At 36.9% G+C, this 72,089-nt stretch overlaps 1 long non-coding RNA gene across 1 annotated transcript; it reads left to right on the top strand.

The window, feature by feature from the left end:
- The first annotated feature begins 15,493 nt into the window (after positions 1-15,493).
- LOC122201913 lies at positions 15,494-22,070 on the top strand. The gene is made up of 5 exons (XR_006194374.1): positions 15,494-15,598; positions 19,823-19,894; positions 20,233-20,299; positions 21,093-21,504; positions 21,986-22,070. It is a non-coding gene; the product is annotated as an uncharacterized LOC122201913 (long non-coding RNA).
- Positions 22,071-72,089: the final 50,019 nt, after the last annotated feature.

The following is a 72,089-nucleotide window of genomic DNA, read 5'->3' as shown; positions in this document are numbered from 1 at the left end:
TATTCAGTAGAACTGATATTATTCAGTTTGCCCAATTTTTGAAAGCTTAATGGAAAACAGTCTTCTAAATAATAACTAGTATTAATAGCTAACATTAATACCGGGCTTTCTATGAGCCAGGAACTACATTAAATAGTTGACATGCATATGTCTTCTTACTCTTGAAACATAGCCCCATTATATGGATGTGGGAGACTGAGGCTAAGAGTACCAAAATGACTCTCTTAAGGTCACCTAACCACAAAATGCAAAATCAGAACTTAACCATGATTTAGTTGATGTCCTCATATACTATCCCATATATGCAATATTTAGTGTACCATTTTATGAAAGATTTTATTTATAAGTATCTGACCTCTTTCCCTATGCAGTAAATTTCCACTTCTCAGGTCTATTCAATTATTTTCATATACGAAAAATATGCACAGGATGTGTGTAGTCAAAGTCAATAATGAATTCATGCATTATCTCATTTTGACAACAATTTAAAATCAAACAAATTCCAAAACACATTTTAAAACGTATATAACAATGGAAGAAAATGGATATTTGTAGGGAATACGATGGTGTCCCTAAAGCTTCCCAGAGAACTATCAGAGTGATAAAAACTTCATGGTTTTATCTCAGTTTACCCTTTATAATTTTTCAACTATATGTAGGGTAGTAAAAATTACTCTACTCATTTGTACATGGTAACAAATACTAAGGCCCAGAAAGATGAAGTATTCACATCATTTGTGAGTCTACAACTCACATCTCAGTTCTAGTCTACTATTACTTGACAGTGAGAGAAACAGGAGATAAACTCTCCTGGTTTCATTGTAATGATCCTTTAGGATCACAAAGTTTTGTTTTGTTTTTTATTCTTGAAACAGGAGTGCTCCTTCTTTGCATTCCAGCCCCTTTGACTTGCAGGAACCAAGTCCATTCCTTTTAAATCACACGCTTCCAACCCCTGCCCCCAGCTCTCCCCAGAGCCCCAGGAATTCATTCTTTAAACTGCATGTGTGAAGCTTTGGAAAGCTATGTGGGTAGAATGCAGTTTCCAATGGGCACATTAATATTTTCAAGTCCAACCAGATTTATTTGAAACCTGGCTCATGTTTACAAATCTAGCTGGCATCTGGCATTTGTTATGAAAGTAACTCAGCTTTAAAAATGCCTGCCAGCCCCGTGGCAAGTCAAGCCATACCCACTTAATGAGAAGTATAGCTGCTAGCTTCTCTCCAAGCTAACCAGATGCCCGGGCTGCCAACTCATCTACCACCAGAATATTAACAAAGGGTTGGCACTTCCACTATTTGCATGTGGATCCAGATTACAATGAATCCAAATTGTACAACGGATCCACCTTGCTGGGCTATGATACCAGCAAGTTGAACAATGGTCCCTAAACCAGAAACATCTGTTTAGGTGGATCACATGACATTTTGAATAACTCTGTGTGTGTGTGTGTGTGTGTGTGTGTGTGTGTGTGTGTGTGTGATCTATAGCCCACCCCTGTGCTTTTGTGAGGTCCATAAATCCTGTTACAATGCCCTATGAAAAGCTGACCCACGAGATACACTGTTTGGGCTCCAAAACAATTTTACACTTGTTAAAACAAAAGACATAAAATAAAAGTTATGTGAGTGAAAATTTTGTATATTTTCTTCCTGCCACTGTTGCTTTATATATTTTTGCTGCTTGGAGTATAAAAAGAACTATTCCAAAAACTAGCCTAGGTTAGCAAAGAAGGTCCATATACATGCACGTCAATTTTTTCCAATAATGGGACCTCAGTGCTCTGAGTCTCTGCATATTTTGACAGATCTCAAACTCTTAACAAGGTGTTTTCAACACTGGTAAGTACCTTCATATATCTTAATATCCCCCTAAACATGGACTGTCTAGTAGCTGTAATTTTCCCTAAGAAGCAGCATGGTACCTCCTTAGTGTGGTTCGCCTGATGGTATTTTCAAGTATTTTCATAGCAGGGATAGAAAGCTAACAAAACACAAAAGTAATATTTTCCACGTTTAATTACATTTTTAACATAGCAGAAGTTTCCCAAGGGGTGAAACGACGTTTAATTCTAATCTGATATGTTGTAACCAATAGCATGGGGTTTAGAACAAAGACAGCAAGATGAAGGTTAAAACTGGGGAAATTATTTCTCTAGGATTATATTTAATTTGCTCCCTTCTCTACTGGGATATCTTAATTTTGTGATATCTTGTAAATATCCTGTTCCCAAACTGGGTAACATTCAATTTGAGATTTGAGAAATTCTTAAGACCTCAGAGAATTAAAAAAAAAAAACAACTCTTTTGGAATAAATATATCCTCTTCCAAAGTATCTAGTATCTACTTAACATAATAATTTATCTTATTTTATTTATAAGTGTGGTACACAGATGAGATGATAGTCTAATATAGAGATAGTGTCAATGAGTCGTGTGAAAGTTGCCTCCCTCATTCTTCTGCAGAAGCAGCAAATTTCCCAGAAAGATTGCCTAATCCACTAGCCCCAGTTTTTTCAACTGTAACTGGTAAGTAGGGTCACTTGTTCTCCTTCCACATCTGGCCACAGAAATTTTTCTTTGTACTATATGGTGTTTCCTATATTTAATTTAACAACGTGCCCTTTATCTACGGCTCTTTGTGTCATGTGAATAAATCTCAACTCCCCCAAAATATTGTTAAGGGATCACATCACATACTGCTTTTGCTTCCTCATCAAGGGATACCCAATGGAATATTAGAGATCTTGATGTTTAATAAATATTGGTTAAATCAAATTGTCCCTTAGTATTCACGGAGTATATATGGTTCTTTTAAGTACAGAAGGGCTACTTTTTCTTCAAAGAGGGAGAGAAAGAGGAAAGAAGAGGGAAGGAGGAAGGGGGAATAAAAGGGAAGGTTACATGTTAAGACACAAGGCTGGGTACTTACATATTTAAGTATCTCAACAAATCTCATTATTACTGTCTGCATTTTAGAGATAAGGCGACTGAGTTTCCAAGAGATTAGGTAACCAGCTGAGCCATACATAGTCTTTATCAGATGAGCCCCTGTCCCTTCCTGAAAAACATGAAACCAAGAAAGTAACTTAATATTGCTTTGCCTTTTCATATTGGTGGAAATTCATATAAAGAATAGAATAACTTTGGTATATACATACTACACATATTTGATACACACACATATATACATATATATTTATGTAAAATAATATAGTTTTGGAAACTGTTTTTTTAGAATTCTGCATGTGTCCATCTTCATATCTTTCATCTGTTTTCTTTGTTTAAACATCTTGTCTCAGAGAAAACCTCCTATATGTTGCCTATTGCCAATTATGATATTGACATGTCCCCATATGTTCTACATCTTCAAAATCCTTTGCTGCCTGAGGTTACAGAGTCAAGTTTTATTCTTTCTCTGTAAAACTTGAATTCTCACTGTTTTTTGCTCTCAATGCTCTCCCCACTCATTTCCCACCTGCCTGGACATCAAAAAGGAAATCCTAAGAAAGGGTTTTTCCTACTGTCTCCCAGTATCATTTTAAAATTGTTGATACACAATATGTCTTAATCTATCAACCACATTCTTTCCAAATACACATAAATGACTTTTAGTATTAGTAACTTGTTTGAGTTCTCCTACTAAAAGCATTTTTTCAACAAATATCCATTGAATCCTATTATATGCTAGGTAGTGTTATAAGTATTGTAGATTCAACAGTAGAAAGTATTGAGAGAGATCCTTCTCTATTAAGCAAAGTAAACGAAAGGAAACCTCTTACAGATTACATGAAGTCATAGCAATGGCATCTCCCATAGTTTACGGAGACCTGACATGACTTTGCTATATTCAGGGAGCCTAGGGAATTAGTGTGTTTATACTTGCAACTAAAAATCACATATGTCCCTTAAAATTCATTCCTCTTTTAGCTTCAAGTGGATAACTAGAAACAATCATGGTATGAGAGAGATACTTCACTACTGTAAAAATGACTGATGTTTTACTTACTTTTTACATGAACAGATTTGGGTATAAGGACAAGAATATACAATCTCGAGTGAAGAATATCCAGATGCCTTAGCAGAGTGCTTCTTAAATATTGTATTAAAACTGTCTTTTTCTGAGAATTATTTATTTGACCTTGGATAACTAAGAAACCAGGGCTTTGGTTTCCTCATCTATAAAAGGACAGCTTTGGAGTAGATTACAACCAAACTCTATAGAATACTTCACTAATTACAGAACATCTTTACATCTGTTATCTTCATGGATCCTCATAATAAAGTGTGAGATTAGAAAGGCAAGGATTGACAAATCTATAAAGAACTTATCAAACTCAACACCCAAAAAACAACTAATCCAGTGAAGAAATGGGCAAAAGACATGAATAGACACTTCTCCAAGGAAGACATCCAGAAGGCCAACCGACACATGAAAAAATGCTCAACATCACTCATCATCAGGGAAATACAAATCAAAACTACAATGAGATACCACCTTACACCTGTCAGAATGGCTAACATTAACAACTCGGGCAACAATAGATGTTGGCGAAGATGCAGAGAAAGAGGATCTCTTTTGAATTGTTGGTGGGAATGCAAGCTGGTGCAGCCACTCTGGAAAACAGTATGGAGGTTCCTCAAAAAACTAAAAATAGAACTATCCTACGACCCAGCAATTGCACTACTAGGCATTTTTCCATGGGATACAGGTATGCTGTTTTGAAGGGGCACGTGCACCCCAATGTTTATAGCAGCACTATCAAAAATAGCCAAAGTATGGAAAGAGCCCAAATGTCCATCGATGGATGAATGGATAAAGAAAATGTGGTATATATATACAATGGAGTATTACTCGGCAATCAAAAAGAATGAAATCTTTCCATTTGCAACTATGTGGATGGAACTGGAAGAGTATTATGCTAAGCAAAATTAGTCAGAGAAAGGCAAATTTCATATGACTTCATTCATATGAGGACTTTAAGAGACAAAACAGATGAACACAAGGGAAGGGAAGCAAAAATAATATAAAACAGGAAAGGGGACAAAACATAAGAGACTCTTAAGTATGGAGAACAAACAGAGAGTTACTGGAGGGGTTGTGGAAGGGGGTGGATGGGCTAAATGGGTAAGGGGCACTAAGGAATCTACTCCTGAAATCATTGTTTCACTATATGTTAACTAATTTGGATGTAAATTTTAAAAAAAAAGGCAAGATTGAATTTCTATTGCACAGATGCAGAAGATGAAATTCATAGAAAGTATACTTAAGATCACAGTCATAGGGGGTGGAAGGACGGGCAAAATGGATGAAGGGTAGTCAGAGATATAGGCTTCCAGTTACGGAATGAATAAGTCACGGGGATAAAGGCAGAGCATAGGGAATATAGTCAATGGTATTGTAATAGCTTTGTATGGTGACAGATGGTAGCTGCTGTGGTGAGCATAGCATAACAGACAGAGATGCTGAACCACTGTGTTCTACACCTGGAACTAATGCAACATTGCGCCTCAACTATATTTCAATTAGAAATTTTCTAATTTTCTTTTAGGAAAAAAAACAATTAACAGATCACATTGATAGGAATTGGTGAACCAGGACACAAATCCAGCACTTCTGATTCATCAGCCAGTGTTCATTTCACTACAGCTGTGACTCTAAAATATCTTGGAGCCATAAAACATAATAACTTGTAAGTTTTATGCATTCAGAATTTTCCAGAAATACACTCTTTTTAAACTTAAAAAATCAATGGAAAACCTACCAAATATGACACTTAGATTATCCTAATTGTCACATTTTAGTCATACTTGTATGAAGATCATCAAAGGTTACAATTTGATGAACCTAAGTCTAGAAAAACTTCAGGGAGTATAAAAAAAAGTTATTTTATGTGAGGCAGTGGAGAGCAAGAACAGTCTTTCCTACTCACCAACATTGCAGATGATATTTACGGTGAAATATAAAAGGAAATGCACCAAAGAAATGCTAATAGTCAATAGTCAGACCTTATTCTGTGGTAAATTTCATAATTGTTTTGAAATCTAAAAATACCAGTACAGTTTTCTCTTTTTATAATACAACATTTAATTGCTCAGATGGAGAAAGGCAGCCAACCATCGGACGTAGAAGCCCTAGGGAAAACACTGTTCGGAGCTTCTTTTTGGGCATTCTGTAATAATTTAGCTAACTTTTTTTGCCGTTTGATAACATTTTTCAAAACCAAGGAAAGAGCATCTCAAAGTAATAACCAACAGTAACAGTAGATGTTGATTGACAGACTTGTTTCCTGTGGAGAATAGGTTCTGAACGGGATATAGGAAACATTGCCTCCTGTCTAGGTCTTACATGCCTTTGCCAAAAACAAAAGTAATATTTCCAACCACCTGTCATCTGGACCAAAGAAGTTTTCATTCTTATAAAGAAAACAATATCTGTTGTAACAGGGATACTCTATGCATCACCAAAACTGGATCCCAGTTTATAGAGGCCTGGGGTTTCACCTTGCAACATCCTAGTCTACTTGTTGCTGCGAATAGTTGTTGATGGTCACACTTAATTCCCTCACTTGTATTCATTGAGAAAGGGTAAATGGATATATAATCGTTCATTTTGGTAGCACCAAGGTTTTCTTTGACTGTCTTATCATTTCTGTAAAGCTGTAAGACTTTTACTCAATGGCCAGGGTCTACTTATTCATTAGCCAGTCCAAGCATGTGAAACAATCCTGGCAATTTTAGAAAATATAAGCCATAAATAAACTCATATATTCAAGAAATTCAAATCTCTTTCCTTTTCTTAAATCAATTTAAATCTCACCTTTATTTCTAAGATCAGGCCAGGGGAAGTTTTATAGAAAGACTTTCTAGTCTCTTTTCCATATTGATCTTCATCGCCTATCTAAAGCAATAACTGCTGCTTGCATGTCACACCAAGAGAGCATAGGATAGAAGATTTTCCAGGATTGGCAACTGAACTAAATTGTGGAGTCCTTGGGTAAATGTCAAAGCCGTAGGTTCTCTTTTTCAACCCCTGCAGTCCTCAAACAATCCCATCGTTCTGTACCGTATTTCACCCTCTTCAACTATATGGCTCAGGCTTTCACAAAACACAGGCAAATAGTTTGGCTTCCAACAACTTCTGTTTTCCACTCTACGGATTTTCTGGGGCCAGGAAATAAAAACCAGAGGAGAGGGGAGAAAAATGGAGAGAGGACAAATACAAATGCAAAACCTTATATATTAATCTAGCACATAAGCAAAGCAAACAATAAAATCAACTACCAATTAGGTTTCTTATTTTGATCACCTCTTCTTTATCCCACTAGTGAGGAAGGAGCTCCTACCCTAGGGTTAAGAGTGGACCAAACACTCAACATCCAACATTGGAAAGATGAGCTAGACAACAGTTTGTTAGCTGCATGCACTCACAGCACAGAGGAGGAGGACAAAGCACACCGTGCAGAACTACATGCGGGCTGCGCTTGAGAACTGAGTTAACAAGCAATAGTTGTGGGAGGTAAACTTTGTAGTAACAAGAGGGTGGGGTGACCTCTGTTTCCTTTTGGAAGATGTGACTGGCCTGTTTGAATAATCTGACAGGTTGGCAGGCTGGGGCCCTAATGCGACAAGACTGGTATCTTACAAAAAAAGGAAGAGACAACATCTCTCTCTCTCTCTCTCTCCCTCTCTCTCTCTCTCTCTCTCTCTCTCTGCCCATCTTGTCCCCCCCCAGACATGTGCACAAGGAAAGGCCATGTGAAGATACAGTAAGAAGGTGACTGGCTATAAGCCAAGAAGTGAAGCATCACCAAAACCCAAACCTGTCAGTAACTTGATGTTGGTTTTTTGAGCTTCCCAAACCGGGAACAAGATTTCTGTTGTTGAAGCCACCCAGTCTGTGGTGTTCTGTTAAGGCAGCCTGAGCTAACACGCCATATTTATGAATAGAATGATTCCATAGTGTTAATATGTTAATTTCCACCCAGTTGATCTAAAGATACAACACAATCCTAATTGACATCTCAGCAGGTCTTTTGGAGAAATTGATAGGCTAATTCTAAGTTTATATGGAAATACAAAAGATCTAGAATTACCAAAATGATTTTTGAAAAGAATAAAGCTAGAGGATTTATAGTAAAAGACAACATGATTTTAAGACTTATTATAAATCTATAGTAGTCAAGTATGATATTGGTATAATCATAACCATATATTGATAAATAGATCAGAAAATGGAGTCCAGAAATGGACTAACACATATATAAACATTTAACTTCCAACAAAGATACCAAGGTAATTTTCTGGTGAAAGGATAGTCTTTTCAGCCTATGGTACAGAAACATTTGGATATTCATGTGGAAAAAAACAAAACAGAGCAAACAAAAACTCAACCCTAACTTTATACATACAAAATTTAATGCAGAATAGATTATAGACCTAACTGTATGAGCTGAACCTATCTAACTACTAGAATAAAAATTGAAGAATATTTTGGTGACCCTGAATTTGTTAAAGATTTCTTAGGCCACACACACACAAATCAATCATATAAAGAAGAAAAATTGAAAAATTAGATCTCATCGATAAAAAAAAAAAACTTTTGCTTCTTGTAAGACATGTTAAGAAAATGAAAAGGAAAGACACAGACAGGGAGAAGACATTTTGCAAGATCTATGTCCACCAAAATACTTGCACCTAGACTACGTATAGAATGCTTACAATGCAATTCAAAGATAAATAAAAGAAGATGTGAACAGACTTTTTGTAAAGAATATATTACAAAGAGCAAATAAGCATTGAAAAGATGCTTGATATAATCAATCATTAGTCACAATGAGAGAACACTATGTATGCTCTACGATGGCTTAAATTAAAATGACTAAAGGGGCGTCTGGGTGGCTCAATCGGTTGAGTGTCCAATTTCAGCTCAGGTCATGATCTCCTAGTCTTGTGAGTTCGAGCCCAGTGTCAGGTTCTGTGCTGACAGCTTAGAGCCTGGAGCCTGCTTCAGACTCTGTGTCTCCCTCTCTCTGTCCCTCCCCTGCTCACATTCTGCCTCTCTCTCTCTCCCAAAAATAAACATTAAAAATTTTTTTTTAAATAATAAAAATAGAATGACTGAAACTGTCGTGTTAGTGTAGCTATGAAGTGACTGGAACTCTCATATATCACTTGTGGGAATTGAAACTAAAACAGCCACTTGAAAAACAGTTTGGTAGTTTCTTTAAAAATTAAATACCTAGGGGCACCTAGGTGGCTCAGTTGGTTGAGCGTCCGCCCTCGACTTAGGTCATGATCTCACGGTCGGTGAGTTCAAGCACAGCATCAGGCTCTGTGCTGACAGCTCAGAGCCTGGAGCCTGCTTTGGATTCTGTATCTCCCTCTCTCTCTTCCCCTCCCCTGTTCGCACTCTGTCTCATTCTCTCAAAAATAAATAAACATTAAGAAAAAATTTTTATAATTAAATACCCAGTTGCCATAAAACTCAGTAATCCTATTCCCATACCCAAAAGGAATGAAAATATCTCTCCATACAAAAATTTATATTTGAATATTCATAGTAGCTTTATTTACAATGGCCACAGCTGGAAGCGATCCAAATGCTCATCAAATTGTGATACAGCCATTAAATGAAATACTACTCAGCATAAAAAAAGGAAATAATTGATACATGCAACACATGAATAGATTTCCAATGCATCATGCTATCTGAAATCAACCAGGCAAAAAAGTCTTCAGAAAGTACAGTTCCATTTATATGAAATTCTAGAAAAGGCCAAACTATATCAATACCTGTTAGGTGCTAGGGGTTAGGGTCTGAATGTTGATTGCAAAGGAGCATGAGGGAATGTTTTCGGTAATGGAAATGTTTTATATCATGTTTGTGGTGGTAGTTCCACAACAATATATAATACATTTTCCAAAGTCAATGGACTGTACAAGTAAAATAACTTTATTTTAAATTCTATAAATTATATGCCAATAAAGCTAATAAAATGATGATGATAAAGCTTCAAGCAGATCATTACTCAAAAAAGAAAAATTATGTTCAGATGTACAGATACATTTACAATCAAATATGATACAGTAAGTTTATCAAAAAGCCAGTGTGCATTAATTAATGACAAGTAAAACTTTACCATTTTCATTTCAAATTTGTTTTGAAATTGAAATTTGATATCTTAATAAATAATAGACATTCAAGTTATAATAATAATTTTAAAGGGGGCAATGAAGAAAATTACTAAATAATGTCAATATGTTTTTCTCTTTTGACTTTTTTGTACCATTCTTTTTTTAGTCAGGCAGAGACATTCATTTATTTTAAGGATGATGTTGTTATAGCAAGAATTCAAAGACAAAGAGCTAATATTCAGATTTGACTTTCATAAGATAATTTTTTAATTTAAAGCAAAGAAGAGGTTTGAAGACTTGGAATTACTGAAGAAAATAAACCGGTTTTATAGATTAATCTACAATAATTAACTATTGGGATGCAGGTCTGATTGAAGACACAGGTAGGAAGATCTCAGGCTATGATGTAGGGGAAATTTACAGAAGCCTAGGGAAGAAATGGGAAAGATGGGGTGGAGGGAAAGCAAGGACAACATGGAAAGATTCAGGAAGATAACAAGAGTGAGAGCACAGAGGACAAATACTAACACAGTCACTTTTCCCCTCTTGAAATCTGTAGGGATTTGGGAGCATGTGGAAAGTCCTGGATAGAGAAAGGGGCACCTGAAGACAATGGGCCTGCATTATGAGGGAGTGGTCCCCAAACAGCTTGGCGTCTCACATAACACAGTGTCACCAGTACCATAAGTCCAGCATTGAAAGAGGTAAATGACTAGGTCCTTAAGGACATGGCAACACTTCCATTTCCTCCAAGGCCTGTACAAGGAATGCAGGAGACCTAGAAACTGCCAAGTGCCCTGGTTGTGGGACCCAGAGACTCAGAGAAGAAGAAAGGATCTGCAGAGGCCCAGGGAAGAAAACAAGGCTGCAGGATGTTAGAGCTTTGATACTGGAGGGAACACATCCTAAGGTTATTTTAAGAATGAGGGAACTCTAAGGGCGCCTGGGTGGCTCAGTCAGTTAAGTGTCTGACTTAGGCTCAGGTCATAATCCTGCAGTTCCATGAGTTGGGGCCCCACACTGGGCTCTCTGCTGTCAGCATGGAGTCTGCCTTGGAAACTGTCTCCCTCTCTCTGTCCCTCCCCTGCTCATGTGCACGCTCTGTCTCTCAAAAATAAATAAACATTAAAAAATTAAAAAAAAAAAGAATGAGGGAATTCTAGGTTGAAGAAATAGGAGAACACGCTCCTTCAGGTACAACCCTTAGCGCCCATTTACAGCCATTTCTTCATGCATAATCAATTGTGAAGATGGAAAACATACCAGAAAAATCACTTCTATCTCGTACAATTAGGTGTTTTTTGTTTTGTTTGTTTTTTGCCTTGTTTTGTTTTGTTTTTTTGCAATCATTTACCAGAAGAATCTTAGAAGGCTGGAGATGCATTCTAGTCCATATCTAAGAACGAATCCAAATGCTCAATAGCAAAAAGCCTGGATTCATCATGCTAACCAAAACTTTGCATCAAGTATATTGGAGCAGCCTATTTATAAAGAGAGAAAACCATCTGAGGCAAACTTGTTTATCTCTTTCAAATACAGTATAATGCGGGAGAAAAAACAAAGCTACTGGCTTTACCAAGAAGTCTCTTGGTGACATCCCGGTTTTCCTTTTCTACTTAGTAGGTTCTATTATTAAAATATTGCCGAGGCTCAAAAACCAGTGGCTCCCCCTCTTGCTGCTATGTTCTAATAACACACACAAGACTATACCAGGAAGTTTTAGTGCTACAAAGAAAAGAGACAAAGTCATAGGCTTTTGCTATGGCTAAGAACATGATCCACCAAAGTTTATTTAGGTCTGGCAACCATTGGGGCTCAAAGCATGGAGGCAGAAAGATTTCTAACTTGTACCTAATTGTAAATTACAGAAATGCTTTGCCCTCATTGAACATTAGAAATCCATTACTGTATCTTGGCTGGAAGAAAGACAGATGTAAGACAAATCTGAAACAGTATTTAGAAGCAATCAACCAACAAATATTTATCAAGTGCCTACCATATTGTAGGCAATCCACAGACAACATTTATGCTTGGCATCCTTCCATTTCCTTTTTAAATGTTCCCATCCCTTATTATGGGGCTTCAAAAGCCTATTGCCCACCTGCTGATCCAAGGATTCCCTGAGGCTCCTACTATTTTACTTCTCTGAATAAATATTTTAACCATAATAAAGAATTCCATAAAATTAGCATATTGAAACATGAATCTCTTTAACAACAAATGGAAAAATGTGTTTGCAAAAAAATGTTAAAGCAAAAAAAGAAATCCTTGATATATAAAAAATACTTAAAATGGATTTTAAAATATTGACTCTCAATAGTCAAAATAAACAATTTTTACACATGCATGCACACACACATGCACACACATGTACAATATTAGAAGTTCAGAGTATTGGAATAGATGAAAAAATAAATAAAAAATAAAGCAATAATGTGATGCTGATATTTTGTTTTTCACCATGTTAAATTAGCAGTTTTCTTTTCTTTTTGTTGTCTGTTTTAATGTGAGTATTCAGTATAGAAGAAGGCACAGTAATCAGGTATTCTGACACACTGCTTGAGAGAGTATACATTGGCATAATTCTTCTGAGAGTAGAAGCCATATAACAAATAGCTTAAAACAAACATAATTGTTGTAATAATAACAATTTTGAGATTCTAGGTATTAATCAGAAATTTAAGTAACAATTATACACTAAAATATTTCAGATTATGCTGATTTCTTTAAAATATAATGACAAACTGAAATTAATCAAACTGTCAAAATTAAGGAAATGGTACATTTCTATAAGACTATCTTACACATATTTAAATAGCTATTTACAAAAAATGTTTATTAACATGAACACATACTCATATTAAGTATAAAAATGGTTTTGAAAAATGTACTTAAAACAATATCTCAGCTCTGTAAGGTATACTTTGAGTAGCCTAAAAGGATATACATTAAAATCTTATGTCAGTTTTCCTCTAGGGTTATGGGAATTTTTTTCTGCTGCCTTATACTTTTCAAGTCTCCCAAACTGATCATTTCTGCCTTAAAACTGCTCCTTATACCAACTCCCCTTTTTCTTTTTGTCAGCACCTTCCTCCCAGGCAACAGACAGAATAACTTATAACCAACATCGGTAACATCTCCTCTTATGGGCAGTGAATTAACTGCCAAATCTTGTACATTTCTGGAAAACAACTCAGTTGGAGCTTCTAATATTTCCTCTTTTCTACATTTCACATTTTACTACCTTTTCTTATGGTTTAATGCGAAAACTTGTTAACTTGTCTCAGCACCCATTTTCACTTTTTTTTAAACCAATTTTCTTACTACTTCCTCACTAATAATTTTAAATTATAGTTCTGTCCTGGTCATTATAAAATGAAGAAATGCACACATGTATGTTATATATTATATATACAATGAAATTGCACGTAAAATAAAATATACCTATTTTTTGCATTTAAATATTAACAGGTTTTATAGCAGCACTCTCAACAATAGCCAAATTATGGAAAGAGCCTAAATGTCCATAAACTGATGAATGGATAAAGAAATTGTGGTTTATATACACAATGGAATACTACTTGGCAATGAGAAAGAATGAAATATGGCCCTTTGTAGCAACGTGGATGGGACTGGAGAGTGTGATGTTAAGTGAAATAAGCCATACAGAGAAAGACAGATACCATATGTTTTCACTCTTATGTGGATCCTGAGAAACTTAACAGAAACCCATGGGGGAGGGGAAGGAAAAAAAAAAAAAGAGGTTAGAGTGGGAGAGAGCCAAAGCATAAGAGACTCTTAAAAACTGAGAACAAACTGAGGGTTGATGAGGCGTGGGAAGGAGGGGAGGGTGGGTGATGGGTAGTGAGGAGGGCACCTTTTGGGATGAGCACTGGGTGTTGTATGGAAACCAATTTGACAATAAATTTCATATATTGAAAAAAAAAGAAAAAGGTTAAATATGTGAGGTTAATTAACTCCATGTGGGGAATCTTTTCATAATGTATACATATATTAAATCATCGTATTGTACAATTTAAATATAAAAGAAATAAAATAAATGAATAAATATTAACAGGTTTATACAACAAGCTCATAATGTATGAAAAAATGTAAGCATTTAACAAAAATGGGAAGAAGCCAAGGACTTTAAAAGAAATTTCTAGGGGTGCCTGGATGGCTTAGTTGGTTGAGGGTCCTACTTCAGCTCAGGTCATGATCTCACAGCTTGTGGGTTCAAGCCCTGCGTTGGGGTCTGTGCTCACAGCTCAGAGCCTGAAGCCTGCTTCAGATTCTGTGTCTCCGTCTCCCTCTGCCCCTCCCCTGCTCATGCTCTGTCTCTCTCTCTCACAAATAAATAAAGATTAAAAAAATTTTTTAAAGAAATTTCTAATTAAAAATACGTATAAATACATCCATATTTACATTCACTGGTCAACAAACATTTGGAAAATAAAAAGTTCATTTCATACATTCCACAAGAAAATTCAAATTAAAGCAATACAGTATTTCTTGCACCCAGTGACAAAATTGAGGAAAAAAAAACCCCTCAAAACTTAATAATAAAATAGGCTGTGATCATGAAATCAGTGTTGTCCTGTGAAACCTGAGTAAACTCCTTCATTTAGATTGGTTCATCCACAGCCCCACCTGGATTCAGGGAAAAGTACAGGTAATCTTGGTAACAAAGAGAAATGTGGAAAAAATCCAATTTTCTGATTTAAGTGAGTTTTTCATGGGAAAGCTATAAATGAAAAGTCTGATGAATCTAAAAGAAAAAACATCTCAGGATTAGCCTTCAGCTCTTTCTGCTCAAGGAGAATTAGTATTAAAGTTTAGACAGGACAGGGTGCCTGAGTGGCTCAGTCCGTTAGGCATCTGACTTCAGCTCAAGTCACAATCTCGTGGTTTGTGAGTTTGAGCCCAGCATAGGGCTCTCTGCTGTTCCGTGCAGAGTCTCCTTCAAATTTTCTGTTCCTCTCTCTCTCTCTCTCTCTCTCTCTCTCTCTCTCTCTGCCCCTCCCCCACTGTGCTCACGCAGGCTTTCTATCTCCCTCTGTCTCTCAAAAATACACATTAAAAAAAAGTTTAGACAGGTTAAAGACAACAAAAATTGAGAACTCTAAGTTGGTGAACTTATTTAAAGAATAATGGATAACTATTTCTTGGTGAAAATTCCCTCCAGTTTTAAGTGTTTATGTGGGTATATGTTTATACTGGGAAATGGCGTAAAATACACTTCTTACACTGAGTTCTGGTAAAACAAAAATGTTCAAAAGCTACTGTCTGGGAGACATTCTTGCATATGGACACTGAGAGACTTATAAAAGAATGTCTATAGCAGCTCAATCGTAATAAAGAACAATTCGAATGTTCATCGAAGTATTATGGTATAGCAGAGAATATATCATGTGTTTTGAAAACCACTTTATTTTCATACTGGGCATACGACCATACAGGTGGGACTATGTAATTGAGTTCTGTCTAAAGTGTGGGAAAGTTTTTGCACACCTACTTTAGTAGTGGTCATAAATGCCTCGTGTAGTGATCTTCTCCACCCCACCCCCACCCCCTGACTTTTCCATCACAGTCTCCGTTTCTCTCTCTGCCTCTCTCTCTCTGCCTCTCTCTCTCTCTCTCTCTCTCTCTCTCTCTCTCTCTCTCTCTCTCCATCACATGCATACGCAGCATTCACACTGGAAGCTACCTTTGAGTGATAGTAATACAATAAATTACGATACAAGGGAATATCCACAGGGGATTTTGGCTTAATTTTTTGTTTCTAAAATGGGTAGTGGATGCATGGACATTTTTTTATATCTTCCTTCTTTATACATCACATATATTTTATATTTTTAAATCTTTTATATCTATTTGGTATTTCATATTTTTAGAGACAAGTAACTGAAAATCAGTCCAATTATTGCAAAATTGGAAAAAAGAGTTTCCAGTTAGCAATTTCTCCAAAATAACTTGGCAAGAGGAAGATCACCAGGCAGGCTTTCTGCAGAACTATACTATGCAGCCAATGGAAATTGCAACAGAGTTATTCTGGAGAAAAAAAAAAAAAAAAATATATATATATATATATATTAACCAAAGCCCAGTTGAAACCATTCATTTAACTTATACTTTGCCTAAACTGAGGCATCCACAATCATCTACTTAACTGAGATAAGGCTGTTAAAGGAGGAATGGAAGTAGAAGTTCACTGAATTTGAAAGTTCTTATAAAACACATCTGGCTAAAGATGATTGGAGAATATTTTTCCTTAGAAGTTTTAAAAATAGCAGATGGAATAATAACATGTTGGAACGGAAGGAGCCCTTAGAGGCTCTAAATGAAGATTTTCAATCTTGCCTACATATGAGAATCACCCATAGGCTGTTCGGTTTTTTGTTTTGTTTTGTTTTGTTTTGTTTTGTGTGTGTGTTTGGGGTGCGGGGGGAGTTTAATCCCAATGCTTGGGTTGCACTAGAGACAAACTAAATCAGAATATCTGCAGGCAAGACCTAAGCGTTAATGTTTTTAAAGACCGCTGCACCACTCCACTCTTCAGTCATTAGTTCCATCCTTTCACAGTTGAAAGGTCTGAGGTTGTAAGAGGTGGATTGCATTCTATAAAGTTCACTCAGCGGGTTAATTGTTCTCTGTCTTGTTCCCTGTCTTCTGCCTCTCCCCTCCCCTTTTTTAATGTTGCTGCTCCCCTGTATTTTAAACATTTATTTACATCCCTTCAAGTTCTCTTGACCTCATCTATCTCTTATTGTGGCCGCCCGGACCTTCACACCAGTACAACCTGATGGCGTCTCACCTCAGGTCACGCACAACACATCACTTCCCTTCTACCCAGGGGCTTTCCAAATGACTCAAGTGTCCGACTCATAATTTCAGCTCAGGTCATTATCTCACAGTCGTGGAATCGAGCCTCGCATTGGGCTCCATGCTGACAGCACAGAGCCTGCTTGGGATTCTCTTTCTCTCTCTCTCTCTGCCCCTTCTCCACTCATGCTCACTCTCTCTCAAAATAAATAAATAAACTTAAAAAAATGACACGGAGTCAACCAGGAAAATGTCTAAGATAAAATATGGCAGAGATAAGCAAGTGCAAAGGTCCTGAGGTGGGAAAAGGTTTGATAATTTCAGGGACAGAAATGGAGCCAATATAGATGAAGTATGGTGAAAAATAAGGAGAAGGGTGTAAGATTAGGTTGGAGAAATTATAAGTACCACATCCTTTAGAGTTTTGTAAACCTTGTTATGAAGTTCAGATTTTATTATAAGAACAATAAGACGCCTCTGGAAATTTTTCAGCTGAAAAGCAAGATGGCCTGATTTTAATTTTTGAAAAGATCACTCAAGTTGCTCTATGGAGAAATGTTTGAACAATAACAGAGAGAAAACAAACCAGTTAGAAGGCTAATATAATCTAGGAAAGAACTGAAAATGGTGTTCAAGAATAATGTTTAAGATAAAACCATGACTCTCATACAAACAAACATAAAATAAACACGTGTCACAGATGGTATTTTTAAATTCATTAATTAATGAAGAAACTAGTAAAATGTTACAACTAATTCAAAAGAGAAGTCAAAGAACACACATGTATTACCAATCTGCAATGCAGACATGAATTTCAAATATGATAGATGTAAAACTGGCCAATACCCACAGGACAACAACCAGTTGCATTTGTATTAATAAGAATCATATGTATTACTATCAGTTTTCTACAATTTCAAACAGTTGTAAAATAGCTCAAAAACTTATATATAAAAGGCACAGATAACCAGGAAAAAATGTGCTAGACAAAACATCTGGTAATCTTTCTTTACTCATTTCAAAGCGTTTCCCAATTGCTCCTGACAGGAGTTTGGACAAGAACAGTGCTAGTGAATAGAGAAACCTGTACTGAATTATAGATGTGTTTTGAAGTCTTAACTGACTGAACTTGCTGATGGATTAGAAGGGCATGTGTGTATGGGAATTCAAGCTGGTGCAGCCACTCTGGAAAACAGCATGGAGGTTCCTCAAAAAACTAAAAATAGAATTACCCTATGTCCCAGCAATTTCACTAATAAGCATTTATCCAAAGGGATACAGGTATGCTGTTTCAAAGGGGCACATGCACCCCAATGTTTATAGAAGCACTATCAACATAGCCAAAGTATGCAAAGAGCCCAAATGTCCATCGATGGATGAATGGATAAAGAAGATGTGGTATATATATACAATGGAGAATTACTCAGCAATCAAAAAGAATGAAATCCTGCCATTTGCAACTACGTGGATGGAACTGAAGGGTATTATGCTAAGTGAAATTAGTCAGTCAGAGAAAGACAAATATCATATGACTTCACTCAAATGAGGACTTTAAGAGACAAAACATATGAACATAAGGGAAGGGAAACAAAAAGAATATAAAAACAAGGAGGGGGGCAAAACATAAGAGACTCATAAATATGGAGAATAAACAGAGGGTTACTGGAGGGAGTGTGGGAGGGGAGATGGGCTAAATGGGTAAGGGGCACTAAGGAATCTACTCCTGAAATCATTGTTGCACTATATGCTAACTAATTTGTCTATAAATTTAAAAAAAATTAAATTAAAAATTAAAAAAATAAAAATTAAATTAAATTAAAAAAAAAAAGAAGGGCATGTGTGTACAAGCATGTGAGGAGGGCAGGCAAGAGAGAGAGAGGAATCAAGGTTGACTCCTATTTGTTGGTTAAACCTTGTTCCTGTAGAACAGTCTTACTAGCTGAACTGATAGCAGCTGAACTCCTTCACTAGACTGGGACATAGAGAGCCAGATAGATGATAAGATGTTGTTTATAGAAGAAAAACAAGAGAAAATATACACAATACCAGATAGCAATACAATATCTTCATAAGTAAGTTCTAAATTAAAGGCTTAGTTAACTCTAAAAGGGAAAGGGGCGGGGGCTCTCTGAAGCACCAATGTTGTGAACACTTTCTAATCATCCCATATGAAGTTTCAGCTAAGGACTTTACATTTTTTTTTTAATGTTTATTTATTTATTTTGAGACAGAGAGAGTGAGCATGAGCAGGGGAGGGGCAGAGAGAGAGAGAATCTCAAGCAACCTCTGCACTGTCAGTGTAGAGCCTAATGTGGGGGGATTGATCTCAAGAACCGTGCGATCATGACGTGAGCTAAAACCAAGAGTAGGACGCTTAACCAACTGAGCCACCCAGGCGCCCCGAGCTAAGGACTTTAAATACAACATAGTGGGATTTGGGGACCTCTTAATCCATCTCAATCATCAGTGAATCATATGTTTAAGTTTTGATGTCAAGAGGTTCTGGGTATTTAAAAAAAAACCCTATGTGAATATATGTTTCTGAAGGTTGGGGCTGGACTATGGGATTTGGTGGGGGGAGCTTATTTACAAAGGAACAAGAGACCAAATAGAGGCACAGTAGTTTATATGATATAATGGGAAGGGTGGACAAAAGCACCACCATATAAGGCACTTAGAGTAGGGAGTCAGGAAGGTAAAGCTGAAAAGAATTAGAGACATCAGAGACAAGTTTGGTCTACTTAAAAAATCACTAAGAACCAATACTGGCTTACTGCAGTCCTCTTTAATAAGGGGAAATAAGGATTATGCCCATTTTAAAATTAAAAAAATTTGTTAATAATACATTCTATGATTTGCAGAACCAAGGAAAACAACTACAAAACAATGTCTCCGGATATTAATAGCAATGGCCTCTTGTGGTGAAACTATTGGTATTATGATTTTTAAATTATATTCTGTAATTTTCAGAATCTCTATAATGAGCATAATTATAAGGAAAAAAAACAACAGAAATATGATCATGGATAACATGGCAAAATAAGTTAAGAATATGCCTACTCAGTTTACTTCTGTATCTCCTCCCTAAATGAAACAGTACAAGATTGAACACATAAACCAAATCCAAATAAGATCTATCCTTGAAATAATGATTAGTCCCCAAACAGTCATACCAGATTAAAGTCAATTATATATTGTTCCTTAGTATCATGAATATAAAGAGATGAAGGAAAAATAATATTGCTATCTTTTTTTTTACCCTCACTTGTAGATTTCAATGGAAAGAATTTTGCCTGTAGATCTGACCCAATTAAGCATTTATGAAGACACAACGTAATGTATGATACCAAAGGAACTCTTGTCCTCTTACTATATGTGAAACTCATTTTAAACCTCCTAGGTGTCTGTCCTAAGCAATTTAGTATAAGATTGAATTCCACTAAGAGCTCCTTTTTGGGACTTTAACTGAAGAAGATATGATTGAAGAAGATATGATTACCATCTCCACCCTGTTGGCCCCACCAACCTTCTGGCCCTAGCTCACCAGCATAAAAGGCAGTTTGTCTCCTGAACTGGGTCTTCTGATCCCCAGGCTTCACATGACCTGACTTTTATGCATTCCTGCAGAGACAATCAACAGGCAGCATCTGTGTCTCTACCATACCCCCTGGACCCAGACACTTCCTAGCCATGACAGAGAAGCCATTTTGCTAGCTATTCTATGTGTCACAGCTTCTGTACACCCCCACCTTTCCCATGCCCTCCCAACATCCATCCACCTACTCTTATTGATAAGCTGTGCACTGGCTCCTTTTTCTCTAAGGAAAGTATTGACTTGTAAAAGACACATCATCTTCATGTTTTGGAGGTCTCCATAATGTTGAACGAATCTGCTAGTAATTTTAAAGAAGCATATGCTGATTACAAAAAGAAATTCTGTGAGTTCTTACAGAAGGCTTTAAAATTGTTTCTGTCACATGCTATCAAAACTCAAGTAGATTTAGACACAACGCAGCTTAATCACCTCATGAGGAAGATGAGTAAGCACAGCCCATTTATGACCTCTACATTAAAGGGCTCAGTAAGAACTGAAAACATGTATTTTATTTATTTCCCTCTCTCTTGCATCAGGGAGACCCAGAGACACTAAGAAGGTCAGAGCAAATCTGAGAAGAGTCTCATGAAGCCCATTGTCCTGAATGCCCCAATTCTACCTGTCAAGGGTGCCTGGAAAGAGACACTGAAGAGAATAGCAATAAATATGAAAACCCTACAGAAGAGAGAACAACTTCATTGCTAAGATCTACATTATTCTAATTTTGATCTAACTACCACAACCTAGAGGGGGGAAAGGCAATTAATCTACACAAGAACTCCTCTGAAGGAACTAGATGATGTCAATCCTTTGAGAGGACCGGTGGTGGTTATTTTTCTTCCCTTTGATGTCAGCTTGCCTGGGCAGCATGGTGGGGACCCACAGTGCTATTTACTCTTACTTCACAGGGCAGTCGAACCTGAGTCATATGACTGCTGTGTCAGTGAGGTCAGTTGGACTATTATTGTTTTTTGCATGCATAACCAGGCATCCGGTCCCTTGGGTTGCTTAAATTCATGAACCCCTGCCCCCACCAAGGCCTCGAATGCTGAATGAAGTGACAGTCCACTGATTGTCCAGCTCTCCTTCTCCATGGCCAAAGAGCTATTTGGAACACATCTGGGCCTTCATCAGTATTTCAAGCCCTGCAAAGCTTGAAGTTTGTTTTTAGACCACAATTCACATGGGCTCAGTAAAAGCAGCCTGCATAGTTGTCCTTTTCTGAAATCTTTGAACTATTTTTTTCCCCAAATGTTCTTAATTAATTTTGGAGTCTAGACTGTGAAATCTCAATACTCTCCAATCTGCTGCATCTCTTTTCAAGATGCCTAGAGGCATTTACAGGAAACATCAGTCATCAGTTGATTAGATTTGTGATAAGGTAACAAGTTCCCTCAGTTAACTGCATTCTCTGTTTCTTACTTTTTAGGTACCCCCATACGTGGATATTTCTTCTCCATTTATCTCCTTACTCTTTCCTATCTACTCTCTCCACACTTCCTGTCAATTGTGGTCACTGACTCCTTATTCTCTTCATTCTGAAATAATGTATGAGAAAACACTATAAATTCTGCAATTCTGTAGCAATTATCAGTATGATAATTATAATTCACCCTTTCCCAGTACGATTTTGTGGGTGGGTACGTGTGTGCCGTTTATGTGTACATAAGAGAGAAGCCCAGCTGTCGTGAACAATCCTCCATCCTGAACTGAGGTCTACACTACCTGCCCAGAGAGGGCCTGAACCCACACAGGCAAGACCCAGATACATCTAACTCATGACAGGTTTCAGATGTGAGTTTTTGAAGACACGGCAGTAGAGGGCCCATCCTAGCTAAGCTAAGATGCATAGAAAATTCGTTTGCACTCTCCCATCTTGCCAGTCCCCTGACATGTATTTTTCTCCACCCAAGCACCCTACTGCTCTCTGCTGTTCTCCAGCAAGTCCAAATCTTCCCTCTTGGCCAATGCCCCCAGCACCACATTAAGCAACATTTGGTGCTTTCAAATGACCCTTCTCTCAAAATCAAACTCCCACACATTTAGGAAACAGAAGAAAAATATCCCATTCCTCTGGTCCACATGGGAATGTGACAAAATAATAACAACATTCCACTTGGGCAGATGTATGCTTAAAAATTTGGTAATTGTTCCAAATAGATGACAGTTTCAAAACATCTCTAGAAAAAAAATTGGAAAATAACACTTTCTAGAGATTCCTTAATTTTAGAGGTGGCTATCTCTTCTGACTGCCTGAGGCATTCTCTAACATAAAAAATGCGAAACAGTGAAATGAGGTAGTGAGTACCCTTTAAAAACCAGAGTATTTGTCAAATGCTACAGTGGCAAGAGGTGATGCCTGGCAGCTGTGAGAGCTGCTCTGAAACATCCATTAAAGTTTGAGATCAATTACTTTTAATATTGATCAGACTATTTCTGCCAGGGCTATTTACTCACAAAAAAAAACCATTAATCTAATGACATTCAACTTTTTTGTCATTTTTTTTCTAGAAATAAATCTAAGCTGTCCTGTGAATGTTAAGAACAGAGATCCTAAAACTATATTCACTAATTGGACTAAAAAAATTGGAAAAGCAATTTAGTCTTTTGATCATAAGAGAACAGAGTGAGGCAAACAGGCAAGAGGCCAAGAGGCCAAGATGCAGGAAAGAAAAGTCAGAGAACAAGAAAAAAAAAATGGGCCAAAAGAAACAGAAACAAAGAGATATACCAAGAAGACAATGTAAACATGTCCAAAACATGTACACAAGGAAGAGAGAAAGACAAAGAAAAGCTCTTGTATATACCTGATAATGCTGATGCATGGAGGACAGATTGAAAAGCATTTAAAAAAATATTTTTTAGTATTTTTTATTTTTGAGACAATGCAAGAGACAGAATGCAAGCAGCAGAGGGGCAGACAAAGAGAGACACAGAATCTTAAGCGGGCTCCAGGCTCTGAGCTGTCAGCCCAGAGCCCAACGCAGGGCTCGAAGTCACAAACCATGAAATCATGACCTGAGCTGAAGTCTGACGCCTAACCGACTGAGCCACTCAGGTGCCCCTGAAAAGCATTTTTAAAAGACACACATAGACAGACACAGTAGTGGTTTTGTATTGCTTCCACTTAGCTAGGTTGAACTACAATTCCCAGACTTCCCTTCTATGTATCTTTCCATGGATGATAACCCACAGAGACTCTGATTTGGAGGTGGAAATAAAGCAGCAGCCACTGGTTGTAGGTCATACAAATTGTCATTTATTCTCTGGTTCACCTCGTTGGTGTGAGTCAGGGGCAGGGTCTACAACAGCTCCACCTTCTACTGAATTCTCCTTTTGCTTTTCCAACTTTTTCACATGCTGTGCATGTGCATGTGTGTGTTTTTGTGGCTCCGTGATGAAGGGCCTGGCTTCTGCCAGAAACCTTTGCCATCAAAGTAAAAGGCAATAAAAACTGATGCTTAGGGGTTCCCGCTTGTTTCTGTTCTCCTCCACTTCATGCCATCTTCCCTTATTCATGTAAACTTCAATCTTTAGCATCAGACACAAGGACAATGGCCTCATAATGCCTGCTAATCAGCTTCCACTGTCAAACCCCCATAACAAAGCCCTTAATATAAATACATGAATGAATGAATGAATGAGTGAATCTAGTTCCTAGTGGTTCTGCTTTTCTGATTGTATCCTGATGTACATAGACATAAAAATAAAAAATCAAGTTTCTAAAAGTTGACAGAATGATACTGTTGCTGTTCAACCTTTAAGAGCTATTAGCCTGATCATATATACCTCCCTATACCTAATAGAATTCAGTTCAGAACCAGGTTCCTACACATGTAAGTCTCCCTACCTCTAATATGACAATGAAATTATTTTGTCAATCAGAATACAAAGAGAGAGTAACTAGAAAGGAATATCCTCAGCTAATTAGAATCCTCCTAAGGCTTACTTAGATATTGTCACTACTAACTTTACTTCTGATTAAACATGAAAGTATATGACAAGAGTATTTTAAAAATGCATGTTCTGACAGTTAATATTGAAATTGTCTATCTCATCATTTCTAATTTGCAAACTAAGGTTTACTGAGTCACCCAAATCATTTCTTGTTTGAATCATTCTTATGGATGTCATTTGAAATCTACAGAATTCAACTACAATTTACACAGTGCCAGGTAATGTTGACCATAAATATTTCTTCTTTATGATTTTGAGCAACAAGAATAAAGCTCCTAGGATCAGCCTAGAGGTAGTCAAGAGTCTTTACACAATTTATCTTGCATTGGAAAATTACATTTCTACTATGTGCTTGCTCTGATAAAAACGCCTGCCTATTTGGAACTGTCTTCAACTTTACTGGGAAATAAACAGAATTAAAATTTATATCTCTACATGGCTTGGATCCATACTGCCTATTTCAGTTCTGTCCAATGGAAATAAATATGAGCCACATATGTTAAGTTGCCTAGTAGCTATATTTTTTTAAAAGCAAAAATGAAAAACAAATGAAATTAGCTTTAACAATATATTTTATTTATTTCAATATTTCTAAAATACCTTTCCAACATAATCTATATAAAATACCATTTAATAATATGTTTTTAAAAAGTCATATTATGTAAGTCTTTGAAACTCAGTGCGTATTTAAAATTTCAACACATCTCAGGTAAGACTAGTTACATTTGAAGAGCCCAGTAGCACATGTGGCTAGCGGCTGGTATATTGGATAGTGTGGCTCTAGTGAGTGTGTTGGATAAAAGTAGTGGTAATATGCTTACTAAACTTGGGGAGCAAAAGCACAAGATAATTTCTACCCACCAGAAATTGCGAAATCATACGGGCTAGGAAACTTTTCAGTTGGGCTCCCCTTCTCTGAGGGTGCCAGTTCCCTAAGCAACCGAGATGAAATCCACCCCACCTCATTAGAGAATAGCAAGAAAGGAGCCCATTTGGAGCCAAACTGGGTTTGTGAGGCCCTGCCCAGGCCCATTGTAAAGTTGCCTGGGTAGGCCCTCTTGGCAATGTATCTGAGCACAGACCCCTAGGGGGTTGTCAGGGGCTGCCAAGTCAAGCTGTTGGGACTCTGCAAGAAGAGATCTATCCTCTCTGTCACAAGCAGGCTCAAGTGACACCTGCAGAGAATTACATGGCTTGCACTGAACTCTGGGCCGGAGCTGTTGAAGAGCAGGAAGGAGCAAAACTGCAGAAATCAGGCTCCTAGGACAGGTGAAGGTCCAGAAAGGCTCATCCTGCCCAAATCCTAGGCATCACACACCAAATGTACCCAGAGTGCTGGAGAATGGTTTGAGGAGCAACCGGTGTGTGTTGGGGGGGGGGGGGTAACAATAAAGTGAGAGCCCTTCTTAGGATCTCATTCATGTGGGAATTTCGATGTCAGGTTGACTCCAACAACAGCATTAGTAGTACCTACCAATCAGTGAGTGTCCCCTGCCATTACAATGAAGCTTATACAATGACTACAGCTACAATAGGACATCAGCCACTGTTCTAAGTGCTTCTACAAATATTTTATTGTATTATGAGTATTTAATGCTCATTTTAAAGATAAGGCAGCTGAGACTACAGAGTAATTTGTTCAAAGTCACATGGCTAGAAAGCAGAGAACTGAAGTAGGAGCTCTGTACATATGATCCCAAACTTTAGAAGCAATAAAGAAGTTGCAATGGCCCAAGAGTGAAAAGGGATTCTATTTAGGTGGGGAAGAGGTTAAATAGATCCTTTTTCTTCCAATACATTGTAGGTGTTGTAGAATTTCACAGTAATAGAGTTGAAACTGAGAACTTAGCTTCCTAGCTGGAGACAACCTGTCCCAGCCCCTTTGCAGTTAGATATAGCCAAGTGACTAAGTTCTCAATAGTGATGGTGAGGGCAGAGTATGTCTCAGAAAGCACTTGACTACAGCAGTGACCACAAAGATTAGAGTTATTCTAGACCACTCGCTTCAAAACCACTACACAAGAGAAATAAGCATCTATATTCTTACACCTTCTATTTTGGGGTCTTTTTTTTTTTTACTGTAGCTTATTTCAGCCCTTTAATATACAGAAAAGGTGACATTGTCAACTTAGGGGTAGGCATGTAAGAGCCCACCCTATCATCCCCATCCCCATATTTCAACAACATGACCAAACCAATACACTGAATGTCTACCAATAAAGAGAGACCCAGAGGACTCGGAGTGCCCAGAATATTTGACTTTTTTCTTTCCTTATGTCAGCAGGTTTGACTTCAGAGCACAATTATATCTGGCATAGGTAATTTCATAAGTACTATCACAGAAATGAACTATGTATAAAATCAGTCAATTTGCATTCCATACTTATAAATAAATATAGTGAAATATACCAAGCTATATGGGAAACATACATCAAAACAGTTATGCTTAGGTACCTAGCCTAATGTTGAGAGACATTTTGCTTCCTAAGTCCACAGATTTACATAAATGTAGAGGATTATAGCCACTACTGACATGTGAAGAGAGCAAATGTAAAACTATCTGAACAGCTTTGGAAAGAAACAAATTCTGCACTCCAAGTAATTGAATAGGGCCATATTCAATTCAGTCAACTGATGCTAATGTTGTGCAGGATAACAAACAACTCTAAAGTTCTCAACGTCCAACAATAACTAGCATTCATTCATCACTTACTGGTCTAAAGACAAGTTATGGCTCCAATTTGCAGTTCACTCTACATGCCTCCTCAATCTTGTTGAAATGACAGACTAGGGGCGCCTGGGTGGCTCAGTCGGTTAAGCGTCCGACTTCAGCTCAGGTCACGATCTCGCGGTCCGTGAGTTCAAGCCCCGCGTCGGGCTCTGGGCTGATGGCTCAGAGCCTGGAGCTTGCTTCTGATTCTGTGTCTCCCTCTCCCTCTGCCCCTCCCCCGTTCATGCTCTGTCTCTCTCTGTCTCAAAAATAAATAAAAAATGTTAAAAAAAAAAAAAAAAAAGAAATGGCAGACTAACCTGAGCATATTCTCCTTGTGCAAAGAGGAAAGCACAAGAGAGAGAACACATGTTGCCTCTCACAGCCTTGACACTTCCACTAACACTCCATTGGTCAAAGCAAATTCCTATGGCCAAGCCCAACACCAACATGCAAGGAAATTTATTCCAGCCATAGCAGGGAACATTGCCAAGCTACATGGCAAAAGACATGATGTATAAAGATGTCACACTGGAAGTAAAATGTTGGAATCAATAATAACCCAATTTCTTACCAGCTGATTGTAAAATTATGTGTATCTAATTATAAGACTCATGCACTTTTCCTTGAGTCACATTACTCTGAAATATTATTTTATGTTTTCATATATGTGTCCTCATTTAATCTTAACAATATTCTTACGAAGTAGGTACCATTAATTCCATTTTAGAAATAATGGTGCTCATTAATGTTGAATAAGTCGGCCAATGACAGACGGTTAAGCGAAGGCAGAACTGAAGTTCCAATAAGTTCTCTTTGATATGTGAAGGAATTAAACTATTTCCTAGTACTTTTCAGTGTGTCCCCAAAAGGTATTCATTGCATGAACTACTTAGAAAGACTTTATGCAGCACTAACTCTGTAAAGGGCACCACAGAAAGCATTAACACCATAGCAAGTCCTTAGCATTAAAAAATCAGTGAATATATAACCTTTAACTTGAGCTCTGTATCCAGGTCAAGTAAATAATATTCTCAATCATTTGAAATCATTCATGTCTTACTCGATAAACAATGATCTATTTTACAGCATTATAATCATTCCCAGTCACACACAGGCCACTTCCTTTTAGCAAATGGTATTTGTTTTGGCTTCATGTGCATGGCCCACTTCAAGACATATTCTTTCCCTAAGAAACAATTATTCATTTACTTTTGCTCATAGGAATGCACACATATAGTATTGAAAGGTATCCTTGTTACAAATATTTACTAAATAGCTTGTCCTTTAAGATACTTTTGCCCCTTTTTTGTGAGTTTGAATTCTAGATTTGATTCAGCATACTCTATTTAGTCATAATTTTTTTTTTAATTTTTTTAATGTTTATTTATTTTTGAGACAGAGAGAGACAGAGCATGAACGGGGGAGGGTCAGAGAGAGGGAGACACAGAATCGGAAACAGGCTCCAGGCTCCGAGCTGTCAGCACAGAGCTGGACGCGGGGCTCGAACTCACGGACCACGAGATCATGACCTGAGCCGAAGTCGGCCGCCCAACCGACTGAGCCACCCAGGCGCCCCTAGTCATAATTTTTATTTAAAATCACCAGTTAGAATGTTTGGTTCTGTTGTGCATATTTTAGAGAAATCTTAGTGAACTGATGTAGTTAATGCAGTGAGGTGCCTTCCATGTATCAGAGCCACAGATACAGCTACTCAGTGATTTCCACTTTTAATAAAGTAACAAGCTTATGAGTTTCTACTCGTATCACAATTTCATTTAGTTTTATTTAGAATCTAATCAATCTCACATTTATATTTTTTTATTTTATTTTTAAAGATTTTCAGCCTGATATTTATTTATTTATTTATTTATTTATTTATTTATTTATTTATTTTCTCAAGTTACCTAATGTACAGTGCAGTCGTGGCTTCAGCAGTGGATTCCAGTGATTCATCACTTACGTATAACACCCAGTGCTCATCTCAACAAGTGCCCTCCTTAATACCCATCACCCATTTTCCTCACCTCACCCCCACCCCCATGAAGCCTCAGTTCGCTCTCTGTATTTTAAGAGTCTCTTGTGGTTTGCCTCCCTCTCTGTTTTTATCTTACTAAAAGAGATGGTGACATAAACAACTATGAAAAGTCCATTATTTTATACACAACTCAATATTTTAAGCTCCTTAGAGGTTACGAGGAAAAGTACACATAACACATGCAACTTCAAATCAGACATTCATATTCAATTTTATTTTGTCTGCCTGGTGTATTTCAGATCTATCAAAATAATTTATATGAAATCCTTTGGAGAAAAGTTCATTTTAAATGGTGGTGATGCTACCTGCACCTGAAGAATTTTAATTGCTTTTTTATTTGTTTATTTATTATAATTTATTTAGTGATTTATTTATTTAATTAATTTACTCATAATTTATTCAGTTGCTGGCATCCTTAATTGACAACTATAAAAGCATATATTTTAATAGCAGTAATTGCTTCATCAAAAATCCAGGTAGTTTGCTTTGCCTTAAATATCATCTACTTTGCTAGTTTCTATATAGTTTTGCGAAAATTTGCCAAGTGAAAGCCAATTATTTGTGAGTTAATAAGCCCTCCAAATATAGCAAGCATAGTCTTCACTTTACCAATGAAAAGCTATTTGGATAGGATACCCTGCAAACAAAAGCAAATCCTAATTTTTATTTCTTGTCAGTACCATTGGCACTTAGCAGCTGTTAAATAAATTGTAAGGCCAATCTAACATAAGATTTCTGCCATAGCAGGAAAGAAAAACTCTGGCTTATGGGATGAGTCATCCAAGGAAGAGGGGAATAAAGAGAGGCTTTTATGAAGGCACTTCTTCCCATTTCATTCATTATATTGAGTTCTGTTGATAAGGAAATGGACTCAGGCTTTTGGCTTCAAAACCACGAGGCTAGGATTATCTTACGCAATGTGGTGCCATTGCTAAAAAGGAATATGTTAATTTAAAAGTTTAACTTAGAATCTATGAAGTTATCTGGCATATTTAGCACTGCAGAGCCTGGTTAGAGAGTTACTGTCAGTTTCAGGAACAATAGTGGGGAGTATTTCAGTTCGAGTAAGTCACTACAGCCACACTCTCACTTCAGAACAGCATAATGTACAAATGAATGAGTTTATTTTTTTTTTTTTAATTTTTTTTAACGTTTATTTATTTTTGAGACAGAGAGAGACAGAGAATGAACAGGGGAGGGGCAGAGAGAGAGGGAGACACAGAATCTGAAACAGGCTCCAGGCTCTGAGCTGTCAGCACAGAGCCCAACGCGGGGCTCGAACTCATGGACCGTGAGATCATGACCTGAGCCAAAGTCGGACGCTTAACCGACCAAGCCACCCAGGCGCCCCGAGTTTATTTTTATTAGTACAACACATATTGGTCAAAGACAGAGAAGTCTAAATATAAATACATATATATTATTTCAAAGGACTAGTAAATTAGAGTAGATAATTTCCACCAGGAGTGATAGAAATCTTTTCATGTTCATAGGCAGATGAGATTTGGAAACTAAAATAATTTTTGGTTTTATCCCACACACTACTATTTTAGTGCCAATGTTTAGTAAATACTATATTATGATAATTACTAAAAGAACTATGAAAAAAATGTAAGGAATCAGAGGCACGGCATAGGACCAATTCAGTTTTTGCTAAACTTCACTGATGCATTTTAAAATTAAAATTTTGACTAAAAACACTGAGCCTAAAAATCATTTAATCTAAAAATTGTCTAGGAAAAGGATCAGGTAAATTATGACTATAGGTTAAATATAGATATGAAGTAAAAGAACTCCCCACAGCTCACGTGCCTTTTACAATCCAATTTCTTTCTGAATGCATGTTTAAACATTACACAGAATTTCAGCAATATTTATTATTGCCCTTAATCTATGCTGGCATAAAATGGCAATAACGTCAAAAGAAAAAGTAGTAGTAAGACATTATATGGTCATAATTGGTGAAATGTTTGTATGTGTGTGTTTGTGTGTGTGTCTATAAATACAGAGAGAAAGAGAGAGACAGAGAGAGAGAGAGAAAGAGAGAGAGAGGAGGCATGGGAAAATACTGATAGAAAATATTCAAAAATTTACCTTTGTTTTCTTTGTAAATGGATTGTGGGTGAAATTTTTTTCCTCTTTCTCCATTTTCCTTTTTTTTTTTTTTTTTTTTAACAAATAACATACTTTCATAATCAGGATTTTTTTTTTTAATTTTAATTTCAGAGAGAGAGAGAGCAGAGAGAGAGAGCAGGGGAGAGAGGCAGAGGGGGAGAAAGAGAGAGAGTCAGAGAGAGAGAGAGAGAGAGAGAGAGAGAATCCCAAGCAGGCTTCATGCTCAGCATGGACAGTGTAAAGCCTGACATGGGGTCCCATCCCATGATCCTGGGATCATGACCTGAGCAGAAATCAAGAGTCATATGCTCGACCAACTGAGCCACCCATATGCAATTTATAATCAGAATTTATAATCATTTTATCGATTTTTAAAATGTTTCTGACCAAAGCAAATTTTTTAAAAACATAATTAAGTAATTCCCTAATTCCTCTATTTTCTACTAAACAAAGTAAAGCAAACAGAATTAACTCATGGAATTAAAAATATTTTTTATTAAAATATCTGTATTTGTGCATGTATGCCTACCCTTGTATGCATAAATTAGGGAAACCTCAACTTATTTTAAAGGCAATGACTAATATTAAGTCTATCTACTTTAGACTCACTCTGATACAAAATGATTCACAAAGAAAAATAAACTTTCTTCAGCTGTGTGGGGGGGGTGGGGAGCAGGCAGCAAGTTTGGAGTTAAAAGGGGATGAGCAAATTCAATTCTAGTTTGCCTCATACTTGCACAATCCAGAGTTGCCATAGAGTTCTTTTGAAAATGTAGAAATTTAACCAGTGTTTAGAATTCTGACCACAAAAACATGTGTATGTTTTTCTTTTTAAACCAAAGCATTTTCTCTTGATTTGTTTCAGTGGTTGGAATTAATTTTGGAAGCACATGCTACAAAGTGGTAAGAAGTACCCCCGTTTTTGTTGTTGATGTTCTATAATATGGGAGTTGGCTATAATTGACATTGTTTTGTAGAATAGAATTGTCCATCTAATGTGCTTTTTGAAACCCACTGTACGTTCAGCTCAACATAGATATACTTCCTATAGAATGTCAGTAAGCAGATGTTTTCTTCACAAGATAAAGCTCTAAGAAAAAGACAACTAAATCATTACTGAAAAAATGGCATTATGCAAGGAAATATAGAGCTAAATTCCAAAATTCTAATCTATAAGTTGTTTCAAAGTAAATATTTATGAACTGGAAATGTCAAGTAACAATTCGTGGTGGAGATAAGATTTGTTTGGTCCTGGAAAGATAATGAAATGATGATGATGGTGACATAGGTATGAATAGAGCACAAACTTACGCCAAGAACTATGCTTAGTATAGATTATTTCATTTAGTCTTCACAGAACCTTATAAAGTAGAAGTATGATTATTTTACAGATGTGGAAGCCGAGGTAAGAAAGATTAAGTTACTTGCCAAGTGGAGGTAGGATTCCAACCTTGCCAGACTGTTTTCCAATTTCTATTCTGATTATCTGCCTTGACTTAAATAATCAGATAAATTTGGCAAGCACCATCCAAGATGATTATTGCATCCATGCCTTCCTAGATATCTCAGAATCCTCTTCCCTCATGGCCTGCACTATTTTCTATCCACTTGCTGGTTCCTGGCTTGTTCATCTTGGGCTCTTTGATGCTAAACTTTTGCAAAGTAAGAATGACAAAAACTTCAGAATTGCCAAGAGAAAATCTGACTGCATATCAGAATATCTTGGAAACTGTCAAAACTACAGATTCATAGGTTCCATAGTTCTTCAAATCTGTAGTTTAAAAAAAAGAATTCTCACATTAATCTAGGGTCACTAAAAGAGAATTCGAGATCAGTAGCTTATGCTTTAACCATGAATCAGTTGTCCCAAGACCTAGCTAACTCTAGTGACCAAATCTCTCTCAGATCATAGTGTCTGGGAGACCAGTCTATTATTCAGTTAACAAGCAAATTTTATCAAGACTAGGAGTCAGTCCCCATACCAGATTCTGGGGTTGGAAAAAAAAAGGTTCCTTCCTTTAAGAAGTTCATTGTTTGTTGACATAGAAAAATAAGCCAAAAATCAAAGGACAGTAGGTAAGTTTCAAAATAGGTTCGCGCATAGTGTTCAGGCATATAAAAAGGCACTACAGTCTCCTGGCTTCTTCCATTTTCTCTGGCCCTTCTTTTTGGCTCTCCTTTTGTTCCTTCCCATGCAGTCTACTGGAGATTTTATTTATGTCATTTCACTAAATCTTCACGATGCTAACAAGGTAATTAGTGATTTCAAAGATAAGGAAGTTGGGACTCAGAGGGATTTAAAAATCTAAGGATATACACCTAAACAACAGAAAGAGAATTCAAAACCACAGCTATGTATCCCAAAGTCCAAAAGTACACCCTTCACATTTTGCAAATTGCCAACAATGTTAAGGATGTTTATCTCAGAACATGAACAGTACAGTCAATCCTTGGCACAAGGAAATAGCTTGAATTTTAAGCTCTTTGCCTAGTTCCAATAAGTAACACATCCAGTTAATTTGAATAGTTTATATCTTGCTTAGTGAACAATGAGTTTTTTTACAATGACTACAACAACAATTCAAAGTCAGACACAGCCCTTTTCATTTTGTGGGCTCATATTTGCTTTGGCCCCTGATGGGAGTCAAGCCACAACTCATGTTCCCAGGAAGCCATTTTGTTTTTCTCTCATTAGAACCTGTACCCACATTTTTTGCAAGCTGCTGTTTATAAAGCATGTTGTGGTGGCTCAAGAAAATAAAATTGCAAATTAAAAGACTCAAACTAATCCTTCCTCTGGAATGTAACATATTTCATGTGGTACTACTGAATCTTGTTCATCAATGTTAAAATTAGAACTATCATGATCTGATATCTTTCAGAAAGGTCTACTTTGAAAGGAATTAGGAATTAGTGGTTTAAATAGATGAACATGTATTTAAAAGTAACATAAGGATAGGATTACATGGCTTTATCAGAAAATGAAATAAAAATTTAAAATAAAAAACTACCTTTTTTTACATGGCTTTATCTGAAAATAAAATACAAATTTTAAATAAAAAACTACCATTCAGAGCTATCATTTCATCATTAGGATTTGGGTGAAGGTTGCAAACAGAGGGAGATGATATTGAAGAATAGGTTCAGATTTTCAACATTTACTATCCCCTCCTGATGAGGAGTAAAGAGAAAACAGTTGTAAGAGTTGAAATGTAAGTGTTGAGATATATGGGAACCAGAGATTTTGTGTGTGGCGGGGGGGGGAGGGGGGGGTGGCTAACAATCTGTCACTCTTCATTTTTGTCTCCCTATAATAATTTTTTCCTTTTCATGATATTTTCCCCAGGAATCCAGGAGTAAAAATACACACTATTGGCATCTAATATCTGAATCATATAAGAAACATGTGAACATGCAGATAATTAGAAAATATTTAAATTTTTTCATTTGCATTATGGTTATGGTATATGTTTTTAAAAATTCTAGTCTCAACATAGAATATTTTTCTAAAATTTCTTTAACGTTTATTTATTTTTGAGACAATGTGAGAGACAGAGTGCAAGCAGTGGAGGGACAGACAGAGGGAGACACAGAATCTGAAGGGGGCTCCAGGCTCTGAGCTGTCAGCCCAGAGCCTGACGCGGGGCTCAAATTCACGAACCATGAGATCACGACCTGAGCCAAAGTCGGACGCTCAACCGACTGAGCCACTCTGGCGCCCCTACATAGAACATTTTTCTAAATGTTTGAAGCACTCTGGGGGCACCTGGGTGGCTCAGCCAGTTGAGCGTCCGACTTCGGCTCAAGTCATGATCTCACGGTTCATGAGTTTGAGCCCCATATTGGGCTCTGTGCTGACAGCATGGACCCTGGAGACTGCTTCCGATTCTGTGCCTCCCTCTCTCTCTGCCCCTCCCCACCCTCTCTCAAAAATAAAAATTAAAAATTTTTTTCAAATAATAAAATAAATGTTTAAAGCACTCTGAAGTCTTACCAAATACCCCAAGATAAATGCTAAAATATCTTTTAATATGCTAAGAATACCTAAAATACTTGTACCAAATAAATTCTAGCAAACTACTTCTCAGAATTAATTTAATGAGTCATATTAAAAAAGTTTTAATAATTCAAATATCAAACAATAAGGGTTTTTTTTTTTTTCATTTTCCTGGTTGATTAATTCAGTATGACCTCAATACTGAGAAATTCTGCTTCAATTACATTTTGTGTTCCTTTCTTCCAGAAACTTACGCATGAATTTTCTCTACTAGTTATATTCACTTTTTTAAACGTGTTTTTGTCCCTATAAGACTATGTGTTGATCAAAAATAGACACTTGATTTTATCATCTTCATATCTCTATAATCTAGTATAATTCTTAGTATACAGAAAGTTAACTGTTTTTTTTCTTTATAAAATTACTTTTCATATTCCTCAGGCATTTGTTAAGGAAAGTACAAGGAAAGAAAGAAAGAAAGAAAGAAAGGGAAAGAAAGAAAGAAAGAAAGAAAGAAAGAAAGAAAGAAAGGGAAAGAAAGAAAGAAAGAAAGAAAGAAAGAAAGAAAGAAAGGGAAAGAAAGAAAGAAAGAAAGAAAGAAAGAAAGAAAGAAAGAAAGAAATGTGCATAGTTTGGGATAATTGGAGAACTACAATTTACTAAATACTTTTCATTGCCAGCCTGAAAACATAACCGTCTCACACACCCTGCAAGGTAGGTATTATCTAATTTTACAGATAAAGAAACTGAGGTTCAAAAAGGAGAAGTAACTTTTTCAAGCTTTATGTGACTGGTAAGTGGCTAAACTCATGTTTGAATTTCTAACTGCACTATACTGTTAAGGTAGTACAGATGTATCTTGAAGAGCTACAGGAAAGTACCTAAGATGTTTTATTTGGAATGGGAGTTAACTTGGTAAGTTTTGCCAGGGCCCGGGGCAGGCTACTCCAAAATGTACCACAATGGCATATTCCCAAGCTCTTTGGGAAACAGCTGGTGCAAGGACACTCCGACCCTCCTCTGTCCCCCTGAAAGCAGGAAATAAATCTCCCATATGAAAACTGCCCTCAGTGTACCACGAAATAAAAAGACATCCTTATGATAAGAGATAAGAACTTTTTTTTTTTTTTTTTTTGACAGAGAGAGAGAGAGAGACAAGAGCATGAGCAGGGAGGGGCAAAGAGACAGAGGGAGACACAGAATCCGAAGCAGGCTCCAGGCTCTGAGCTGTCAGCACAGAGCAGGGTGGGGGGCTTGAACTCACAAACCCTGAGATCATGACCTGAGCAGAAGTGGGAAGCTTAACCGACTGAGCCACCCAGGTGCCCCCAAAATGGTTACTTATTTAAGTTTGAGACAGAGAGAGAGCAAGGGAGGGGCAAAGAGAGAGGGAAACACAGAACCGGAAGCAGGCTCCAGGCTCTGAGCTGTCAGCACAGAGCCCGAGGCGGGACTCGAACTCACAGACCGCAAGATCATGATCCCAACCAAAGTCGGTCACCTGACTGAGCCACCCAGGCACCCCGAGATAGGAACTTTAAAGCTAAGAAAACTATAGAAACAAATCTTGGTTTGTTTTTTGTTTGTTTGTTTGTTTTACTAATCTACTACCTCAGCCCAAATTCTGCTTACAATTCCTTACTAATTAAAGCTACCAAGGGGTGCCTGGGTGGATCAGTCCGTTGGGTGTCCGACTTCGGTGCAGGTCATGATCTCGCGGTCTGTGACTTCAAGCCCCGCATCGGGCTCTGTGCTCACAGCCCAGAGCCTGGAGCCTGCTTCAGATTCTGTGTCTCCTCCTCTCTCTACCTCTCCCATGCTCGTGCTCTGTCTCTGTCTCTCAATAATAAATAAAACAAAGTTAAAAAAATTTTAAAGCTACCAAGCATCTTCTTTTTCTACATCCTGTAAATTTCCTCACAAATTATCACTTTGTCTAAAATGTATAAAAACAGCCTGCCTTGCACTCTCAACAATAGCCAAATTATGGAAAGAGCCTAAATGTCCATCAACTGATGAATGGATAAAGAAATTGTGGTTTATATACACAATGGAGTACTACGTGGCAATGAGAAAGAATGAAATATGGCCCTTTGTAGCAACATGGATGGAACTGGAGAGTGTGATGCTAAGTGAAATAAGCCATACAGAGAAAGACAGATACCATATGTTTTCACTCTTATGTGGATCCTGAGAAACTTAACAGAAACCCATGGGGGAGGGGAAGGAAAAAAAAAGAAAAAAAAAAGAGGTTAGAGTGGGAGAGAGAGCCAAAGCATAAAAGACTCTTAAAAACTGAGAACAAACTGAGGGTTGATGGGGGGTGGGAGGGAGGGGAGGGTGGGTGATGGGTACGGAGGAGGGCACCTTTTGGGATGAGCACTGGGTGTTGTATGGAAACCATTTTGACAATAAATTTCATATATTGAAAAAACAAACAAACAAAAAAAACAGACTGCCTTGGTCATTACGTTGGGTCTCAATTTCATTATCAGGCCTCCATGCACACATAATTTTTGTTTCTTCTGTTAATTTGTCTCATGTCAATTTAATTCCTAAACCAGCTGGAAGAACCTCAGAGAAAACAATGAAAGTTCTCTCTCCCCTACAGTTTTATGAGGAAAGAGTCAAGATATTTCTGTAAATACCCTTCCACCCTCCCTGAGGCACTCCCTCTCTGAATAGCTTCTCAGTCTCTACTTGAGGCAATTCACACTCTGACATTAATCCCTGCCCTTGTGGGAAATATGATAAAATCCACTGCAAACACCTTCAGGCACCTTATCACATAGAATGACTCTGGACTTCTCTTCTCAGTCTTCTACCTCATTTTACCATAATCTCCCCCAGAAGACGTAGTCTTCCACAACTGCCAAAATCCCCAGCCACAAAGACCCTGCTCTAGTAAGCAGCACATACCTACACTGCTGTGTGTATACAAAGTATGCCCATCGCATCCAACACACTATTGCTACAAGGACCAGATATTTATGGCAATGAATAAGGCATGAAGGGTGGGATGGAAACAAGACCAATAATAACAACAAAAAACAGTTGTTACTTATCTCTCTACATTTAAACTCTTCAGGATTGTTTGTATTAAAAAGAAAGAATGACATCACAATGTGTGTGAAGCACTGGCAAGTGCCTGGCACACGGTAGGTGCTCAAAAATGATATCCATTAATACTCACAGGGGCATACCTTCAGGCAGAGAGGTTAAGACATATACCAACTGGGAATACAGGTTAAGCATTATATAATCAGCACAGAGTTTCTATAATAAGAAAAAAAACTGGGAGCAAGCTTTCTGTCACCTGCACAAACCCCTTAAACATATGAAACACAGTTCGTTCTGTCAGAAGCCCCAAACTTGTCAAGGACATGATAAATGGTTCATCTTTATTTGTTCTATGAATGTAACTTGAATTTCTGATATTTGACCCCCTGTCATAGATTTAGTCTGTTTCAATTTATATCTGTCCTCTGTCCTGAATCTCTTGACCCTGATCTTCCCCATTTACTGGCTATTTCACCTTCCAGCTCAGCATGAATCTAAATTTTGGCATTTCCTTCAGGATATATGGTGTTCACACACTTCTTTCCAGACCAACTCCTTCTTGTGACTTCTTGTCTGAGTGCCATTTTGTTCCTTGGGCCAAGTCAGACCTCCATTCCTGGTTCTTCCTGTTCCACCCTGCATATATGACTGCACATGACTCAGTGCCCATGTTTATAACCTTTTGTGGTGACATTTAGGATTACCATCTTTTTTTCCAACCCTGTTCATGGTAATCCACAGACAGCAGACGAGTTCTCAATGCTGGATTCCCATTCATTCCCTGGTATCCTGTAGCAGATTCTTCTGGGAATCTGACACAGAATGTGCACATTCTTTGCCTTGCATGCATCTTCCAATATCCTTAACTTTCCCTCCTCCAAGCATAGGAAACGTAATGTGGTTTGGAAATCACCAAAACCATCTCTCTTCGGCTGTTCCCTGGGCCACAGGTTTTAGCAAAGTAGTAATAATCATCTTGAAGTAGTACTGACCTTCAAGATGAGGGGAATTCCTCCTGGAATTGGAATGAAACAGTGTATGGGTCAATTAGCATAAACTCTTTGGATAATATTTTTCATTGGATCACCTAATTATTATCCCGTACTGTTTAAAGAGCTTGGTTAAAAGACAGTGGAGTGAGCATAAGACTTGGATTCAGGTCATATTTTAAAATTTGTTCAAAAGAGACATTGACACTTACCTGGAAGTGTTAATGTGAATTGTATCAGTTTCCTAGGGCAGATGTAACACAGTAGCACAAACTGGTGGCTTAAAAAAACTAAAATTTATTTTCTCAAAGTTTTGGAGGCCAGAAGTCTGAAATTAAGGTGTCAGCAGGCTTGGTTCCTTCTGAAGGCTCTGAAGAAGAAACTATCCCACGCGTCTTTCTTAGCTTCTGGTAGGTGTGGGCAATGGTCGGTGTTCCTTGGCTTGTACATGTCATCACTCCAGTCTCCGCCTCTGTCATTACATGACATCCTTGCTGTGGATGTCTGTGTATCTCTGTGTCTCTCTTTTTTCTTCATATAAAGACATGAGTCATTGGATTAGGACCCATCCTACTCCAGTATGACCTCATTTTAACTAACATCTTATATCCTCAAAGACTCTATTTCCAGTTAAGGTCACATTCTGAAGTTCACATGCATTCTTGTGGAGACACTATTCAACTCAATGTATAAACATTAGTGAGAAGAATTGTAAAGCACCTAGCCTTAATGTGTGGCACATATTTACTGCTCAATAAATAGTCATTTTTGGAATTTTTAGTTAACTAAACTGACTAGTTAGCATTGAGTAATGTTAGAGATTGCTGAGCATGTGGCAAAAGGCCCATAGCAACTTACCACAACTATGTCCGCGTATCTTTTTCACCAACCTCTGACAATTTAAGCTCAGTGCTCAAGGCAAGTAAATTCAACCCTGAAATCAATCAGTTTGATCTAGTTTCTTGAAAGCACCATTAGTACCTTTAAAATATAAGCAAGGAATTAGCAGAACTGTCTAGTACTTTGAATTAAATTTTGTGCCAAGCCACACTGTGCGCTAATAATGGATTGCCCATTGTTCATTAGTAAAGGGAGGGTCCGTTGGTGCTTCAGATTAAGCTGTGAGCTTTTTGTTTGTTTTAATTGTATACTTTTCTCTGCTCAGTCTTTGTGGAGCCCAGGGTGGCTACTTCTCTGTTTTTATAAAATTTTTCTGAGTGCTGAAATTAATATTGTGGCATTTCTTAGACCTTGTATGGGGATTTTAAGGGAAAAAAAGACAACCCTTTTTCTAGAAAGCTAAATGTGATTGTACTGAGAAACAGGAAACTGCCTGGAGAATCCCTTTAGCAAGGTCCCTTATGCCTCCTCTTGAACTTGTTAGCATTCTCTCTCCTGAGCCAATTCCTACTTTTCTCCCCAGTTCTTTCAAACCAGCCATTATCTCTTCTTTAAACATGCAAAACCATCTTATTGTATATTCCAGTTCAAAATCTAGGTTCCACTATTTCAGCTTTCAATGAATTATTCAGCCTTAAAAAAAGAAGGAAATCCTACAGGGATAGCAGAGGATAAACCTGGAGAACATTATACTACATAAATAAACCAGACAAAGAAAGACAAGGATCATATTCCACTTATATGAGGTATCTAAAAGAGTGAAACTCATAGAAACAATGTAGAATGGTAGTTATCAGGGGCTGAGGAGTTGATGTTCAATGGGCATAAAGTTTTAGTTATGCAAGATGAGAAAGCTCTAGAGATCTGCTGTGCAACATTGTGCCTAGAGTTAACAGTACTGTATTTATGCACTTAAACATTTGTTAAGAGAGTATAACTCATGTTAAGTACTTTTACCACACACAAACACACAGGCTCCACTATCTCAGTATCCAACAATATAAAATTGATTATATAAAGTATAAATTATAATATATCCCCACAATGCAGTCAGTAAAAGCAAGAGTATATAATAATAATAATAATAATAATAATAATAATAATAATGTGTTTTTGAGTGGTCTATAGTACCAGCCACTATTATAAATGTCGTAAACATAGTACCTCATTTAATCCTTATAACACTCCTACAAATTAAATACTATTTATTATTCCTACTTCTCAAATGAGAAAATGAAATTCACAATGATTAAATAACTTGCCCAAGCCACACAGCTGGTAAACTGTACTACTTTAGGAAAGGCATGGAAAAGCCAGGAAGGCAGAGAAGTCCAGAATATGGAGTCAGCTTTAAAAAAAACTATAAAACTATAAAACATAAAGATATGTTATTATTCCACTTTATTCAAAATTAAATAGAGATAAATAGATTACACTTTTAGAAAATGCTCTGATAGACCCAAAATAGTTAAGAGGGTTAACTCTGGAAAGTGAGAATACAAGTGGAGAGATTGCAACTTTTTATTTTAATACAAGCCTGTATTATTTTTAATTTTTCAGAACAAGTATGCTTTAAATCTTTTTTTTTAACATTTTTATTTATTTTTTTGAGAGACAGAGCATGAGTGCAGGAGGGGCAGAAACAGAGGGAGACACAGAATTTGAAGCAGGCTCCAGGCTCTAAGCTGTCAGCACAGAGCACAACATGGGGCTTGAACCCATCAATTGTGAGATCATGACCTGAGCCGAAGTCGGATGCTTAACCAGCTGAGCCACCCAAGCTCCCCAGAACAAGTATGCTTTAAAGTAAACAGACAATTACAAAGTATACTCACTACTTCTTTTGATGTTAGGAATGGATATACAATGTAATTGGACAGCATAGGACATTTTGAGGTCAGGTGGTGACTATATGGATAAATTTCTCTCTACCCTATGCTCTCCATGAATCAAGCCAGACTCCCAAGAAAACCGCATGTTGCTTTACCATCCCGTAGTCTTTATACTTTTTCTTTTTTTTTCCCCTTAATTATTCTATGATCTGATACCTCGAATCCACTTTGAGGGGCATTATAAGAAACAGCTTCCTGAAACATACTTTTGTATTTGCTAAGAGAATGTTCTAGAAAACAGTTTTTATCACACTGCACCCTAATTTCTTTCTGAGAACATACTGCAAAAATATTTCTCTAGATTCAATATGGAGAACTGTTTTACTCTTCTGATAAACTGCTTTGCTCTTATTATATGGACACTCAGATATTTCACCAACTCATGATTCTATGTTATAATGGTCTGCCAGAAAACTCAAGAGGCATTTGCTTCCTGTTGCTAGAGAATACTCATCATCCTCACAGCTCAGTTGACTGATTACACTCTTAGTTTCATCTTATTTTTCTCACTTTGGTTCTCCCAGATTTGTTAGTCTACTTTTTAATCCCTCCTCCAACCCCCGTTTTTCTTGGTCTTATTTGTATGCATTTTGGTAACTGCCTGAAATCATTTTAGAACAAGGCTACAGAGAAGGAAAAATATTTAAATTAATGAAATGTAATTGACACATGTATTAGTTTAAAGAAAACTCATTTGAGTTAGGCCTGGTTAAATTTAAATTGTCCATTATTTCTAAGATGGGCATGAGAAAGAGAGTTTAACTATGAACTTCTCCCATATGCTTATGAGATCTACTTGGCGCATAGTATGGGCATCTTCTAACTTGAAAGAAGAAGTGAAAGTAAAAAAATACAAATCACTGTCAATTAAAAAATTATTAAGACCTAATTTTGTATGGCCTTGTAGAAATTCTGGGAAAATAGACCTCGCATCTGCTCCTAAGAATTTAATGTGAATTTTAGATACAGTATATCTAAATCTAGCAATTTGGGATTTAATAAGATTTAACTATATTTATACCATTTCTAAGAACATGAAGGGCATAATCAGTCCTGAATGAAGGTAAATGCTGTAAAACATTTTCATAAAGGGGCTTGTCTTAAGGTAAACAGAAGACAGTTCCCAGGAGCTACCAAGGTTTAAATGGGTTTAAATAACTTCTGAATTAATTCAGACGATATAAGAGGAACATTCCCAGAATAATCTTACAAAAAAACCCTTTCTATTCCCCTTGTTAATTTCTTCAGACATTGGTTTACTAGAAGAAATTAATAAGCACTAAAAGTAATGCAAAAATGGGTACTAAGGCCTCAACTTTAAATTTAAATATTCCAAGTAAATACATCCAAGTTGCAAAAGTATTAAAATATTCCCAGTTCTTGCCTAATTAGAAATGAAACTTCCCAGGCTAAAGCCCAGTGGGAGAGGAATGAGTGCTCCATAATTCATTTTCCCCCAACCTTAATGACAAAAATTCTTCTCTTTTTATAATAAAAATAAGTCATCATCTCAAGTTGTCAGCATATGTAATGCCAAGTAATTGCCATGACATGCCACAAAATGTAGGCAAATAGTCTTCTGAATTATTACTTTCCAGCTGCCAGGCTTATTACAACTTAACCACACAAGCTGTTGGTACCATATTGACATTCTGTCTATTATGTTACTGTAACTAATCATCATGTCAGAGCCAAGAAGCTTTGGTCACTATCACCATCATTTCTGAAGGTGTTAAAGCAGGACCAAGGCAAAGAGGTAGTTTTGTTAGGCTTACAGAATTATCAATGACAGATACTATAATCAACTTCAAAATTAGAAATTCTGGGAAAATTAATCACATGTTAACAACCACTTCCACAGAGGAGGCAATTAAACACTGAAACAGTGTGGATGCATTCTGGCTGAGAAATAGGACTAAAATCCATGAAATCTCCTTTCCATTAACTTTTACATGATTTTAGGATCAAGCAGATATATTATGAAATGGTTACCTCCCACTTTCAAGTGATTCCAATTACTGAAATTAACTCAAAACTATCCTTGCAAAATGAATCTGACATCTAAGTCTTTAATGATTCAAACAAATATTTAAAAAGTGTTTGCCAAGGGGGCGCCTGGGTGGCTCAGTTAGTTAAGCATCCAACTCTTGATTTCAGCTCAGGTCATGGTCTCACCGTGCATGGGACTGAGCCTCAGGTCAGGCTCTGCGCTGAGGCGCGGCGCTTGCTTGGGATTCTCTCTCTCTCTCTCTCTCTCTCTCTCCCCCTTCCCTGCTTGCACACACTTGCTCTAAATAAATAAATAAATAAATAAATAAATAAATAAATAAACAAACAAACATTTTTTAAAAAGTGTTTGCCTTAATTTGGGGAAACTGAATTTCATATCCTGATGAACAATCCAACTTAAAATGTTTTTGGCTAGCCAACATGAAAAAAATTATACCTTTGTTTCTAAATAAGGTTCTTCATTCTTAAAGTAAATGAAAAATATCCAATAAAATGTAATCCTCATCAAGAGGTATACCCGCCCAAAATATTGTACGGAGGAAAAAAAGATTTATTTCAAATGCCCAGTTACTCTTCCATAGGATATAACTCCAAGCTAAAATTATTTACACTTGAACCTACCTAAACATTTTAATTTGGGAAAATTGGAAAATTGTATTTAGAAATGTTTTTTATTGATTCATTGATTAATTGATTTGTTTTTATTTCATCAGCGGTGTCTAGAACTAAGGCTAACAATTGCATGGATATTCACTCAAAAGCAAACACTAGATACTGTAAGATTATCTAACTATTTTAAATAAGTTAGGGGTGCCTGGGTGGCTCAGTCGGTTAAGTGTCTGACTTCAACTCAAGTCATGGTCTTACGATTCATGAGTTCGAGCCCCACATCAGGATCTGTGCTGACAGCTCAGAGCCTGGAGCCTGCTTCGGATTCTGTGTCTCCTTTTCTCTCTGCCCCTCCCCTGCTTGCACCCTGCCTCTCTCTCTCTCTCTCTCTCAAAAATAAATAAACATTAAAAAAATTAACATAAAGTAAGTTAAATTTATTTTTTCAAATGGTATTGTCAAACTGTACACTGACCACACCATGAAAATAATTAATGCATTGGACAATTTGGTGGCCAATGCTAGTCATACATTCCCACTTGAATGGCTCCAGATTTCACTAAGCCATGATTGGTTTTCCCCTCAGCAGAAATTCTCTCCATTTATTTGTTGTTTTGGATCAGTATTGACTTTCAAGTGCTTCATGACAGATGTGATTAGTTATAGTCCTTAAATAAGAGTCTTCAAACTGGAACTTAAAGGAACCAGAAGCTAAATGGCTTCCCTGTGGTCTACAAATTCTTTCAACAGCTTTTCTTCAGTGGCTCCTGGTTTTCATAACATGAAGAAATATCTATTGGTTCAACATGTTTACTTTGATTTCAAATAATTAGTATTGTATTACTTTTTATTGCTGTTTCATACTTTAAAACACAGCCATTTGAATATGAAGAAATAATTTTGAAAAACAAATATATTTTAAATATATGTTTTCAAAATTGCATTTTTCTTTTTCATGTCCTATAAATAACATTTAATAATTTGGATGTACTCAATAGGCATTTACATCTAAACAATATGCTATAGGTTACCCTTTAGTTTCCATCTATAAAGAGAAAGTGTAAATCACTATCAAATTTAAAGAAAATTAAAGTTTTCTTGTGATTTCTGAAGGAAAATGTAATCTGGGAGGTCCATAATAAAGTTGATTTTATTAAAAACTACTTAATCTTCAAAAATATTCCATCTGAATCTATTAAATTCAAATCCATTTTGCAGCCATTACATCACGTTATTAACTCTTTTTTAAAAAAATCAAAAAGTTATAGAACATGTTCTCTAGTGTAGAATTTCAGTTCATTTCAGCCAACATAGATTCTTACTCTGAACCAGGCAACATGACACAGGATGGAAACAAAGACATGGTAGAAAATATCTGTCTTCTATGAACTTTCATATGTGGAACCACAAGACCACATATCTCAGCAAGGTATCTATAGAACACTGGCTACAGACAGGCCTAAGGGAATAAGAAGTATTCCAGAGAAGTAACCAAAAACAAAGAAATCAGAGTGAGGCAGCATTGCTGAGCCCCATTACTTTCTAGGCACCAAGCTAGATACCAACATCGAGAAGAGAGGTTATTTGTTGTGAAGAGAAACACAGGGAGGAGTCTGAACCATGGAAACTGTGGGGCAATTGTTTCTTACAGCTGAAGATGTGAGCATTGGAGCAGTTGGCAATCCAACATGGGAAGGCAAATCTCATTCTTCCTCTTCCAGATGACAAATATGAGCTAATTTCAATAAACCCAACTTCCTTGAAATGAGCATTTAGAAAAACAGGTAGAATGGAACTAATTCTTTTTAGATTTGACTCTCATTAAGCCCATAACTTAAATTTCAGTTGAGTACCAGTTAACTTTATTTTATCTCAGGAAATCAATGCTTATTTTTATGGTAAATAGATACAGGTATACACTGGAACACTTTAAATATTTGGATTATTTTCTAAATTCCAGTAAATGTCAGTATAAAAATATCAAATATATTAAAGAGTTGATCAACTTCCAAAATAAAAATGATGACAAGTTCCATGTTGAAGAAGTAGAAAAAGAGTATTTTGAGCCAAACCTTCAAATATATTGAAAATATTAAAAGAAATTTATAAAGAAATTTATTTCTGATGAGTTCTAAATTAATTGTTCCTAAACTTATCATGTATCTAAATCAATTGGGAACTTTTAAAAATATAAATTTTGAAGCCCACCTCAGACTTCTTATGTTGAATCTCTATAGATGGGACTGGGAATTTATGTTTTACAAATTCTTTAGATGATGTTGAGTCACATCTGGGTTTGAAAATTCCACTGTAAATAATGCTGAGTATTAGTACTAAAATCTGTTTCAACAGAGATTGTTTTGTAAGATCTATTTCTTATCGAAGATGTAGCAAGTGACAAAAAATGATTTCATTATAAGACAATACATGGAAGATTTAAATAAAAAATAGATTTTCCCCAACTAGAGCTTTGGATATAATTGTTGTTATTAAAAATATAACTAGATGAAAATGAAATGTGAATAAATAATAGGAAACAATAAAAGAGGAAGAAATGATATAGAAGAAAGTTCAAGTTCTAAAAGATAGGAGTTAGGAGAAAAAAATGCCATTTCAATAGTTGATTTTTATACTATTTGTCTACCTATTATCTAAATGAAAACTGAAATCATACTTTTACATACCATTCTGCATTACTTTTACTTAACAATATGGCATACTGTAAACATGGAATAATCATGTTTTTATTTTATGCATATAATTTCCCCATCCTCTTTAATGCTGACATAATATTATTTCACTATACTGAAGTACCATAATTCATCTAATTCTATCAGTCAATAGAAAACCAGGAAAAGTGTAAAAGCCAAGTAAATCACCCATAGAGTTTTATGGCTGATAAGCACATGAGGAAAGATTCAGCCTCCCTGGGAATTTTTAACAAATATTAAGACAACAATGAAATAAGATTTCTCATCAAGCAGAAAAGTCAAATATCAAAATTACTCAAACTTTTTTTATTTTTTAAGAGAATTATGAAGTTTCTATAAGTACCAAAAATATTAGTAACAGGAATTCATCCTTCTTGCACATGTGTGTAAAGATGTTCATAGATACTCACTGTAGCAGTGAATTAAGCTAGTTGCACAGCTTTACTGTAAACATGCATGCACATGTCTGAAAAATATTAAAAAGAGCTATTAAATTAAGTCTCTCACCTATGCCAAGTCTCACTCCTCAGAGAAAATCTCTTTCTAACATTTCTGAATATAGTTCTTATAATGGTTATAATCATAATACAAATAATAGGATTTATCTCCGTTCCTTGATTTATGATCTTTAGAGATCCATTGGCTTCCCACTTGATCTTTCATGGCTTGTTGGCTTTCTTTACGGATATACTTGAATCCCTTTCTCTTTATTCCTTGCATATCTATTACTGGTTTTTGAGTTGTGGTTACCATTAGGTTTGTATATAACCTCTTCTGCATACGGCAGTCTATATTAAGTTGATGGTCGCTTAAGTTGAAACTCATTCTTGGCTCCTCTCCCTCATACATTTTAGGTAAATGGTGTCATATTTTCATTCTTTTATTTTATGAATCCCTTGACTGATTTTTACAGAAATAATTATTTTTACTACTTTCGTGTTTTTCTTTTTCATATTCTCACTTATGATCTTCCTTTCCACTCAGTGAGTCCCCTTTAATATTTCTTGTGGGGCTGGTTTAGTGGTCATGAACTCCTTTAGTTTTTGTTTATCTGAGAAATTCTTTTTCTCTCTTTCTATTCTGAATGATAACCTTGCTGGATAGAGTATACTTGGCTGCAGATTTTTCCCTTTCACCACTTTGAATACATCATGCTACTCCCTTCTAGCCTGAAAAGGTTCCACTGAAAAATCCACTCATAGCCTTATGGGGCTTCCTTTGTATGTAACTGTCTTCTTTTCTCTTGCTGTTTTTAAATTTTTTCCTTATCGCTGCTTTTTGTCATTTTAATTACTATATGTGTTGGTGTGGACCTCCTTGGGTTGAATTTTTGGGGGAGTCTCTGCTCCTCTTGGATCTGGCTATCTGTTTCCTTCCCCAGATTAGGGAGCTTTTCAGCTAATATTTCTTCAGATAAATTTTCTGCCCCCTTATCTCTCTTCTTCTTCTGAGATCCCTATAATATGAATGTTATTATGCTTGATGGAGTCACTGAGTTCCCTAAGACTATTCTTAATTTGCATATAGTTTTCTTTCTGCTCTCCTTTTCTCAGCTTTGTTACTTTCCATTACTGTGTCTTCCAGGTTATTAATTCATTCCTCTGCTTCATCTAACTTGCTCTTTATTCCATCAAGTGTATATTGAATTTCATTTATTCTGATCTCTGATTGGTTCTTTTTTACCTCTGTGTTAAGGGTCTCACTGATGTCCTCCACCTTTTTCTCAAACCCAGTGAGTACCTTTATGATTATTACTTTAAATTCTCTATTGGGCATATTACTTACATCCATTTTGCTTTGGTCTCTTGCTATGGTTTGATCCTGTTCTTTCATTTGGGAGATGTTTCTCTGTATCCTCATGTTATCTAACTTTCTGTGTCTGTTTCTCTGTGTTAGGAAGGTTAGGTACTTCTATTGCTCTTAACAATAATAGCCTCATGAAGTAGAGGTCCTATAGTGCCCTGCCGTGCAGTGTCCCCTGTTCCCCAGGGCCTGGCACTTCAGGGGTGTCTCCTATGTATGTTTTGTGTGCTCTGCTATTGAGTCTTAGCCTCTTTTTCCTTCGGTCCAGTTGTCTGCAAAGGCTCTCTTTGTCTATTGTGGGTGGTGTTTGATCCCCAGCAGGGCTGGGGCATGTTTTAACAAGGTGTGTGGTAGGCTGCTTGCAAATAAGACCTGCCCCAGCCACTGCCAGAACTGAGGTCCTGCACAACATGTGGGTCAAGAGATGTGTTGGCAGGGTTTGCATACATTGTCTGGAGGAGGGGCCTGCAGCACATTGACTTCCCACTTGAAAGATGAGAACTTTAGTCCCTTAGAAACTTCCCATCTATTCTTCCAAGTTCTAGTAAGTATATTTTGTTCTATTGGTTACCTTAAAAACTCCAAATGGTATACTTAAATCCCTGTTTATTATTCCATCAATCTTAGACAATATCTCTTGACTTTCTATTATGAAAGATTAGAAAACTTGGACCCTGTATGATGACAGATGGTAGCTACACTTGTGGTGAGCATAGCATAATGTCTAAATTTATGGAATCTCGGGGCGCCTGGGTAGCTCGGTCGGTTAAGCGTCCGACTTCGGCTCAGGTCATGATCTCATGGTCCGTGAGTTCGAGCCCCGCTTCGGGCTCTGTGCTGACAGCTCAGAGCCTGGAGCCTGTTTCAGATTCTGTGTCTCCCTCTCTCTCTGCCCCTCCCCTGTTCATGCTCTGTCTCTCTCTCTGTCTCAAAAATAAATAAACGTTAAAAAAAAAAATTAAAAAAAAATTTATGGAATCTCTATTTGTACAGCTGACACTAATGTAATACCGTGTGTTAACTATACTTCAATTTAAAAAAGAAGAGAAGAAAAGAAAAGAAAACTTGGGGCCATGAGTTATTCTCCACTTCCTCTCCTTGCTATTACACTCTGGGGTAGAAAGACAGATTCCAATAATTTTTATAGACTTTTAAATATATTTTATATTCATGAAGTTTATGATAGTTACATTCTGTTCTTTAAGCATAATTAAGTCTTCTATGTTTACTCTAGGTTGATCCTAAGATCAATTACAAATAAAAAGTACTTGTATCTTAAGCATATATTTTCATTTATATAATAAGAATCAAGCAATATAGCTAACCCAACAGAGAAATAAAAGCAATCATATGATACTAGACCATGCATGTTGTTCACAGGTGAATCCGTGAACTGTCAAGATCAAATGCATTCACTCTTCTTTATACAACAGAAATTGCTCAAAATCTCTTCATTACTGTAGATCGCTCCGTTTGGACTATGGCTTTTTTTGAACAGACTCTCTTATTTGTCTTTCCACCTTATTAAATAATTTCAGTATACATTTAATATAGTGAAGTTTAAAGAACTATTATATGTACCAATACATATAGAGTACATACATAACTATATTTGAGAGTCCTGATGGTAAGGAGAAGCACATTCAAATTACCATCTCCTTCTTCCTGAATAATTTTGTGGATTAATTAGCAAAAGAGAGAAGCAGAATATCAGAGGTTATCCATTCTTTACATAACTGCCCCTGAGATTTTCTACATAATCTGCTACAACTTAATTTTCAACATCTTCAATTCTTGGTATTTACATATGATTACAAAATAAGAATGATGAAGGATTAAATATAAATAGATTGCAAAGCTCTTAAAGACACGGACTGAACTGAAAACTTCCAACAATATTTTATGCCAAGAATTTCTTTTGTCACCATGGGCAGCAAGGTTTCTCTCCCTAGGCCTGCAGCAATAGATACTAACTCTCTAGGTGAATAATAATCACTGAATTGAGAGCATTTTCTAAATATTTTTAATCCTATAAGCAAAGACAGTATTTTGTTGAAGTTTAAAAAAAGGATTAGGCCACTAGTAGTTCAAAGTATCACTGAGTCTTTGTTATTTTAATTCTAAAGTGCTCACTCATGGAAATATTCAAGCATTTGGATGGTAGTAGATACTCGTGTTGTATCTATGACATGACTGACCAGGTTGCTGTATATCCATGAGAATGTCTGGGGGAGAACAAAGTAGAGGGATATGCATAGCTTTACTGCAGAACCCTACCTGCTGTGCACATCAGAGTCTAACCTCTCCTGTGTAATGAGACACTGAAGCTCCTTCTTCTGAAGCCAGGAGAAGGTTCCACACCAACCTTCCATGCTGTGTCAGTATCACACATCTCACTGCTGGTGGGACAAAGGAAGCTAATCTCTGCAATCAGAAAAAAAAAAAAAAGAGGAATCTAGCTTTAAATTCAAATCCTCTGCTTATTTAGACCCCATGTCAGACACCACCAACTCAAGCCATATCTCAAGTGCCACACTCCTTACTCAATTTATATTTCAGTCAACACACAAAATAGCACAACGTGGTTTTGTCAGCACAACATACTACTTACTCATGTATTGCGTACTTAACTCCTAATGGTTCCCTATATATACACACATACACGTAAGTGCCTTATCCTAGTCTACAGAGCACAGCGTAACCCGGCCCATTTTTTTCTTTCTTCAACTTCCTCTCCTATTCTTGCCACATCACTCTCTTCCAGCCACTTGGGCCTTCTTTGTTTCCTCCAAACCACCAAGTGCATTCCTCCCTGAGAGCCTTAGCTCTAGCCACACTCTGATGGTAACATCATGGCCACAGTTTTTCCACAGCTGGCTCTTGCTTGTCAGTTAAATGTCAAGTAACCATCACCTTCACAGCAAGATTCTCCCAATCAGCTGATCACTGTAGACATCCTGACACTCATTATCACATTGCTTATTTTTATTATTTGCATTGCATACATTATTACTGGCTATTTTTGTTGCCTGGTGATTTTTTTAAGTCTATTTATTATCTATCTGTCAGTGCTCCCTCCCACACAAAAAAAAAGCAACATGCAAATTCTATAAAAACAGAGACCTATCACAGTCACCACTGTAACCCAGTGTTTGCATTGGGTAGTAATGTATAAACAGCAGGTAATAAATTTGTATTTTTTGAATAAAAAAATGAAAACATAAAAGAATAAATGCTCTAGTCCCTCCTCCCTGACAACAGGGCCTAGAAAGCCAGCACATCTTATCTTCTGCTGACCATATCCACATTGGTCTTTCCTTCACCATTCCTACTACCCTCCTCTGGAGCTTCAACAACTCCAAGTTCAGGCTGATCTTGAGAGGAGTCTCAGTCTACTCAAGGTCACTTGTATCCTTTTCTTCTTCAGAGAGTCCATAATACAAAAGTGTAGTACAATTCAGCTCTAATGATAAAGACTCCATGCACTATATGTTCTCACTCCAAGTATCCCAGAAAGGAGGTAGCATGATATCCAGAGGGCAAATGGTAGGTTCGGCTATAAAATACTCACCTTTGTATGGAACCCTACTTTAGATCACTGAAAAAAAGAAAGGATTCAGTTACTGGGGACCTGACACATTTGTGCCCTGCAGGAGAAAAAAACCCTGAAAATCCACCTGTTGTATCTTCAAAATAATCCAAGAAATTATCACTTAGCTAAATTAATTCATATCTAGAGCCAAAGACATTCTTCCACATTAATCAAGCTGTTCTGAGTTCTTGATGGATTTTCAGAACCAAGAAGAAACTAAATGGGAACTGCCATAGGAATATAGTACCTGTGATGGGCCACCAAAATCAAGTCTTGGTTGTGATAACATTTAAACAAGGCGTTCTGATACAGAGAAAGACAGATACCATATGTTTTCACTCTTATGTGGATCCTGAGAAACTTAACAGAAACCCATGGGGGAGGGGAAGGAAAAAAAAAAGAGGTTAGAGTGGGAGACAGCCAAAGCATAAGAGACTCTTAAAAGCTAAGAACAAACTGAGGGTTGATGGGGGGTGGGAGGGAGGGGAGGGGAGGTGATGGGTATTGAAGAGGGCATCTTTTGGGATGAGCACTGGGTGTTGTATGGAAACCAATCTGACAATAAATTTCATATATTAAAATAAATAAATAAATAAATAAATAAATAAATAAATAAATAAATAAACAAGGCTTTCTGAATAGAAATACAGTTGAAGAGACAACTATGAATCATGTTGCAATGAAGAGTTCATTCCTTTGGCAATAAATATATAATTTATTGCAGTTTCATTGGCTTACCAACTATTTCACAATATGAATGTAGATGGCTCTTGAGCAAAGTCTTCCAGGAAATAAACTGGACTGAACTTAAGACAATATTTCTTATTATATTTAGATATGACGATATTAATTTATAAGCGGCTGTATCCATGACAAGCAGTCTGTTTCACATTGCCTTGCAGTCACTTATGTACAGGATACATGATGTAAACTCTTAGATAGAAGCACAAATTGAATATTCAAAGACAAAAATCAAGAATCTAGGAAGCATGGGAGACTAAAAGACAAATTGAAATGGTAGGGCTATTAATATTAATGAAAATCCTTTCTCAAATTTAAACTTTACTGTCCTTAATACTTTACAAAAGTAATTCACGTTTTCATATTATTTCACTTAAGCTTCACTAAACTCTATGAGGCTTGAATGAAGATTTTATTATGTATATTTCATAGATTATCAAAAAACTGACTGTCATAAGGGTTGCTCCATGTAAGTTCTAAGCTCTATATTTTGGTTTATCATACATACCCTAGGTGTCTCCAATGTGCCAATTAGCATGCTAGATGCTACAGAATCAAAGATGAACATGACTGGATTCCTACTTATATCTTCTGAGGAGGGAGACAGATGGTTACATAATTTCTGTTGAATGTAATGAGCATTCAAGTGGAGGTTATCATACCTATTAACTGTCAGAACAAGCAACTGAGCGCGTATTTCTGTGCAAGTCCTATGTCAATATGCAGGCATATAAACTGTATTGTATACTTTAGCCAACTGTTTTGGTTGAAAGTCTGATGTAATCCATATTCTGAAAAACAAATGTACTAATATGACAAAGATACTCTTGCCAAAGAATAATCTCATATTAAAAATAAGAGAAGGTTGAAAGTTTCTGTTTAGGATTCTTACAACCAGAAAGTCAAGGTAGGACCATAAATCTTCTTGGTTTGCCCAGAACTGAGCGGTTTGCCAGGACTTCAGTGCTAACACCCAGAGAATCCCAGACAAACTATAATAGTCGATCAACCTAAGTCAAAGATAAGAATTCATAAAGCAAGTATGTTATCTAAGAACCAATTTCATTTAGGCTCAAACCCATCGGTTAGAGGAGTTTAAAAAATTTTTTTCAACGTTTATTCATTTTGAGAGACAGAGTGTGGGTGGGGGAGGGGCAGAAAGAGAGGGGGAGACTCATAATTCGAAGGAGTCTCTAGGCTCTGAGCTGTCAGCACAGGCAGAACCTGATACGAAGCCTGAACTCATGAATCGCAAGATTATGACCTGAGCGCTTAACCAACTGAGCCACCCAGACGCCCTGATGAGTTTAGATCTATTTATCTTTGGATTGGACTGGATTACAAAGACCAACCAGGAAGAGGAAGACAAATAATAATATTGCTTTATATTTGTATAACATTTAAGATTTATAAGACTTGGTTTCAATGTTTGTAAATTACCGTATGTTCATTTCAGGATACTGAAATTTACCTCTATTTTACATATAAAGAAGCAGACTCAAAGAGATAAGAAATTTGATCAAGATCATAAAACTTGTAAAGTGTCAAAAAAACAACCTAGAACCCAGAGCACCTGGGTGGCTCAGATAGTTAAGTGTCCCACTTCGGCTCAGGTCATGATTTCCAGGTTCCTGAGCATAGAACTCTGCCATGAAAGTGCAGAGCCTGCTTGGGATAGATACTCTTTCTCCCTCTCTCTTTCCCCCTCCCCCACTTTCTCTTTCTCTCTCTCTCTCTCTCTCTCTCTCTCTCTCTCAAGATAATACATAAATAAACTTAAAAAAAAAAAAAAAACCTTAAAAAACAAAGAAACAAAAACCCAACTATGCAAGGATTCCGGATTACCTCAACCTCCTGTGGTGAAAAGTAGTCCAATTAGTTAATCACCAAGCTCACCCAGTCAAAAATGTTATTCATGAGTATCAGTGTATTAGGCTGTACTTAAAGTGCATTCAATCAATAAGAGAACAAGAAGTGATAGAAAGTCAAGTGGAAGTTTACCAGTTTTAGTAACACTCTTAATCGCTGAAGGGCAATTTAACCAAAGGATTTGCGCATACCTAACTTCTTTCAATAGCTTAACTTTATAATTGTTTGACTATCTTTATTACTGTGTTGCAATGAGGATAAATACCAACCCCAGATGGTGTTTTGGAAGACACAAAGCACCACACAGATATAACATTTTGCAGTTAGTTTTAATTTATGTATGTCAGGTCAGGATCCCAGCACCTGGTGCTTTATTGCACTTAGGCTGCAGTAAGAATTCCGGTCATTTTTCCACCCTTGAATGGATGAGTCAGATATTATTCCTGCTCTCACTGTTTCTGGGTCTACAGTCACATTTGCCATTCGCTCCAGTGCTAGGGTGGCAAAATGTGCAGTAATTTCTTCTGCATGTGCAGTTCTCCCACCTTCTTATCTGATCTGAAACTCCTCTTACCGAACACAGACACTTCTGTGGTATTTCCCATTATAAATTTTGACCATAAAAAACTTTCACATTATAAATCTTACCATAAGAAAGCTCACATGAACCAATGAGTTTTTAAGAATGATAAAAATAAAATACCTCAAACTGAAATTTTCATACGTACAAATTGTTTAATTTCCTGTTACAACTGAATAAAGGCTTACGGTTAGAAAAGAAACTGTAAAGGCTTATTTAAGAATCCCCTCTGTGCTCCCTTCCATTAGATTTAAGATCCATCCATGTAATTAGTTGTTCCAGTCTTGGGAGAAATTATGAAAGAACATGTCTCTAAGTAAGATAAGCGAACCTAACTAATTTCTCTCCTTCTGCCAGGGAATATTTTGTCCTCTTATAAAAAGTCATAAAAATATCTGTGATCATGAAGATCTGCATACCTGATTCCAAAATGCCAATAGCATATGCTTATTTTTTCAATTAAAAATTAATATGTTGTTTTTTAAAATTTCACATAATTGCCTAGAGATTGATAAAATTCAAGGTTGGGATTATATTTAAATAACCAGTCAGCAGTTTGTATTCCTTCAGTAAGTGTGCAAAGATACTGGCTTGGCCATTAAAAAAAAAAAAAGTGTTTATGTCCCTCTCCCCTTTCTAGAATATGGTAGTGTTTCTCAAAGGCATTCTCCAAGGCAGGAGGTACATTTTCTAGCACAGTCCCTTGCTTAAACCTATAGTCATATGACTAATTCACACCAATAAAATATAAGTAAAATGATGTGTGTTACTCCTGGGCTTGGATTTTTTTTAAAGATGTAGGTAGGCCTCTACTCTCTTTCCCTTCTCTTGTTGGGTGCAAGTGGATGGTGGGGTTTCAGGATGGAAGAAACCCGAGTCCCTGAGACACTATGTGAAAGGCCACAACCAAACAGTAACACCCTCAATGGATCATTCCATGACTGAGAAATTATGTTCCATTCTGTTAAACCATTGAAATTTTCAGTTTGATTTTTTATAGCTATCATTACTCTAATTAAATAAATAAACAAATAACTCTCCATCAATAGCATCTATTTTTTGTTCTGTCCAGAGAAATATGTTTGAAAAAGCCAGATCAACCCTCAAGTTCTTAACTATGTTAAGTTCTTAATTCCGTTAGGTGTTAGGTTAATTCCCTATCTCTACCCTTCTGACTATAGCTATTTCTGTCTTTCAGATTCAAATATTGCTTCTTTAGAAAAGTTTCCCTCACCTCCCACCTATGTCAATTACCTGTCTTAGTGGCCACCACAGTACCATGCATCTGTCCTTAGCAATTATTACAAATGTAATTTTATATTTAATTTTTGTAATTATTTGATTGATAACTTTTCTTGCTAGATTATAAGCTTTTTAATTTCAAAAGTAATATCTTTTTGTTTTGTTCAACATTGTGTCCACCATGTCTAACATGTGACTCAACACATAGTAGTCCCCAAATATATGTTTATTAAATGGATATAATGAATAAAAAGCTCAGTGTGGTATTTGTAACAGATGAAGACCAGAGAATGTAAAGAAATGATGAAGGTACTTTTATGGAATTCACATCTTTCTCTATTCCTTCAAGTTCATTACTAATCTCTATCATTAAATAGAAGACAAATCAACCGACGGCACTTAATTTAACATTTTATTCCTGACAAAAGAGCATGCCCACAATCTTATCGCCAAACACTTCATTTTTTCACCCTGCTAAGCATCATAATCACTGGTGCCCCAAATATCATAGTAACATTTGCTGCTTTTCTGACCTGTAAGTTTTCCCCAAGATATTGATGATTGTAATGTGGAAAAACGTAACTTCACTAAGACCTGATTTTGTTCCCTTTTTGGAATGGTTTCCCCTTATCTGCCCCCTCTGAAGAAAAGGTAGGACTCTTCTGAGGATGAGACTGACAGAAGAAGCTGACCATAAACAATTCAGCCTTTTCTTCTCTCTCTTTGGACACTTCCCGCCAAAAAGCAGAATTCACTGTGTACTTTCTGCTTCCAAAAAGAAGACACGTAGAGTCAGTGCCTAGTTCATCGTTCTATAGACATTTTGGCTCGTTCTTTTTTTCTGTTTTATGGAAGCTTCATAGTTATGAAGCAGGGATTCTGGCTAAGCGCATGCTTTTCCTTAGTCTGGGGCACCTCTCACCTATCAACACCTCTTCTACTTCATTTAGTTAGCTCTTATTCTTTTAAAATCTGATTTTAATTATTGCTTCCTTAGAGAAGCCTCCCTTCAAGGTCTCCCATGAGATTGTAGTCAAGCTGTTGGTCAGGCCTGCAGTCATCTGGAAACTTGTTCCATTTCTCCACACAGAATGGCACATAAGTCAAGGGTCAGGTGGACCAGAGTAGAAGTTGGGGTCATGTCACTGTTGGGTGAACCCCAAACAAAAGGCTCTGGTACTTTTATGAATCCTGTGGTCAGGGGATGGGGGGGGGGGGGCGGGGGGTGCAGGGATTTAGGACTGGGAAAGTACTGAGTACTAAGTTAGAGTAGAGAAAAGTGTCTTTGAGGTTGCCTCCTCCTCTCCCCCTGCCCACTAATAAGGAGGACCCCCAGAGGCACCTAATGAGGACCTCTGCCTAAGGCCTCAGATAAGGAGACCTTGGAATGAAGGTGCCCACCAGGGCTAGGAATGCAAATATGTGAAGAACATGGCTGTCCAGGGAGCCTAAGTCCTTGGCTACAACTCCTCTTAGAGTTTAGAGACTGCAAGGCACTGACTATGCAGCAGGTCTGGACTGGAGAGTAGCTTTCTCCCATGAGGCCTGCCATGTAAAGCTTTCACAATTGCCTATGATTAGGCCCAAATGAATCATACACACGCTTTTAACCAGGAGTCAGATTCTTCAAAGTTTCTGCTTCCAAGCTGACTTCCTTACATAGCTATTGGGAGGAAGCCCCAGTTCCTTACTATATGGATCTCATTACAGATTAATTGAGGGTCCTCATGACAGGACAGCTGCCTTCCCCAAAGTGAGCAGTCTAAGAGAAAGAACAAGGAGAAAGCGACAATGCCTTTTATGACTGTCAAAAGAATGCATCATCACTTCTGTCATATTTTCCTTTTTAGAAGCAAGTCACTGAATCCATACTCAAGGGGAGGAGAATTAGATTCCACTTTCTGAAGGGAGGGATGTCAAAGAATCTGTGCACCTATTTTAAAACAACCATACTTGAATAGACCACCTAAAGGTCTAGATTAAGATCAAGGTAAGAGAAATTCTGCTTGTGGTCATACATTTAAGCCACATAGTTTAGTTGCCACTTTGACCTCCGTTTGAATGACTCTGACTCCAAACTTAGCATAAGGAGGAAGGTATGACTAAATAGCATCCTTAAGTCCAATAAACCAAGTTTTCAATACAAATTTTTTTACACTATTAACTGATTTTATTTAATCTGTAAATTCACACAATCTATAAATTCAGTGGCAGAAAAGGAATCAAATTATTCATTTTTCAATCGATGGATTATTTAAGATTATAGCAGAATCAAAAGTTTGTTATAATGATCTTAAATGGGATCAGTGTCTCTTTAAAACAACCAGTAGGAAATATCTACCATGGTTAACATAATTCTAGCAAAGATAGAAAGGCTACCATCTGAAATACCAACCTAAGAAAATATGCTGAGCATCAACATCGTTTTCAACCACGTTTTGAATGTCAAGATTAAAAGAGTGAAATGCTAGAATCTATCCTTCTCACTGGAATGCTAGCAAACAAGTGAACCGAGGTTAACTTATTTATTACTGAAGGAAAGACGGCAACAATCTTTGAGGATTTGGAATTTTGTTTTATTTAATGTTAGGAAATGCTAGGGAACTATCACTTCCTCTCTACTTATAACTACTGTTGCAGTGTATTTACTGGAACAAAAATTCAGTTTATAAACTCTGCAAAGGAAATAAAAGCAACTTTACATTGGTGGTGGCATTACTTTTTACGTGGGAGTTCCTGAATAACATTGTGCAACACATTGTTGCTTGAGATTCTCTTCCTGTATTATGAAGTAACTAATCCAAACAGAATGCACCAAATCCCCTACAGATTTGGGGAAAATTACTGGCTTATGGACATCTTAATATTATGCTTCTGACATGCTGCTTTTTTTCTTAACTCTGCTGTTCATTGGAGAAATCATTTTTCTTTTTTTTTTTTTTAGTTGTATAAGAATTAGAAACATTAAACCTAAAACCAATTTTTCAAGTAAGAAAGCCCATAGCTGTTGGTCTTCATGGTTTCTCCATGCAGATAATCTCTGTATTTCCCAACCCCAAGTTACATCAAAGAACTGTGTTCCATCTTGCTCACCACTCACTGTCTCTCCAGCATCTTACTCGATGCCTGGTTAATTGGAATAAATAACTGTGGAAGAAATCAGTGAATGCTGCTCTTTAGAACTAAATTATTGACCTTCCATGAAAAGAAAAACAGATACTTTTGCCACAAACTCTCCCTTTTGGGAGGGAGGAATTTCCTCAGACAGAGCTTTGAGAAGAGAACAACTGCATCCTAAGTACTGCGTCATATTTGATTCCCTGAACTTTCAAGATTGTTTTGATAATTATCTAATTAATGACTGCAAAGGCTTTGGAAAAGGGAAAATTCCAGATACATATGGGATTTTAAAAATTTAAGTAATGAAAAAATTTTATGCATTCAGGTATTTGGTGAACACTGGGGGGAACAGTGATGAACAAGATAGATCCTGGTCCTAAGAATTTGCATTCTGGCAATATATAGAGATACTAAACAACCAATTACACAATCATTTATTCAATTCTAATTGTAATGAATGAACACAGAGGAGAACAGAGTGGCTTTGACACCGTAAAATAAGAGGATCTGATCTGGTAAGATGAGTCAGAGACCTTGATGAAATGCTGTTTGAGCTGAGTCCTAAAAGATGAACGGGAATTAACAGAGAGTGAAAGTGTTCCTGAGTGAAGAAGGTGGAAGGTTGTTAATGGAGAAGAAAATTTATCCTGAGCAGACAGAAGAGCAGCAGAAAGTATCGAAGTAGAAATGAAATATAGTGTATTCAAGAATCTGAAAGAAGATCATGTCACTGGAATGAAAAAAGCCTATCAATGGCCTATAATGATGTTAACAAAGGGATAAAGCAATCAAAAGAGATTTACTTTCTTAAAAGATTATTCTGTTTCCTGTTTTGAAGAAAGACAATGTAGAATAAGTTCTCCTGTGCTCCTCTATAAATGCAATGAAATACCCAGGAAAGCATCTATAAGAAAAGGACTCCAAAAGTAAGCTGCAAGTGTCAATAGCACTAGGAAGGGAGGCTGGGAAGGAAGAGGGCAAGCTGCTAGGAACCTTAAGACATGAGGAATAACCACATGGTAAAATTTCCTAAGTTTTCCTTTTATCTTTCGTATGCTCCCAGATTGGACACAGGAGGGGTCTGAGACACAGAAACACCAATAGACACAGGTCAAACAAAACAAACAAAAAGACAAGCTTGTTTGTCTTCCTGGCCAACATCTTGGAAAGGAAGGCACAACAGAGACCTGGGGAAGAGTCCCCATCCTCGTTCTACAATCTGGACCTGGCAGCAGATTCCTGATCCACTGGCAGCAGGACTGGTAGGAAGCCCCAACCATCCCAGTCCTCACTGTACACCCAGTTTCCAGTGGCAATTCTGTCCTTGGCAGGGGCAGCATCGGCAAGAAGCCTGCATCTCCCCGCCCTGCACCCAGCATCATAAGAGGGTCCAGCCAGCGGCTTCTGCTCTTCTATCTCCTTGCAGAACCTGGACCAGTGACACCAGGTGGCCCAGAGAAGTACCCTCTATACCTGTAGGTGATACCAGCAGGGAGTGAGTAGGGAGCCTGTATCAGTTTGATCAGGTTGCTATAACAACATACCATAGACTAGGTGGCTTAAACAGCAGACGTTTGTTTCTCACAGTCCTGAAGGCTAGAAATCCAAGATCAAGGTGCTGGCAAGGTTCTGTGGAAGCATGTTAGTGGTTCTTAGGAATTAGATACACAGGAGGGGAAGGGTAGGATCATAAAGGAGTAACATGAGGTCGTCTTGTGATTGCATCGTCTGGTATTTTGATTGTGGTGGTGGTTACATAAATTTACATAGGTGATAAAAGTGAACAGAGCTACACACACACACATGCACATACATGCATAAAGATTCATGAATAACTGGTGAAATCTGAATTCATTCTATGCATTATATCAATGTCAATTTCTTGTTTGTGATAGGCTATGGCTGTATAAGACATTAGTATTGGTGGAGGCTAAGGGAACGATGCATAGGACTTCTCTGTACATTTCTTTATAAGCTCCTATGAATCTATAATTACTTCAATATAAGAAGTTAAAGTTAAAAAAAGAAAAGAAAAGATGTTTGGCTGCTATGTGAAAGTTAGAACAGATAGGAGACCAGAAGTGGGTTGTTGAGGAAAGATGATGGTTAACTTTGACCAGAGTAGAGTTAGAGAAGGCAGTAGAGAAGGAAGTAGATAAATTAATAAAATAATCGGGAAGTATCAGTATAATATCAATAAGATGTCATGATTATTTAGATATGAGGGTAAGGAGAATAAAATAATGAGGTTTCCGACTTGTAAAACTTGTGGATTTTGCTACCATTCAGTGAAATAAAAAATAATGAAAAAAAGAACATTTAGGGAAGACAACAAAAACTTTTGTGGGCTTATTTATTTTGAAGTACATAGAAAGTATACTAATATAAATGTTATTAGTGGAATAGATGGTCCAGAGTTCAGAAGTTGTATTAAAATACAAAAGCTTGAGCCGTCTGTACACAGGTGACTATGGTGTGGCTACCCTAGATCAGCTGGGGAAAGAAAACATGGAGTGGTAAGTGAAGAAAGCCTAGGAGAGAATCTTAAGAAACCACATTATTTAAAGTTCAGGAAGATGAAATTGCAAAACAAATGAGGAAAGAGAGGCCAACTGGGTAAGATATCAGAATATATGATTTTAAGTCAGATTGAACTCAGAATATGTAAAATCTTTGGGTGGCTGCTTTATTCTTCAAATCAGATAGAATTTGAGGAGCTTTAAGGAGAAGGTGGGAAACATTAAATGGAAAGAAACTGCCCATTTTCTTATATTGTACTATAAGGCCACATAAAGGAGAGGCTACTCATGACTGAATGTGATTTTCTGCAATGTATTATACCCAGAAGAACACTGTGAATAGACAAGGGAGTGTTTTATTGCCTTGAGAGGTTGGTTTGACATTTTCAGGAGCACCGCACTGGCTCTGCTATTGTTTTCCAGGTCCTTCAATAGATTCTATTTGACTTAAGACAAACAAGAGAAAACAGGACTTTATTTGGTTATAACCTTTTTCCTGAAAGGGTCCTAAGCATTCTGTGGACATCATTCTATAAACAAGATAAATACGTAAAAACTCATATATAGAAATATGCTGACAATTATATGCCAGTTTCATCAAAGAACTTAAAATACACCAGGCCATACCTACCTATTTTAAATCAGTCTTATTAGAGTCTGTTATACTGGCATCACCATCACCACCACCATGATAATGAAGATTATCATCATTACTTACATGTCTTGAGTGTTTACTATGTTCCAATATTCCAGGTACTACTCTAAGTTATTCATGTAACATTTGATTTAATCCTTAAAGATACCTCTTAGGTATTGTAAGTCTTTTCATCTCTACTTCATAGATGACAAAATGAAGACTTAGTGATTTGAAGCAACTTGTACAAGTTCTCAGAGCTAGTTAATGAGCAAAGTAGGAATCCAAATCCACATGCCCAAGTTCTTAACCATTATATAACACTGCCTTTCCAAGTGTAAGTAGTGTTTTACTTCATTACTCTTTCCTGAGACACATAATTACAAATTTCAGGGTAAAATCATCACATGAAGTATGTGCTGTGTACAGAGATAGGGCACATCTCATACCTGTTGATGTTTACTTCTTTTTCAGAGAAAATATTAATTACAATCTGAAGTTCAAGGACTGCAGGAATCAAATGCAGAAATAAAGTCTCTCAGGTGTGTGGCTAAAGACCTAGAGATGTGACCCTGGGTTTATGGTCTGGAAGTAGAATTCACATCTTTCCAAGTGGAGGAAAGGAGAGACGAAGACAAGAGGATGGTGATCAGTGAGAATTTGAGACCCTTCATAGATTTGCAAGGACCACACATACAGACAAATGAAGGTCTTGCCTCAGCTGCCATTGGCTTTTCTTTAGACAGTGCTGCCTTTCATACCACTGGAAAGTGTCATCTCTGCCTCATATGTAACAAATCATGTCCACAGCACCAATGGCACCTTTAGAAAAAAAAACTATGGTTTTGCTTCCACAAAGCAGTTCTACTTATTCAGAATCATGTAAGTATAATCACTATGACCATGCTGAGTCCCTGAGAGAGTATTCCTTTAAAGTTTGATTTCTAGTGTAAATTTTTGTTAAAAAATGTAATAAATCAAATCTCATTTCTCCCTCATTATAACAGCAAATCATATTTCAAACAAAATAACTGATAACTTTTAATGTTGAGTTGCAAATAAGAAAAAGACACTAATTACTCATACTGGAAGATACTTAACACAGGGGATTAGCTGCACAGGTAATGAAAGATTGAGGCTACCCAGAGATTAACAGAAAGAAGTCACCAAAATCCCTAGGCTGGAGGCTTCACATGAGAAGACAATGTTTTTTGAACTCTAGAGCCAGTCACTCAGCGGAATCTGGAACCCAGTGGGCCTGATCAAGAGAAGCTGGAGTCACAGAGCTACACAGCAAAATGCTGCTCAGGTAGAACAGGAGGGAAAGGAGTATCCTGGCTTTTTCTTTGGTTCATTCTCAAGTATTCTATGGGTCTCCTCTTGGCCAATCCCAGTGAGAAGCCAGCTGTTCTGGGGGCCTGGGAATTGTAGCTCATAGGGTTCGGCTTTCCCTCAATGCAGAAGAGAACCAAAGAAGGAAGGATCTAAGGGCAAACAGGCCCAGGATAAGCACAGGCCATGGCAGCAAGCACTACAGTCAACCGACCATATGGTTCCCTGCCATGGTATATGTGATCAAAAATTAAGCCATCGAATTCAGAAGATGTGTTTGAGAAGATTTGGATAAGTATCAAGAAAGAGATAGAAGTTTTAGAAAAAGTCAGATCAGTAATTCAACCACCAAGTGTTTTACTGAGTAACTTTTGTGATTTTGATAAAATTTGGGGATACGGTAATAAGTAAAGAATAAATAGAAAACAAGGAAACAATAAAGAGGAAATAAGACAGAGAATTTTGTTGTTGTGTGGATAGTAGAGCCTCGAGGGATATTTATTGTGTTACACTCTGATTTAAATCATCAATTACCCTAGAGTTGATTTTAGCTTCATCATTCAACTTATTGATCTTTAGGCTCATGTTTAAAGATGTATTGCATCTAAATTGCACCTATAGTTTGTCTTCACAAAAGCAGTAAGTAGGGGAGGAAGAAAGAGCATTAACAACTAACAGCACGGCCCTTCTCAACTTCTGTATGCTGTTTAAAAGGTAGAGTTAACAGCACAGCACATAACTTACTCTACATATGCCTGTAAGTTTTCCCCATATAATTTTATGACTTCTTTTCTCTTTTTGGCCTGTCTTTGATTTTATTATATTGGTTCTACTTCTATAAATAGTTTTTACTGCTCTATATACATGCTTTTGATGAAGCTGATTCATAAAACTTCTGGTCAGAAATATCCCACATCAATTCTACTCACAATGTACTGTCCAGAGCAAGGATGAATTCCAGAGGACAGAAAAGTAAAACCCTCTGGCAAAAAAGAACCTTAAAATATAATCCTTCTAGGGAAGAGAAGCAAGTATTTTGAACAACAAAACTACCAGAGGTGCTCACAATAATATGTACTGCTGTGATTACAACCATTACTGTAAATAAAGGGGGGGGGGGGAGGACATGGTTAAATGCTACCCTAAACAAAAAACAGAGATTCTGAAATAGAGAAAAAATATCAAATGTCCCTATCAAATCCTAGTAGATAATTTAAAGCACACTATGGAGAAGTAACATAGATGAGAGACTTTGCAGACACAATTAATGCAGGATAATCATGTCCATTTCCACTTGGCAAACAAACTCTAACCAAAACTTTACAACCACAGATTTTCAATCCCAATCGTTGGATGACCACCTACCATAGTTTCTGCCCCTAAATTATCATTGTTGCCTTTTCCAAATTTGTTCACAAGAGATTTGATTGTGTGCAAAAGAATTTAACCATGAAATGAGAGGCTTTGTATCAAATAGACCAAACTAATAACCTATTGATATGTCTGGATTTATAGCTTCTAGTCACTTCTTTCCTCTTGAAAAGATATGGAGATAATGTCAGAATAAACTAGGTAAGATTGTTAAGATCATTGACAATTGATAGCCACACCTAACTGAATCATAGAGATAATTAAATAGACTAAGGTCTAAAGCAAACCACTTTGGGGAAAGAAATTTTCTTATTTACATTTCAAAGGCAAACACAGACATGCACAGAGAAGGCAAGAATGAAAAATAAGGGAGCCGTGGAGGTTTTAGAAGTATATTAACCACTTGGTTGAATTGCTACAGTTGTAGCTGACCATAGAAGGTGGCATACATTTTGATCAACAGGAGACTACATATTTTCACATTAAAATAACCAAGGGGAAATCTCTCCTCAAGTCTATGAAGCTTTATACTGAGAAAGTGCTTATCTTAGAACAAGTGTATGGATGATATAGTGATGGATATTCTTTTGACTGATTGACTGATTTTTGTTTACAAAGCATCTAAACCCTCTACCTCAAGGGCAGATCAATACACAGCTCCTGAATCATTCTTCAGGCAACCACTTCCAACTGTATTGCTTCTGGAGACTGGAGGTTAGAGATACCTAATTTTTCACCCTTTATCTCCTGGAGTTCCAACTACTAAAAGGTACACCCAAGAGTTTAAATGAGAAATCGAAGTGTAACAACAACCATGTTTTCTTATAAAGCTGAAGTAGAAAATAAGCTCTATCTTCCAACTCAAATTCAACTTACTCCCCAGCGGCAGCCATAGAAGTTTGAGTTAACCTTAGGCCTTCCAGAAAGAAGGGTTCCAATAGGTTAGGACTTCTCCAAATGTGGTTTCCTGTTAGATAATTGGAAATAGGCAAAAATAGCACATTCTGCTTGAGAGTATGCTGCTTTGGTAGTGGGGAGAGGGGTCTGGGGCAGGGAGAGAAAAAAGGGGTGAGAGGAAGAGATAACAATAAAAATAGACAGGAAGCTAGAGATGATAAGAAAGGGAGAAAAAGTTTTCCATTCTGGAGTGAATGACAAGGATGGAGAGGGAGACTAGAATTTTACCCAGTATAAATCCTCATGGGATTGGAGAGAAAGTTTTCTTGTAGACATCAGGGAATAGGATTTTCCAAAGTAAAAGTTCCAATATCCAGACCATTTTATTCTTGAAAGAGGGAAGGCATTGTTCTAGAAAAATATTCAGTGAGAATTTAGTGGTAGCACTTGCAGAACAGTTATTTATATTGTAGTAACATATGCTGATGACACCAGATCACATTTTCTTTCATTTATGTGGCTAAAAGGGAATTGTTTTCACAAAGAGAAAAAATAAGAATTCCAGCCAGTCCTCCCTTTCAGACCATATCAAAGGTGTTGAAAGCTCTTTGAGAGAAGGAGAGACTGGAAATCTGAAAACATAATTTGAAGAAGGGGGTAGTAACTGAGTCGTTTACTACTTCCAATTACAACTAAAATACTTAGTGAGGTAAAAGCAACACCCTGTGGTCTGTGATGATTAGCCACATTGCATAGCTGTTAGTTCTCTGACATTTTTATGAGGAGATCTGAAAAATATTGTTACTCTGGATATGACAACTTCAAGCAGAGCCAGCTGAGAAAACAAAAAGTTACCACCATAGCTTCACCCAAGCTGATGCTTCCAACGTGCAAACTGTCACACTAGAGGCTGGAATGGGTTGGGGACAGAGGGGGCCACCACTAAACTGTGGCCTTCCTAAAATGCATACTTGGCCCAGGCTTGAGTAAAATCACAGCTTGAGTTAAAAGTTGCTGCTAGCACCACTGAGCCATTTTCTTGACTGTTGTTCACAATCTACCTCTTAGTGACATTACTGATCCATTTAGAGGCATATTGGGAAATTCCTTTACACCACATCTGTCATCTTTTCTTTGGTCATCTGATACTTGCTAAAACTATTTGATGGACAGTCAATATAATTTGGTGGATAGAAAGAGTTATAAGAAATATTCTCTATTATAACAAGTACTGTCAAAGAAAAGACCCCTCATGTTATCAGTTATCTAAAGAAAATTTAACTATCATTTAGGCAGATGGATTACGATTGTGAAAATGAGAATTGAAGGGTCGGCCTCTCAGACCCCAAAGAGAGCACCATCTTAAATGTTCCCTCAGAACCTGAAGAACAACCCATGTGTGAATCCATATGTCAGTACCAAATATGCAGGAGTTTCCTTATGATTGGTGCATCTGTAGGCTACATTACAAGAGCACAATTTCTCACCATATATGTTATCAGTTTCTACATCTAAGTTAAAGGGAAATACAGAAAGGTATCTCTAGTCGGATGCAATGCCTCCAAACTCTTGTTTATCTTAGTTCCTGGATGAAGGCAAACTCATACAATCCAAGTCACAACAGAACTTTCATAAACCTTAACACCCAAGAGACAAACATCAAAAAAGTTCAAGCCACATAGAAAAGTCTGAGCGTAGCTAGAAGAAATAATTATATCACACTTAGAAAAGGAAAATGCTCACTCAAAAACACCATTACAGAGTAAGTCTATCAATAATCAGTGTAATATAGGCAGTGTTTGATAGTTGAGCTCAAAAACTAGAATGCTTGAGTTTAAACCCAAGCTCTATCTCCTACTGTGTGTATAGTCTTCAGCTAATATCTTTTTTGGTTCTCTTCTCTCTAAAATGGGAATAAAAAATATGAAACTAAAAGAGTGGTAGTATGGATTAAAAGACAGAATCCATGACCTAACTATAGAGTATAGTAGCATGTAGAAGTTGAATGAACTGATGATACAACTATCTTCTTATCTAGATTATAGGCTAATCAGTGAAAGGAACCATGCCTTATATTTATTTCTGCATTCCAGGGCAAAGCATCATGTCTATAGAGCATAGTTGGTGCATAGTTTTTTTAAATGAATGAATGATGTATTTCTACAATTATATGCAATATAGGCGACAAAGTACAATGAATTCAGCTAAAATGTAAAGAAACCAAACATATTTTATTTTTCCATATTAATTAATGTCGTGGGATGAATCCAGGTTTTTATCTTTTATGAAATATAGTTAATTTCACTTACACAGAAATTTGGAGAGAAACATAGTCACTCAAACTCTCTAGGTGGTCCATTTGATCCCAAGAGTGACTATGGTAAGCTGAAAAAAAAAATAGCTTCTCAAAGATATATTTACTTCTTAAGCCCTGGAATCTATGAATATTATGTGACAAAATAGTAAATATTATTTTATATGGCAAGAGATGCGATTAAATTAAGGATCTTGAGATAAGTGATTTAGCCTGGATTGTTCAGGTGGGCCCTAAATTCCAACACAAGTATCCTTGTAAGAGAGGCACAGAGGTGGATTAAACACACCAGAGAAGAAGGCAACATACAGATGAAGGGACTGGAGCGATACAACCATAAGCCAGGAAATGGTGACCATCCATCATAAGCCAGAAAAGTCAGGACTGGGTTCTTCTCCAGAGACTCTGTATGGAGTATGGCTCTGACAACACCTTAATTTCTGCCTTTTGGCTTCCAGAACTATGAGACAATAGATTTTTGTTGTTTTAAACCACCAAGATGGTACACACACACACACACGCACACACACACCAAAGTCCCTGGGCTTGTGATTATAGAAATGGTTTTAAAAATACTTACTCTATAGCTGATATACGGATAAAATGGATTCTGTAAGACTTGAATGTTACTGAAATGCTGGCTTAGAGCTGACAAGTGCTAGAAAATAAAGACTATCATTCATCCTTATCCTGTTCAACTCTAGGGAAAGCAGTATGGACACTTGTCCATGGTCTACATGCAGAGCTTGTAAATTAAGGAAAGATGAAAAACACAATGAGTTCTTAAGGAATTGAAATTTTTTTTTTATGTTAGGATTTTACAAAGACATGAATAAGAAATCTGGAACTGATTTTCTTAGACTGGCTCTTACCACTTAATGGAATCACTAATAGAGATTTTTTTTGTGGCGGGGGGATGGGGTGCAGGGAATGGGACTTAGACCTTTGTGGTTCCAGAGGCAGGAGGTTGGGCGAAAGAATAGGGGCCCTTCCTCTGACTGTTAAAAAATAATTAATTTCACGTATCCTTACCTATAGAAAGTAAACTCTAAAATTAAGTGCTCTTGAGACTGTATTCATGAAATTTCAGTGACATATTATCTGCTTTTACATGAAAACCAGGTTCAGGTACAGAATACTCTATTAGTCATCTCAAACAAAGCTGTGTGTCTCATTAATTCCCCTTTTAGTCCTCTATAATATAACTTTCTTTCTAACCAGAGAATATAAGAAATCTTTTATGGCTAAGTAACAAAAATAGAAGCGCCCCTAATTTATTACAAAGCCTCCTATCTATGACCAACTGAATAACTTCACTTTCCATTTATTCGTGAATACAAATGTGAGTGAAAAAGTGTTTTTGTCTATTGCCATGTTCTATTTCAAATCAATGGATATGCCATTGAGACTTTTTGTCTTTGTCGGTATTAAACAAACTGATAACAAAATGTATTCTCACTATTCAGCTCTGGCAACGAATTGAACAATTTAATAAGTATCTTGAGAAAATTTTTAATTTTTTTTTTTTTCAACATTTTTTATTTATTTTTGGGACAGAGAGAGACAGAGCATGAACGGGGGAGGGGCAGAGAGAGAGGGAGACACAGAATCGGAAACAGGCTCCAGGCTCCGAGCCGTCAGCCCAGAGCCTGACGCGGGGCTCGAACTCACGGACCGCGAGATCGTGACCTGGCTGAAGTCGGACGCTTAACCGACTGCGCCACCCAGGCGCCCCGAGAAAATTTTTAATTAACTAAGCACCTGCTTGGCGCACAGTAATCTTGCACCATAACTATGAGCTTGGGCATTGACATCAGATAGAAAACTGGGTTCAGATCCTGGCCTGTCCACTTGATAGCCATGGGATATTGGGATATTGCTAAGATATCTAAACCTTGATTTCTTCTCCATAAAATAAGATTATTAAATCTCCTTTATTAAAGGATTGTGGGCATAAAACATATAATACAGACTAAGCACTCAGCCAGTCTAAGTTCTTTATCTTGTTATAAGCTAAAGAAATAGAAGTCTAGTTATCCACCCAAGAGGCTAGTGGTAAAATATGGCAGTCACTGGATGACAATTAGATGTGCTCTGCAAGCACCTATCCAGGCTGAGGATATTAATATTAGTGTCCAAGACCAGCCTGTCCAAAGAACTCAGGTCACAGAATTACCCAGAATGCAAGTTAGGTTAGTAATCAGACTCCACAGGACACACAATTAGTGTCCAGTTCTGTTGCCTTCTGAAGACCCAGCAAGACCATCTCAAAATGAGACAGTGGCTTTTGAGCATAACTGGCTACTTGAGACAAACAAACTCATCTTGTTTACAAAATGAATCACCGTTTGGAACTAGTTGATCTTTTAATCTTTTAGTATGAATCATAAAAGTCTTTTGTAACAATAGTGAAATCAAGAAAGGATTAAAAAGAAGTTCTCTCTCTCTCTCTCTCTCTCACACACACACACACACACACACACACACACACACACACACACACACAAGCATTCTTTGTTAATAACAGCAAT

Source organism: Panthera leo, chromosome A1 (assembly GCF_018350215.1).
Source record: "Panthera leo isolate Ple1 chromosome A1, P.leo_Ple1_pat1.1, whole genome shotgun sequence".
Lineage (NCBI taxonomy): Eukaryota > Metazoa > Chordata > Mammalia > Carnivora > Felidae > Panthera > Panthera leo.
The sequence above is the reverse complement of the archived record's forward strand: the minus strand, read 5'-3'. Positions and strand labels throughout refer to the sequence as shown.